This window comes from Varroa jacobsoni, unplaced genomic scaffold (genome assembly GCF_002532875.2).
Source record: "Varroa jacobsoni isolate VJ856 unplaced genomic scaffold, vjacob_1.0 scaffold_1156, whole genome shotgun sequence".
NCBI classification, from domain to species: domain Eukaryota; kingdom Metazoa; phylum Arthropoda; class Arachnida; order Mesostigmata; family Varroidae; genus Varroa; species Varroa jacobsoni.
Genome location: NW_019214058.1, coordinates 54,176 through 126,264, shown reverse-complemented (window position 1 = coordinate 126,264; position 72,089 = coordinate 54,176). Strand labels below are relative to the sequence as shown.

Genomic DNA, 72,089 nt, shown 5'->3' with positions numbered 1-72,089 from the left:
ATAACTCTCTTCAAGATTGTATAATAAATAACCATCAGCTGAACAGCTCTACAATGTAGTATTCAACTCGGTATGATTTAAAGCAAAGGGTTGAGGGGCTTTGCGGCATATCTGAAGTCCTATTTCTTACTATGTGTTATTACACCTTTAATATGATATAGCATTCGTATATGCTTGTACGACAAGCATACTAATGTTTGATAAGCAGCGCAGAGAGACTTGAGCTAGCTCGGAAGGGTTAGGTGACTTTAAAGTCGTGTCTCAGGTCACATTGGGATGCCATTTCAAACAAATCTGGCAGTAATAGATGGGTTAAGATTATTATTAAAATGCCTTTATTAAAGTTTGAATAGAGAAGTAAAAGCGAAAGTTAATAGAATTACTGTAAAAACTGAACAAGACCCGTGACACGATTTCAATAAGCCGTCAAAAAATATCGGCCACAACGATTAAATGGAAAAGATGTAGTCTGACATCGTAATCATGCCAGATCACATATATTTTAGATGCCCAGTAAAAAAAAATTGGGCGAAATTAGATGAGAAATATTGAACTACTCTGGAAATGCCGAACCTTGCACCATCAGACCATCATCTATTTGAGTCTTTGCAGAACTCCTGTAATGATGTTCGCCTAGTTTCAATAGCGCCCTTGATGTGAAGCTCCAGACAACTACATACAGAGAAGTAGACACATGCTTTTCCTTGCATGTAGTTGTACCATGCATAAAACACAAAATCTGAAATTAACACCTCGACTATGGATTATAGGCCTAGGAAATAGATCTTACACAAAACTGCGGTACCTCTCAATGAATAACATCTTTTTAATAAAGTGGCGTTGATTTGCCGATGAAGAGTTTAAAAAAAATGTCGATCGAGAATGTATTCATTATATTATTATTATTTACTGGACTAAGTGACTGTCGCTACTCGACCTGTGCAGATCTAAGGTCGAAAGTTTACTAGGTTACATTAAGGCTGTATGGATCTTTGTTATGTTAAATCTCCATTTTCTACAGACATGATGTTTTTATTATCATGGCGTCCGATTAAGCTAAGCTAACACTAAGATAAAACACGTAAAGTTAAGCTTAAGTTACACAAAATGGTTTGTTTATTTTAATATTTAGTTAAATAGCTGTGCCAACTGAAACCTATTTTTCGTTGATGGAATCATGTGCTGTATATATTAAAAGGACGCGTTTCCCTAAACTGGGCTTTTGCTACCTCAAGAAATGCATTGGATAAGCTCGGCAGGTCATATATTATAGGTAATTTGCAATAAAAATACCTGCATAAGACACATTCCAAAAAATCGATAGGCATAATTGTTTGCCATCGATGATCAAACTGAACAATCTATTGTAATATATTTGAAAGTATAATATTATATGGTTAGGCCTCCGGGGGTCTCAGCCATTGTCTTCGATATAAGGTTAGTTACTATCCACGTGTGCCACAACTCTGGATTTCAGACAAATCACTGTCGAATGAATTTTTAGCCAATTTATAATTGTCCTTAACCCAGAGTTCCAAAGGGGAAAGGTTTTACGCTCGAGTTCACTGGCACAATAGGCTCTTTTTCCACCGCTTGTGTGTCATGAACGGCCGAGAAGCGAAACAAATCTTAGTTGTAATGCGTAAGATACTGAGGCGTCGTCGAAGACCCCAGATGAATCGTAACGCCGTGTTATCTTGTGATACTTCAGGTCATCTTCGAAGTATTTCCGCAGTAGAACCCACATTCAACAACTGGCTAGAACGGAGCTTGATTCCAATTATGAAGATCTGGGTGATGTCATCGATTCTTATTTTGATTAAAATAATGTTCGCCGTCACTAGTCTTTTAGACACTGCCAGTTCGCACAGCAAACACCAGTAAACGGCTTTCTTCTAAATGGACGTACCGACCTAATGGGCAGGTCTTCAAAGCAAACGAGCTTGACCCCTTCCAGAAACAAATGCAATAGCCTCTGGAAAAACGTCACCACAGTTTTTTGATAATTAATCTCCAGTCAATTAGCCAACCCTGGCAAAAACCACATTCATTTAATGAAACTTATGAAAAAAAGACGAGGTCTCAATAGACGACGGTAACGCAGTCTTGTCGGCGGGCACTGCCTAAAGCAGCTGGCACTTACAGGGAATGCGAGCAAGCGAAACCCTTTTCTAAGACTCAGTTGTACAATGTGTGTGATAGGACACTATCATGGTTATATCACATGCTTTTCCAGATGTAGAAACACGAACGGAGATCCCGTTCCAAGCATTCCGAGGTAAGTTGCACACAACCTTCTGGCGCCTACTTAGAAACAATCTAATCTTAGAATTCGGCGGATGCAAACAGATATGCTGAGACGTAATACTTTAACACACGATTCAAAAAAAAAAAAAAAGGAGCAGGAAATTGGGTTCGAATTAGCAGGATTAAATGCTTTTTCAAAGCGGGAACGATGATCGTCTGATTCAGGCTTATTGGATACTCTGAATGAGATAATGAGGGAGAAGGTCGCTTATAGTTCAGCATGATAAAACTTACATCCACTAAGAAAGTATTTATAATTAAATACGGTATAATTTTTTGATAGTTACATAACCGAATAAAGTATGCATATAACATGCCCAAAAGTAAAGCATAAATACAATGTAGCGGAATTTTCTGTAAGCGAGCTTTCTAAAGTAAGTTAGCATTATAAAAATACGATTGTCACTTTAGTGTCACAATAGATAGTCACTTTCCGTGTTCTTTTTTATGTCACATAGTTACTTCTTCTATATTATCGAGCCCAGAATCGAACCTGATAGATAAGACGATTCCCTTTGAGAATTTACTGGCGTCTTTGTCGATGATTGATTAAAGGAAAGGATACACATGATGGGTCTGATGTGTTCCTGCAAAGGCAAACAAAGTTCAGTAACTAGAGATAAGTTTAACTCTTGTACAGCTTATTGCGTATAGGGTATGTTACGTCATAGACGAAACAGAATCGTGAGTAGGCTGTATCTAAATGAGGACATATATTTCTGAGTGAAACCGTTTTTACGTGCTGAATCTCTCATAGACGTGCGCATACGTTAACTTTTTTTAATTAGAATTGGTGTAATTTAAAGTAGTCATATAGGCGAATAAAGTATGCATATAACAAGCTACTTTGCTTAGAGGGTCTTCGACAAAAGGCGTTCGTTAGTCAAAATGCAATATCCATGATATCCCTTGAGGAAAATATTTAGTGAGTCGTGGCTTTTACGCCGCTCTAAAGATTCGTTTCCAAAGCTTCCTCAAAAGCGCTCCTGAATCACCTTCCATAAGTGCAAGATGGTGGAGCATTTCAATGACCGCACAGTCGTGACAAAAGCGCCAACTTCAAAAATATCGTTTGTTTTTAATTTTTTATAGATATGTTACTTCCTTGAACGGCGTCGCTAAAACTTCTACTGCAGCATACTGCTTAGGATGGGCTGTTAGCGTTGTATCCCAGATGAGACATTTAGTCAGCTTGAATGGTGAGCACTGGCTGGCAAGATCGCAGCTGAGTCTCAATTCTGATAGACTATTTTGCATGATATATGAAGTCGCTGAATACTATATATATATCTATATACATAGTATTCAGCGATATTCTCTACATATATATATATGTATATGAGGTTGCAAATAAGTCATGATTCTTAACAGATATCGGAAACACTAACAGATATCGCAACGCTTTTCCCCAGCACGTGTAAGCCGATGCAGGGTACGTTGTTATCTCCAACGGCAATGACAACAGGGTCTGCAGTTCTTTTGGACGTCCAAAGTGAAAATTTGATTACGGTAGGCGAATCACTGCTAAGTAGAGGCGTTCGTTCCAAAGAAGCGTCTTTTAGACATATCATTACGATCCCGTATCAGACTCGCTGACTCTAGGCCAGGCAGTAAACTTTTTCCTCGCTTCAATCAAACTTCTCCCACACCTTTCGCAGCTGCGTCTCCAACTTTTAGTTTATCTGAAAAACTGTTGCACCTTATGGTATTCACCCAATACAACTTGATAGGGCAAAGTCCGTGGTTGTTAGATCATTAAACTCTTCTGCCTTCGTGGAACCCATTAACTAGGTCTCTCCTTTTAAGCAAACGCCATTTTTGTTGATGCAAAATGACTGCTGAATAAAACGCTTGTTGTAGCGCTGTGCCGAGTGATACGCAGTATCTGTTTTAACCTTTGGGGCACTGCACCGCTGTATGAAGAGCAGCACTAGGCTGGTTTCTAGTAGCAGCAACTGCCAACAACATCAAAGACCTAGCATGTGTTTGTCCTCCGAAGTACATGTTACAGCTTTGAATGTTTGATTCATGCATGTAGGTACAACTATTTGGTGAGCTGTTGGGTACTTTGACAATGTTTTCAGTTGACTGGCTTGCAGAAGATGATCTCGGCTAGCACAACCAAAAGTGTACCAAAAATCGCTCTCCACAATTACTCTTGTCAGTAAGGTCTCCAATGAACCTTTTCGATATGAGCGCGAAAAAGCAAACAGTGAGGTTTTTGTCTCAGTTACTATTTTTGTATATTACCGTCGCTAGCGAACGCGCTGGCTTCTGATCATTATGAGGTTTGTGCAGTGTTATCCCTTGAGCTATAGCGCAACAGTAGTGCTATTCTGCGTGATCGAGTTTACCTTGCGTTTTCTTGTTTACTCAACGTCTAACACGTTGACTATGTTAAGGTGTTTGATATTGAGTTGCCTTCGTCGATCGCTGCCATTTTGAGAAAGCGGTCGTCTAAGAGAATCATTTTTCACTAGCGTGATGGGGGTCAACTGTTGAAAGGCCACTTGGACAAATGTGGAGATGGTTTCCGGTCTAAGGCGCACAGATGTCAACAAGTCCAATTACAAGGCTGTTCCGATGAAAACGAGTCAGCAGATCTCGAAGCTCTCTAACTTAGCACGTTTAGTCGGGATTTTACTGATTCATCGCTTTTTGGAAAGATTTTTACATGCTCGAGTTATCGCCAAGTACAAACGGGCACTGAAACCTGGAGCTAATCGGGTCGAACTTATGGTGCCCTCAGCGGTATTGGAAATTTGCCTAGATTGGTTTCTATACGTCTGCTCCCGGCGTGCCCTAGCTGTTCCATCCGGCTTAGTCGTACAGGACGTGAGGTCCAGATAGAAGACTGATGAGTTTCAGCTCATGCATTGCATGTCGTTTTTGCAGCTGCTAACGAGATGACCTTCTGCCTCAAACACCTCGCTTTCTGCGCACACGCTTGAAGTGGCCGCAGTTCAGTCTGACGTGGTCAAAACTGTAAGAACCGTAACACTGCAAAGGCTCCCTACAAATCGGAGAGGTATTCACGTTCAGGCTAAGTCTGGTTTCAGCCGATAGTGTTACTCTCCTCCAGAGGGTCAAAATGATCTGATCCATAGCCGGAATTATACTTGTCTCCGGAAACGTAGAAAGAAACTAAACACGATGCAAGGCTGCGCCCAGAAAAGCAAAATAGAAATTAGGGCGTCCACGATATCCGAACTAAACGCCTCCTCGTTCCAAGCGATCAGCAAGCAGTACCCTATAATAGGTGATTTACCTCTTTACCTAGATTAAACGGAACCTTTTAGAATAAGGTCAGTTTCCCTAAACTGGAGATAGGTAATTGATGATGACTGATGACCAATACGTTTTAACACGTTGTATCTAAGAAGCCAGCGTGTTCGTCGGGTTATTCGAGGAACGGGTTCGTCGGGAAACCTATATTTTTACCACACATGCGCCCAGTAATTGACAGTGTATCAAGACAGCACATAAAATCCACAGCACATAAAAAGCCGTATCGTTAAGTGAGTAACACGTTTCATAGGCATTTGGTACAGTGAAGCAAATATTGGTCAGAAGCATTCACAGCAAAGGAGGATGATTGGTCCTCGGCAGATATAGGCTCTTCCAAACTTGTTCACATTCTCCTGTTTAAGACTACGCACGCTGGCATAAGGTGTAGGACTACGCTTTCTCCCAAGGATATTTATCTCAATTGGGTAATAGTAATTCTATAATCCCAACATAATGTGTAATCCCAATAATTCCGCAACGTCCTACAGTGTTTGTATCGATTTGTATACTCCGAATTGCGTTTTTCAGCACGTCCTGTTTTAACAGCCGAAGACACAGCGTCCCTACTGCCCTTCTTTAAGGCGTGATATCAGTAGGGCCGTCTATCTGCAGAGCATGACAGCACGGCCGTGAAGAACACTAGATGATATCAAAGGCATATTGCCCTGAAAGCTAATGATAGACAACGAATTAGACAAAGCTGGAAGCATTATGAAAGACCATCTTTTGAAATGCCATATCTGACATAAGCACTGTATTCTAAACGTCCGAACTTCTTCAGCTTTATAAACCTATTAATCTTTCGGAATGCAATATCCGAAATTGAAAAATACGGTATGGAACAGGTTATTATTGTGCGTTATATGGGTCATTAAACGATACTGTGGTACAAACGTCTAGAAATACTTTTGTAGTATAGTCAAATTGCTTTCAATGGCAGCTCTGACGTCCCGAACGTCTTCGACGGACCTAGGAATCGTGACATCTAGGTCCAATGACTGCGAAGCTGGTGACCCACTCAAACGCCCAACAACACACTTGGCACAAAACTTTTCCATTTAAGAAGGGATCAGCTGACGCAGAAAGGACATCGATATTTGGTGGTTGTACGTACCTTATGAGATCTCCTTGATTTCATACGAAGTACGACAAGTCGTGGTCAGGGGACTGGGCACAGAACCTACGTACGGCCAGATATACGTGGAACACCTTCTTGTTAAGGTTGATACAGGTAAGGTCCTTTGTGGTACAGTATCTAGGCTACAATCGCCACCTCATCACACGAACGGTTTTTGTACCTTGCAACATGTGTAGCAGCTCTAACTATCGAAATTCTAGTTGGGCTGGCGGGGATGCTTTATCCCACGGACCGCGCTGGAGGTATGCCGTTCAGTTCAAATCTGCGACAATTTTAGCTAGGTTTCATACGCATCTTATGGTTGCATTCGACACCTTTCGGACCATACGAACATTTAAAATCAGTCGCTAGAACGTGTCGGTAGTATTTTCAGCGAACTCTTAACAAACAGATAAGCTCTGCATAGACTAACATTTGCTGATAGTTACTGTATCAAACATAACATTTAAAAGTGCTCTTCTATTATTTCTTCTTTTTCTTGTAAATATATACCGTTGTGAGCTTTATTTATTGTAACGTAAAATATACTATCTTCTGCAGTATTTTATTATTTATAGTGAAAGGACTCAGTTTCTAAGGCATACGAATGTTTGAAAGACTCCGAGACGTTTGCTGAAATGTCTTAGCTATCCGTACTTGTACGCTTGTATCCATAAGGTATACGGAACGACTAGAACGTGCATGTAGTTTTACCTCAAGCTGTTTAATAAGAAAAATCGAAATTTACTTAGATCGCTTCGATTGTCAATACTTGTTGGTTCAAAAGATAGCTGACACAACGCCCTTGCCAACACATTGTAGTTTTCATGATATGTTAAGCGATCCTTTTGACGTCCGATAGATTTGTTGTCGTTGTTCAAGCGATTAATCGAACAGACCCGTACGTCTCAGTGCTTATTAAAGATCCTTCAGACGAATTACACCGGTGTTTTCTAAGAGAAAAATATTTCTTCATTTGTTGCCATCTGTGGTATGCCACCTCCTGCCCTCTAATTACTCCAGCTACAATCGACATCGCACCGATATTTGTTGAATGCTTTCACTAACAGAAAATGTTGCGAATCTTTTCAAAGCTTTACGAAGCTCAAACTTAACAGTATCTTCTTATTAGCCAATTTGTCTAATGGCTAGAGTCAATCTCCAGAATTAATGACCTTTTTTTTTTATTAACGTAAAACCAGCTTTGATATCTATCCCTCTCACCATACGATCGTTTCTGAAAAATTAGCGTCAGTCAAGGAAATCAGACGACTCGGAGGGATGTTTCAATAATAATATTGCTATCCGTTTTCGCGTGCTCGCTTCAAAGGTGAATGATTAAACGTAAGCGAGGCCAAAAATACCCTTCATTCCTTCAGGAAAGGAACCCTTTATGCGAAGACAAAGCTCACGTGCGGTGATCACAAAGAAAAAAAGACATTTAATGAGTGCAAACGTTTGCCAACGTCGCAGAATTAAGGTCTGATTGTAACGCATCATCTACAATTTTAACTTAACAGTAGAAATATGACCACTTTACAAGAACTGTTTATGAGAATATACTAAGTTATATATCAGAACCTTGAAAATAATGCCACGTACACCTAGTGTGGCAATGATGAAGGGATTCCCTGGTTACCAGGGCGAACATCTGAATAAGGAACGGCAGGCCTGCTTGGCCTTCACTACCTTAACAGCTACGGAAGTGAAACAAATAAGGGAATAACAAAAAAAAAGTTTAATCAGGCAATAAAAATAGTAAATACAAAAATAAAAGGAAAATAGCAACAGAGATGGGGTGAATTCCATAACGATTAGTCCCAGCTAGCACAGCGTCGCTACATTGACCATCGCTGGGCTTTACTCAGTGGCCCGACCATATTTACCCATACGTCTGTGGATTCACTACAAAGTGCTTCCAATATACCAGTGAACACTTTGTCCGTTTTTCGACTGCGAATCCAGCGGTGCGCTTAGGGTAGCAAAAGACAACGCTCGTAATGCTAGAAATCTCAGAAATGAATACAGGGGATCCAGGCGACCGAGCGACCGATACAGGGGCCGATGGGCAAATGAGCGCGAACAGAGAAGAAACGGCCATAAAAGCGCATAAAGAATTTCTCACCCACGGTCTAGATACCTAACAGTTTCGACTACCCCTCTTTGCCGCTAATCTCCGACTGCTGCTGCTGGTCACCTTCGTCCGGACTACCCCACCTCCTATTCGCTTTTGCCTCTGCCCATTCTTCATGGGGCAAGTCTTATTTTATGTTGAAAGAAGTAAATCCGGAGTCCGAACCCCTCGCGTTAGCTGGCCGCCCCCGTTTACCGTGTCCGCTCCATGACGCTGTCCTTCTTCCGCCACTGTTCCTGTATCGGCTGAGCGAACAAGCGAAGCATTTTTCACCTTAGCCACGGGTGCCCGCGAGCGTCTTCGTCCCACTATAGCGCCGCCACGCTCCAGATGCCCCAGTTCCCACCAACAATGTGCTGGTGTTCATGGAGCGTTTCCTCGTGCAGTTGAACATGACAGTAGCATTTGTTGATGTGTGTGCACGTGTATGTGTCTACGTGTATATTCGTATGTGCGTGCGAAACAGTGAGCTCTGTCTCCGTCTCGAGGCTATACGCCATCCAGTTTCCTGCATAGCGTCTCCTTTTCCGTACCCTCGCTACGCCCCCGTCCCTGGGCACAACCTCCGCCCCGGTTTGTATGGGTCCTATCTTTCCTAGTCGGTAAAGACGGTAGTAGAAACAGCAATGAAGCCTTGCGCTAAAACTTTCTAGAGTGTGAATACGCAGCGCGAATGCCTGCTTACGGCGCAGGGTCGACGAAGAGGTTTCTTCTTTGCCATTCTTTTACCCTCTCGACCTTTTTCCCACTCGCTCGGCTTCCTTTCGCGCTCCTGTGCCCGTTACTGCACGTACCCCTGTACCATAGCCTCTCGTTGTTTCGACCGCTGCCGCCATCACCATCGTGGCCTTTGTAGTGGCCCCACAATCAACAAAAAGACGAGAGGAGCGTAATGGGGGTGAGAAATACCAGTTTTGGCTAGCGGCTGGTGGCCGGTGCAAACCGCTGTGTAGGGGATAGCGTATAGCAGACAGCGGATGCTGCTAGTGGATATTGCCATGCTGCTGACGGTAGTCGTTCGTTGCAAGGGTGTGGCGGCCTTATCAGCGGCTAACAACGTACGCATGAGAACGCATCACGACGATGAAGTAAAGGAAACTGAAGAGGCGTTCGAGGCCCGCTGCGAGTTCGAAGAGGATTACTGAAGAAAGTGCAAGAGGTCTCCTACTTGTACTGCTGCCATAACGTCAGCCGACTAGGGAGTTGAAGCAGAAAAGCAAAAGGGCCGACAATGAGGGACCCGCAAAGAGGGACTCAGCAATATAAACGCATACTTTATCACTTAGATTACTAGGGCGCTTACAGTACGACACGAAGCGCGAAACACTGTTTTATTTTCTTTCCTCTGCACGATACCTTCCTCACTATACAAGCCTCCCTTCCGCTCTCTATCTATCTCAAATTGCCCCTGCCCCTATTTTTCTGAAGGACTAGGAAAGAATTTTTTCTTTCGTTGTATTCCCCGTGATCTTCTGCGTCCTCACTTTTCTGTTTTCACCATCTATCTATATCTCCATTTGAGCGTGAGGATCGGAAGAGAAAAGGAACGAAGGCAAAAAAGAAAACGAAAAAGGTGAGAGCCGGACGCTACGTTGCCCACCGAAGCCAAAGGCGCCCTCTCAAGCATGGCGCATGGGTTGTTCCGTGACGATGGAAAAAACTTCATTTGGAACACATTAGTCTTTATTATGCTTGTCTTCAGCAATAACAAGTAAGTCACGTTGGGGTGCGAGTCACCTTTATGAAGAAGGATACAGAACCGCTGTCGGTTTCGTCAGCGTCGCATCGCCAACCACAGTCGCAGCTCGAACGACGCTCCACACTTAGCCTGGTCTACGTAGCAGGTACTGTAATACAACAGAGGGAATACCCGTATTATGGCAGCTCTTAGCCGGCAAGAAAGCTGTACTCATGAACTCGAAAGAGGGAACAGCGTGAGTAGATACTGCGCTCCAGCTGCTATTGCATAGCACTCTGCCAGTGTGCGGGTGAGCACCAGATTATGGAGCGAGCTTTCCAGGTACCTTGAGCAGCTAGAATTTGCTACACAGGAACTGCAGTAAAAGCAGTGAAAGGAATCACATGAGCGAAACGACATTGTGAGGGCACCGAAGGCAAAGAACAAATGACAAGCTACTGCTGCTGATAATGTTGGTACTTTGAGGATTAAAAGAAGCGACTCCTAAAAAGAGAAAAACGGGAAGCGAGGGCGTGAGTTTATGCGACAACATTCTCGTCCCACGGTGCATAACGTTGGCAGTGAGGGAGACGATTGCTTGTTCCTTGTGCATCCCCTATTCACCCACCATTTCCGGTATTGCCGTCACCGTATACGACCCATTTTCCCTCTAGGGGCGTCAGAATGATGCTACATTGTAATAGATAGTCAGTGAATGACGATTTAGAAGAATGGCCCATTGGTTTGAAGAATGGGATCAAAATAGTTGTGTTTCTCAATTCCCGATCACGCGAAGGTTAAAATTTTCATTTATGCAATTTTTAAGAGTAAAACGTCCTCAGCGACTGTTGAAATCGTATTCATCCCAGAAAAATAATGACGAAGTTCATTCCGTTTGGTTTACAACGGTGTCTAAATGTTACATATCTCCAAGCATCTGTGAAGTTTGAAAGCCTGAAGACTGAATCAACGATTGGCACCAATGGATACCTTCATAGTAGAATTATTTTCTAAGTCAACCATTAACATTGTATCATTACCAAATTCTATATTTTTTTTAATTTAATAGCATACAGAGTTATGGTGTTACCTAATGACTATATTCGAAATCGCCAAGCATTGCATTATTACTTACCAGTTACCTCTGCTCAAATTATTTAATCAAAATTTATTTTATGACTAAAATAACATGCCCCAAAGTAGTCACTGGAAGATGGTTATCACAGTAAATTTACTTCAAGAATATTTGTTATGAAGTGTTTTTAACACACGGTATTTTCACTATAGGGTGTACTGCAACAGCTTTCGGAAATAATTATTTTTATAAAAGTTTTTTTAATAATAGTCTGGGGAATCTTCCTATTGCTAGCGATAGTACGTTCCATACTCGTGGTATTTGAAAACCTTTTTTCGTGCTGAATCTTTTAGATTTGATTAATTAATGCCAAGGGGGACATATGTTATCAGCAAAAAATTCGCGGTGGACTTGTATTATCTTATTTGAAGGCCAACGGCATGGAAATGTGGAAATGGCGGCGGTAGTCGGAATATACTGAACATCCTTCCGTGACATTGTTTATTGTTTTTATAAGCTGTAATTTGCACTACGTCTGCTAAAATACATTTGAATCGTAAGGTAACAGATTCGGTGATGAAAAACATATGCGCATTGAGTTGATTTTTTTTCGTTTTATGTAGCTTTTATGACGAAGTTTTATGTAGCTGTGCAGATATGCAAGAGACTTTCCAAAATCTTAATGGGTTTTAAAACGCTTCGACAAGATTATATTTTAAATATTCTTATAATATTATATAAATAGGACTATAAGTGTCATATCTCTAAATAATATATTTGCATTCAGAAAAAAACGTAGTTACGGTTTTCATCGACTAACCAAGCGCCCCTGACTATCGTTACGGTAATTGAACCTGGCGTTAGCCATCGAATTGTTACGAATGATTTAAATTTGATCAAAAACTTGTATAGTAAGCCCTAGCAAAAACTTGCAAATTTTCCCACAAAAGCTGACCTTCAGGATGTCAGTCAGTCCAACTAAAAGAGTGCCCGTTAAAGCCCAGCTCAAGCTTCTCATACTTACAGGCATCAGAGAGCTAGAGTAGTAATCCATAACTCGATTCAGTGCCCCGCAATGTTCTCCGGCTCGCTTAGCTTTCCGCCCTCGTTTCCATCGCAGATTACCAGCCAGGTAGCCATATTGCTTTTTTTAGTAAACTGTCGACGGATGACGAATCAGTTGATGTATGTCATCTGTTTCCCCTAGTTGTCTGTCCTGATATCCGCATACTTATCCCCGCTCGGACTCGATTTCCTGTGCCTTCTTCCAGTATTTCCCGCTTTCCAAAATACCTTTGACGAAACTCACATGTGCTTTGAGGCGCCCACGTGAGATCTCTTGACTTTGCTGTTGCTGCTAGGTTAGTGTGTCTCATTATCGACAACGCGACTTCGAAGAAACGTTAATTTTGCTTAGAGAATTGGCTCAGACAAGATAGGCGTTCATCTCTCATTAGTTTCAATCAAACGTCGTTGGCTGTCGTCGGGTGGTTAGACAAACTGGCGAACGAAGCTGTCTTCCTGAAACATGCCGCTCCGTCTGCTGCTGTTTTTCCAGCTTCTTTCTTCTGTGAGTGGAACCACTTCTCTTTTTCTCGAATGTCTGTGTCTCTGTCAGTTCTATGGGCGCTCCAGCCGCCCCGTTGAGTCTGTCCGCAGTTGAAGCGACTCATTCTGCTGTGGATGCTGGCGCTAGGTAATTAAGACAGCAACACGACAAGCAAAAGCCGACTGACGCGAGTTTCAAATCTTGCAATGGTAAAATAGGTAGATACGAGGAGAAAATGCGCAGGAAAAGAGTGATGGAGTGTAGGGTAGCCAGCCATGAGGTGAACGCCGGCGGCAGAGTCTTGAGGAATCCCCCACAGTTTCTTCCTAAAAAAATCGACAAAGACGTCGACGACGAGGAGGATATCGGTGCTGAGGAGGTGAGGAGATGCTTGCCTTCATCGGTTTGCCTTCTGGCGTTCTCCCGACAGTCTAAAACAAGTCGAAGGAATTGCTGCTGCTGAATTTGCTAGTGAGCTGCCACTTAGGCTGCTCTTATTATCACACCTTCAGCTTTCCTATTTCTTATTATCATCGTCTATCATTTTTAATTGGCTGCTCCTCTCATTCTGTCCATAGCCGAAGAAAAGATACGGTTGAGTTAGGTGAGAGGGAGCGACTTGGCGAAGAGACGTGGAGGGATAAGGGCCTCTTCTGCCGCCGCCTATTTGAGCTCCACAGACTCGCCCTGGCTGTCATGAGAAGAGCTTCAAACAGAGAAAAGGTGCGGGACCATAAACCTCGCATGAAAGGCTTATTCAAGAAACCGTTTGTTCACCAGGACGAAGTGTATGGTTACGTACACATAGACAGACGTATGAATATACTTAGTCGTACACAAACGCACGGCAAAAGGGGCAGACGGGACAAGGCCCAGATGGACTATAGCGGGAAAACATGGCGTTGGAAAGAGGCGATTTAAAAGAAAAGCCCATAACTAAAATCTAAAAGGACAAAGCGCTTGCAGTGAATAATGTAAACCGAAGAAAGGATAACATAGACGAAGGTAAAGCCAAGCGGGGGAATATAGCGAGAGAAGAATGACGGCCCCCTTCGTTGAAATCGCTTGCGTAGCTGAAACAGAAATTGTTGTTAGCTAAATACTAGATAACGAACGCCCTCTTGCGGAAAGTACTGTGGAGAGAGTTGGCCGACTGATCTTCACGCGAAACACGTGGATAGAGGAACGGCGATGACTGTAAGCTCCCGCGGCGGGGGGGGGGGGGGGGGAATATGTATAGAAAAGTTGTTGAAAGTTAATGCTGCTCCACTAAACGTGAAAGAGTAGCAAAGAACAAAATATATAAATTGTTTGAAGTGATTTTTTACAGAACTTTTAGGAGAAACCACGACTACTGATAGACGTTGGACCTATCAGATCCCTACTGGTATTATTCCACAGGGTCTAGTTAGTCAAACTTTGTCACGAGCGAAAGAGGTATGTAAAACAGGGCGTCACGACCTAAAATAAGTATAGTATCATTTTCTCTTTAATTTGAGTCGAGACTTCCCCTACAAAAAGGCGACTCAATAAGATAACATTAATTTATATGACTGCATAAGTTCTGTCCTAAAAATCCGAGTTATAATCATGTACGTCCTTAGCATGAGGACTCATTCCTATAACAAAATACTTATGTACTGGATCGGCCTTCCAGATTTATTCCAGAGATATGCCTACATCTGTGATCTCAAAGAAAACACAAATGTTTACTGCATGGTTCGACGTACAAACTCGTGGAATCTGAGGTCATTTGAGCCAGCTCATGCCAGATACCTGGGGTGAGAATTTTATTCAGATCTAAGGCAAAGCCTCAAATAGTGTGAAGAAGACCTAAAGTTGCATTGTACAGGACGTAATATCTTAGATTTTTTTAGAAGAGAACCTAGAAGAACATCATTTAGTATTATTTCTATGAAGGTATCACATGTACGATTCATATTTCTCTTTATCTCATAGCAAAAAGAAGCTCGACGAACATGGGGTTCCGGCCCGCCCAAATAAAATCCACTCAATTATCGTCTTTACCACTCAGCGATTTCGTCATTTTTGGGGATCTGCCTTGTGCGACCTTCCTTGACTTCTGCAGTATCATCAAATGATATAGCGCGTGAAAATACAACTGCGAAGAATTACTATTGCTAGATGTGGATGGCTTAAAGACCACCTCATAGGTTTTAATGATTTATTATTTTTTTAATCGCTGGATTGCCAGGTAAGGTCGGGGTCACAGAACAGCACTAGGGTATCTCTCGATAATCAAAATTTTATTGCAAAAAATTACCGATGTAGATTTACCAAAGTAAGAAGTAACTGGTGTAAAGTTACTGCATTCTATTGCACCCAAAAAGCGTTCGCTTAAATCCCATACTATGGTGAAAAAAACATACAACATCACAACCCGATGTTTGTAAACAAGATTCGCGCGTTTACCTCTTAGTAAAGGTATCTTTATTTGTTCTTCGTAACGACGAAAAGCAGGTATTAAATGCAGGAATTCATGTTCTTTTTAAAACGGGCAGTCATATCGGTTTCTTTTGAATTCAAATCTCTCGATATGTAACCCAAATCAGTCGATTCTTAAATCCAAACGGAAAATTCAATTTGAAAAATGAAACCCATTTTGCCCAGTTGATCACGTACGCAAACGTCAAAGTCGTACGCACTTGGTCTAGCCTCGATTAAAATACCGAACAATGTTCCTTTACAAAAAATAGTTGACTGGAACACTTCGGCTTTGAAGAGATTCTCAGAGATACTTTCTACCAGCCTAAACGTCATTTCTGTTAAACTAAGCTACGCACGCTTGCTTCACTTGTCGCCAGAATATTCAAATCCTGGTTCAATTAGTTTATCTGCGGTGTTTTGACAATTAGGCCCCATTAATGCTGCAAAGGCCATCTCTTACTGCAGTTTTAGGTCGTCAATTGATTAGCCAACTTATCACGTCACCTTTTACTGTCCCTGGAATCTGCTGCTGCACAATACAGCTGTGCAGCTAAATAAAGAATGTATGTTGTAAAGTAAAACTTCACACACTTCCCTAGTTGGGAATTCGTTGTTCTCCTGTCTGCTGTGCTCTAGTTATCTAACAGATTGTCCTTTGTAGCGGAACTTCCGCTTAATAATTATTCGAATATTGGAAACCTTTGTTTATTTCAGTGGTGTTTCACCACTATTGGCTCTGCTGCACCGAGGCGCTAGTCCGAACGTATGGAAATTTTCCCACAGGTCATCAGACTTCTTGCTGAGGAACCCTTCCAATAGAATAACTCGTGGAGAACACACAAAGCACCAGCGCCAATTAAAGTAAGTAAGCTTTGTTCTTAAAGAATAATAAGAGCACCCTCAACCAATGATGCTAACAGGACAGGCTGAACAACGCCACACAATAGTTAAAACATTGTATTTATCATTATTGAAAGTGTACTTCAAAGTAAAACATGCGCCTGGAAAATGACTTTAACTACTCAGGGTTAGGAAGAGTTATATCTGTGAGTTTAATTATGGCCATGGCTCGTAGTTTCTGCAGGCTCTATCACTGACGAATTGTTATTGTGCAACAACAGAATTATCATATCACCAATAGCAGAATAAGGGTACAAGATATTGCAACACGAATCCCCTTATCGGCACACTTGATAATTACGTTACTGATTTTTTTCTTAATTTCGTAGATTTGTTGCCCCCTTCGTCTACGAGTAATAGCTTTCATTAGTTAGGAGGGCGAATTATTTGAAAAACAAAATGCAGTCTTTCTAGCGTAGCGCCTAAGACGAAACAATAATTACTCAATAAATTATGTCTTCGTACATATCTGATTATCTGAGCTCTCATGTTTCGTACAAATGACTCGTCTTAGGCTCGTAGTCGCTGATAGCTTCTCTCTTGCGTATTCACAAGGACCTAATCATATAGGAGATAACGGGCACAAATGCCCGCGAACTAAAGGCAAAGGTCGATGGTTATTAACCTTAAGTATTTCAACAGCCATCTTCTTGAATCAGGTGTACTTAGTCGGGGGTTTGCCCTATTTCAGCACAGGAAGAAATATAGATCAAATACTGGAAAAGTGTCAACTAAAATCGTAATGGTGCATTTAGGGTAGATAAATTAAGATTTAATTGATTTATTCATTCACATTAAATGGCATTTTCTTAACGTAGTGACGGCTAGATGTTGAATCATGTCCGTGGTCTTAGATTCCCTTGTGGATGATGCTCTCCTATTTAACATTGTAGCGTATCATTAGTTACTTACTAGAAAATTCCTCACTTTGGCCATGCTCTTAACCAGGACCTTTAATTTTTAAAATTCGTATTTACAAGACTCCATGCCACAACCTTAAAAGCACCCTAACAGCCCGCCCTATTTCTATCATACCAACACTAAAATTAGTTATTGATTAATCCCTTAGCTAAATCTTCCTTGCTGTGCATTTCTAACGATGACGCCGCTATGGCTTGGACAGGTATTCTCCTTGACACCAAGCAAACGCGGCTTGTACACCATGTACGTGACCTACGAAGTCGTATCACTGCTCGTAACGATACTTTCGCCAGCATATTTAGCTAACTTTCATAGTCTGCTGGTAGTGAGGGGCATTACACTGCTTTCTCCGTGTTTGGAAACAGTGTAACGGCCGGGTGAGTTGGCGCTTGAGGTGTTCCTATAGTTCCGCAGGGGTAAGGAGCACCGCGGGCAATGTTCTGCGGCTCGCGCCGCACGACTTTCTAGAGTAGGACGATAGCATGCCGAGGCAACGACATTGGGCTGGCTAGGACAGCTCGCACTAAAAGCCAACGGCGGTGAATTGTTGTCGTGCTTCAGCGGTTCGCTTGGTGCACTATCCCGTGAAGCAGAGGAGAGAGCGAGAACCGGCCGTTTTCTCTCCACGCACTCCCTTTTCGTTAAGTCGTCGCTTTGTGATGGTAGCACTCGCTCTATCAGGCGATGCTGTCAAAGACCTAAAGAGAACGAAAACAGAGGGGACAGGATTGCTGGTGCGCGAACAAAACATGGAGAGGATAAGAAAGGGCTGGTAGTGCTCTATGGCACAGTAGCTCAGCTAATTTATGAATACATCTTTTCCGCTATTACAGCTGCAGGAGAGTTCCGGGCCAGCCGTCTTCGCGCTCCGGCGGTGTCGAGGCTGTCTCAACTACTTGTACTATTTCTACTGCTGCTGGCACTCCAAAAAGCCTTAGTTAGTTGTCCCAACAGCTGACGCCAGCACTTGGCTCGACGTGTTGGGGATAGGGGGGGGGATCATACGACGGACTAAATGCTGTTGTCTTGGTGAAGCACGCGGTAGAAGTAGCGTATAAGTAGATAGTTGCTTTTTTCACTTGGTCCAGACAGGGTGTCTGGTAGTCTAGCTAATTCTGTCGCGCTAGGTATCTAGGCATACAGGGGACAGCTAGTTATACGCATGCATAGTACCCTACGTACAGTAATACTAAGGGGCACAGGCGTTAGTATCAGCTTTGTTATCGATAGCAAACGAAAGGAATGAAGCGCGACAGAAAACGAAGGGGTTACTGGGTAGAAGACGTAGAAGATGCAAGAGGAAAATTAGACGGTGTGGAGACCATGCCTACGCCACAGCATCCCTTAGCAACGACGGTCCCCAACGGCAACCGTCATCATGAACATAACCAGAGCATCCCGAAAGCAAGCAGCGCTTCCTCTGCGTTATGCGTTGAAGTTTTGAAATGTGGCTTCTGCCATCTGTAACGACTACAACTGAAGGAAGAAAGGCGTTGTAAACGTACAAGCAAAACTGGAACGATGGAGCCGTGATGCGAAGGGAACGAAGAGGGGCACGGGTAGGTTAAGTAGGAAAAGTAGCTAAAAAAATTTATTCAGCAACGTTGCGCAAAGGCGATCACGAAATAAAGGCCAAGGGGCAGGAGGACAGCCGGAAAAGGAATAATCGGGCGAACCAGCAAGGTCCGTATCATAGCATTCCGGCGCGCTGCTAACGGGCTTTTGTAGCTTTAGCTTGATAAGCAAAGTCTGATTTGAGGTAGGCAAGAGCGTTTGACACAGTCGCAGGCGAGCCAGCACTACTAACGCTAACGTGACGCAAAGGTCGTGACTAACTCGATTCTGTTAAATTTAATCGATTACGAAGAAATATAGCTTATCATTGACGACAAAAAATTGTCTATTCACGCATTCGCACATATTTATATGACTACCCTTCGTCGAAAAATGGCTAACTTCTTGAATTTATGCCAGGTACGAAAGTCGCTCGACAAAAAACCTTTACACAATTATAACTTTACAAGCTATTACTATATATAATATAATTAGTTTACGACCTAATTTGTCGCTTTAAATATATACTTTGTAGTCGTCTGGCAGATAATATAAATGACAGTACCATTTCTTATCCATTGATACCAAATTTTGTCCCCTACAGTTCGAATTAAACTTCTCTACATTTAGAAGAAAAAACAATTCTAAGCCGCACTTGAAGATACTAGATTGCGGAGAGGTTCCGTTGCGTACATTTCGGAAGATTTAGCCAAATACAGATTGACTTTATTAACAAGTATAACGTTAATAAAGGCATGCAAAAGTATACGCGTAGGCTTAATTGCTGTGCTTGAGTATTATTGCAAAGCTAGTTTTAACTAAATAAACCCACGTACGTCGTCCTGCGCCTGTCTTACGTTGATTTATTTAACGAAATCAAATTATTGGTGTTACGGCCAGTGTAACGTATATTTTAAGAACAAACCAGTTATTCCGTTCTTGTCCGCCTGATTTTTGTCCTTTGCCAATTGTTTCATCAGCCTGTTTTAACACGAACGGATCTGGTGTAGGCTACATTTGGCCTAATTTAGCAACTGACATTTATTAGTAATTCGCTCAAAGAGCCATTCCAAATCATTCTGGAACTCTTTTTTTTTATTAGTAGGTAAATCAAGACGAAATGTCCATTTTCGGCAATGGATAAATAGTCGAAAATGGACAGGAAATGATAGAACTTCTCTATGGTAATATACTATACTACAGTAAATAGGTATTTTGATTCTCTGTCGATCTCTCAACTATTAGTAAACATATATTCCTCCTATTTGAAACATCATCTCAAGTTTCCACATGTCTTCATATTCTCGACCCAAAAATCTTCGACGGTAAAAAAATTCATTTCGATGGGTGCCAAGAAGCACTCTCTCAATAAACGTCCATGTAAATCATTTTCATCCCAGTGTCACATAGGCGAAACGGTAACCCCACTTAGTTTTTGACCCTTTCCATACACAAGTACCCATTCTAGGTATAACAAGGTGCACTGCATTGTACTTAACTGGTCGAGATCCATCGATTGAAATCAGGAAATATCATCAAAAGAAATTGTACCTTGCATAAAAAATGTTTTCGACGTTCTGATGATTCTTCCAAAATTTGTCTTGACGAATATTTTGTAAAAAAAAATATGTTGCCAAAAATATCCGCCATATGAGCTGATAGATATGCACTAAAAATTCGTTCAAAAATAGTTCCGATTCCTCCTGAACAAATTTTCATTCCATTTTCACACAGTAAAAATAAATGTCATATTAGATTTTCCACGACTCGCACGCAGAACTATCAATTCTAGGTTTAAGGACACCCAAGGCATTGTTTTTAGCTTGTCAAAAATCTATCGATTAATCGCAAAAAAAACCTTTTCACCCACCCTGCTATTTAAAGAAACATCTTTGAGTTTTATCAAAATGTAGTTTACATAAGCTCCTATGGCTTTTCCATAAATATGTATAAGAGACTCCAAACAGAAGAACAAAAAAGGTGGACAGTCACAGCAACGAAAAAAAATTACGTTCTATTTACAAACTATTGTTAAATTAAAGATCTCTATCTTCACAGTTGCCCTGATGCAGTTTCTTTGAAATTTTACAGCCTCAATTCCGATTTATCATCTTGTAGCTATTTCGTCACAGCAACCATAATTTCCTAATTCAGTAAATTTATTAATGAAATTTATCCCGTTACAATTATCCTCCTGCTCGTATCTTGTTTTCCCATTCGAATATTATAGAAGTCCTTCTGCCACGCCGCACTTAGCTCATCAGTCTGTTCTGATATTGCACCGAACCCCCAATATAACATGCTGCTGGTTATGTAAGATCTTGATCTTTATTATATTGACAGACGTCCGACTGCAGTGGCCGGTTATATGGATTATGTTTTCTCGTCGCGCCCCTCCGGTTGCAGTAATTTTGGTTTTTTAATATAGTACATTTTTTATTTGGAAGCATTAGTTGCTATTTTACTAGAATGATTCCGCTTTCTTATTCGAAACCTTCAGTAACTTATTTATTTAACTGAAATTAACCTAACCGTACATTGTATCCTGCTGCTTGAAAAAATGACGCACCTCAATTTCGAAATTGCCGATACAAAACCACATTACTTTTATAAGTTAACCTTAAGACGCGCATGCGACGCCAGTGTGCAGCATGCAGACCTAACCTAGCTCTACGCTCTTTTACAGTTATTCCAGCTTCTTTACTGGCTCAGTGCTGTAACTTCAATGCCTTATTGCATTTATCTTGCTTTTCCATTTTGGAACAAAGTTTTCTGTCCAATCGAAAAATAAGAACCGTGTGATATTTCATCAAGTATTTTCGAAATTAACTAAATTGGCATCGCACCCCTTTGTAGGGAAAAGAAATTGCTTCCCTGAAAAATATCGTACACTTGAAAATAATGAGCTAATATAACAATTACGAACTACGTTGAAAATCACCATTTAACGATTTAATCGCAAGAAAAATCGAACACTTTTACTTTATTCAATATTGCGCCTAATTGTGTAACGGTTGAAAAAATAAAAAAAACTTGGCTAAGCTTTATCAAACAAGTCGCCGAGAATAGTCAATTTGATTTGAATTCACATCACGCTTTAAAGGAAAAAAGAAACTTTATGCTCTTGGAAAAAGTATTTGTACAATCTGCCGCATCTTACGCGCAGCTATACCGACCCGGAAAACAGCAGCCCAATCCTAAGAAGAATCAATTTGGGGCAGGCTTCGCTCTGTGCCTGTTTTATCGTTCATTAGGTATACCTAAACTGATTTATTCGTCTGAACTGACAAGGTCTACTCTGGATTGAGTACAGATTAACGGTCATCCCGTTGTAGTTACTCTGCTCCATTTAACCGGTTATCCTACTGTAGTTATTTTATCAGCTTGTTTTTTTTGACGTTTTTTACGAGATGCACGTGAATATCGTTGAACCTCTGAAGAAGCTGCGTGAATCTAGTAAATATTCACCGGACTTTTAGCTGTTGTGATTGATCTACTAATTCTATTCCCAGAACATCATCAGAGCTTTTACCATTTATCTTTATGATAAGTAATTATATGTTTTATTAAATGAGGATGTACTAAACATGACTGATAATCTTATATGTTTCGGTTATTGCGCTGATTTTGATCACGGGACGACATAAAGACCTAAAGATGTTTCTAAATTAATTTTTTTAATAAATAGTTAGATATTTACAGATAGAACAGAGTTTTAACAGTACAGTACTTCATGGTCGATATGTTGGCTTGCGTTACTGAAGCTTAAGTTTTTTATTTTTAAACATTTTTTTAACGTATTTTTTTAAATATTTTTGGCATTCTGGCATTTTTCGTTGAAAATAATTTAGATTTTTTTTTTCAAATCAACCTTATATTAGTCGCTTTAACTTATCAAGTGATATTTTTTTAAAAATTCGTTTAAAGCCTACTGAAAAGCAGCTCGAAATGAAAATTTTCACCCCGTTCGTATATAGGTTAACCAATGCGATCATATATTTTTTGCGACTTTCGCCCACATATACCCGTATAAGGTAAATGGAATATATATCGCATATTCAGTCAGTCGAGATACATTGATCTGAAAAACAGACGTTTGTAGGAATGAGTATATACTGCATTTCGATTCAGAATCGTACAAAAACGATCCCTCAGGTAAACTTCAAGTGAAAGATAATTGTTTTGGAAAAAAACGTTCGATCTTTGGCCTTATTCATATAGAGAGTATATAGAACCGTTTAAAACACTGCATCATGTGGCTTATGCGAGCCTGGTTGTACCCTGAAAGCTAAGTTAAGAAACTTTTCATATGTCGTACAGATGACATCAGCTGGCAATGGGAGGCGTAATATCTATCGGAATTTTTAGCGCATTTTCGGCATCTACACACATTGTCTGGTTCGTAGAAATCTGCACTATTATAAAGTCTATGGCAGACCCCCACACGTCTGGCTAGCCGATCGTCCTCCCTCCATTTGTTATTTCTCATCGCAACTGAAACAGATAATTTCTATCGATCTCTACGAACTTTCGCCTTCACTTCTTAAACTTGGTCTTCAAGGCTTCCGTTGCTAGTAACTCAGAGCGATTGCGTAGGAGAGCAGTGCCGAGTCGGTTAGGAGGTACGCGAGGTGATTTCGGCCCACTAAATGTAGTCCCAGTGTACATTTGAGTGAGGAAGCTTCGATGCAATTGAACTGTTCGAGGTTCTGCACTGTAAGATCTTTTTAAACCACGCCTATCTCGTACCTTACGACCGGAGGCATGTTGTGGTCCAGCCAAGTGAGATTGGTTGCGAAGGATAAGTGGTGAGACGACTTTATTGCTCATACGGCCACCATTTCCTCCCTCGATCTTTTTCTGACGTGCGCCGTGAAACTTCTGCCATTTTGGTACAAAAATGGGTTATATAGACAAGAAGCAGCCTGGCGAGGTACAAGGTGTATGTGGCCGCTGAACTACCTCTCCCTCTGAACTTGATTGCCGTCGCCTTGGTCAAGTTTACAAATCTGTGGTTACCACATGAAGCCGGGCTCCACTTAGGATTTATTCGGACTGTATACCACACTAAGTCTATATAAAGGGACCTGTGTTTGTTTTAGACTTGTGTTTGTTGGTGAGAAGTTTGATGGCTCTTCAGTAAGACACGTAGAAGAGAAGGTTACTTGCAAATCATGGCGGGATCACTTGTACTTAGCGATGACTATTACGACGACAGGTATCGTCGGTGTTTACTTCCCCCCTAGCTACCCTAAAGAGTTAAACACGTGGAAAACTTTCAAAACCGTCTACTAACAATAATGTAAACTTCAGCTGATATGCCGGTTTGCAAATAGCGAATACATCGCTGCGACAATGTACTCTTTATGAGATGGTAGCAAGCTTGTTTAGCAAAGATTCGCTTATTATTTAATTGAATAGCTCTTATATCACTTCTTAAGGATTTGTGATAAGACAATTTTCTTGGTCTCTAAAGAGCTTGCGATTACTGGTACAGGCGCAAACACTCCAGAACCTTGTAGTTTATAATATTTAGCTGGCACATTGTACGCAGACAAATCAAACTGTTATTATTATAACTCACAATGGTTGTACCGCGTGCATCAAAAATAAGCTCTGTAATTTTATTTGAAGTGTTATCTACACCGATGGAAGATGGGTGTCAAGATTTTGAATGGTTTTCGCAGTGAACGGCGTATAAGGCTGCTAGCGCGTACGGCAGCTCATAAAATACCATTTCCGACTATTGCTTAAGTGTAGTTGAGGAAGCGGCTTTTTTGTCAGCCAGCTATAGCCCTTTAGAGAGAAGTCATTGCAAGACTTTTCTATTTTTTAGTTTTCATTCTGTGCCGACGTTAATCATAACCACATATAAAACGAGGGTAATGACTTAATCAAGCCAGAGACGCTGTGATGGTTACCCCTACTACGGAACTTTTGGTATCTCCCCGCAAATCCCAGAGATAGTCAATTCTCAGTGCATTTACTTAAGTACGCCTATAAGACTGTGGGTTGTCTGGGCTTACCACAGACTGCAAACACTGTTAATCAAGACAGAATCGATCAAAAAGCTTGCATGCTTATCGGATGAGCTAGCATAACTGGCTTTTTGCCCGTAATGCATTTAAAATTTGCCCATTCTACTTCAGGCTAGGTGCTTTTATCTATTTCAGAAACATTGGTGTTGAACAGTGGAAAACAACTAGCTGGAATGGTCATATGGGCGCACTAAAAGCTCTCCAACACTTTGCTTAAATCAACAAAAGTAAACACGAGAAAATAACGGTACGAATCTCTAAATCTTAAGTGTATCGGGTTTTACGTCTGTTACTGGCATTAGACGTCGCTTTAGAGCACTGGCCCCCTAGAGCTAAACGTAGCAACCCCGAAGACATTTCTTCCGCTGTCATCGGTGACTGCGAGTTATACTGGCCGATAGCGTCTTCGTCGCAAATCACGCCTAATTCCAACATACATGGAATTATGTAGCTGTATTCTGATCAAAGGGAGTGCATAGCATACTGTTTCTTTGGTTCTGTATAAAAAGAGAGATGCAAGCCCACACAACTATGGGCATCGTCTTTGGGCAAAGAATATTTTTCTACAGTGGAGCTAAGTTGTCGAAAAGTAAAGAACTACGGGAATTAATTTTTAGATGCACACTTTTAGATAGGGCAGGAAGTGACGCGTGGCACTTTTACCCATCAGGGTCACAACATCAATATCGTGACATAATAGCCGGCAACGAGTCAACTACTCGTTGTGTTGCAAAATTTCCCTACACTTCTCTCAACAAGCTAATCTGCATTCGCTTCGAGCTGGCCGAAGGGCGCAGGTCTACTTCGTCGCGGGGTATTATACGCGAACAACAACGACAGCCAAGCCAACGATAACAGACAAAGTACCGCCAAGAAGTAAGTGTTCGACGGAAATGCGAAAGCCACTGTAATCTACATGCATAACCAGGCCAATAGCACAGCACGACGTTCCAATCTACGTGTATGTATGTGTGTGTACTATGCGTACCGGTGGCACGTAAAGGGAACGAAATCAACGCAAGCGACCCTACTTTCAATAAAGAGTTCCCTGGTGTTTAGTGAGAGGTAAGCTTTAGAAACGTCCATTTCAGCCGTTACTCTCTTATCTTGACAGAACTTTTATGTTACTGTTTTTAAGGCTCGACTTAGGAGCCTGTTCACGTAATTTCGAGCTCCATATGGAGCTACCTAATAGAAATACGAGGGCAATGATTTTCAACCTTTTCTAGGTAGATCCATAATTGGATGCTGTTGAAGAGCCACTTTGCAGCTGTAGCTGTAAATACTATTAAAAGAAATATACCTTTCTATAACTTGCGACAATATGTCTCATTATCATACCTGCTTGCCTTCTTTCTACTGCTCTGATAAGCTGGACTATCGTCTGACCTGATTAGCAGTTAACACGTTTGTATCGCACACCGTATGTTCATAGGTGATCACGAAATAATCTATGTCAGCATGGGTCACTTCATTCGAACTATATACAGCATATCCAAAAATATAGCTTTATAAAATAACATTAAATTCTATCTGTTTCATATAATCTATCTGTTAATAATATATTCAACGTGGTATACGGACCCCCGTCGCCATCGGTCTGAACAAATATAAGCAAAACGTTCTATAACAAAAAGATTTGTAGGGCGTTGAGATACTGTATTAAATAGCGGCAGATCTTTGTCCAGCTTACTACAGAACAATTCCAACGATCTCCATCAAAAACGCCATTTGTAAACCTCTAATCGAATATCGGCTACCTGAAATTCTATGCGAAAACGAATCTCCATATCTTTTTCGCAAAGAAAATGAAAAAAATGGAGGAATAATTCCGTGTCTGGGAAATGCAATTGTCAAAAGATCGCTTGATGTGTTTTTTTTTCCTTTGACTTACGGTGCCACAGGTATATAAATAACCACGTAAAAAGTGTAACGCTTTTACTCTTACTGAGTTGTGCCGAGCGGCATCTAACCACATGATAGTCACTTGGTTTGACAAAGTAAAAATTGAAATAATGCTAAGCTAGATCGTCTACTTTGTGCCGAGGATTGAAAACAAGTGGCTATACTATTGAGGCTGCTGAAGAACTCAACAGTACGATCGTATGGACGTTCCATGCACAAGAACTACAAAGCGACGCTCCGCTATTAAGACCTGGAACAAAATCTTTACTGCCAAACTACAAAATCCGATGGACTGGATTAAAATTGTCGAGGAAGCTGGAGCAAAGTGTGTCATATTCATCTAAAAATCGGAGCGGTTATAACCTGTCGTCTATAACTAAGACCCGGTAAATGCTGGGCCACAAAAAGACCTAATTGGTACTTAACCAATACGACTGTGACCGCCGGCCTCCGTTTTGACGTGTGTTACTCATTATCGAAATGATATCACCCGTTGTATGCAACAAAATAAAAAATACTACAGACATTTTGAACTCTAACAAAGTTGCTGACATGACTCTGTTATGAAAGTCCTGTCGCTAATGGCTTGGCCCTTTGGCCCTTGCTAATGACCTCTGAGGAGGCAATAAATCCAGTCGTTTTAGGGACGAAGATATATCCGTTAACAGGAATAACAATCGTCTGGTCACGCTTGTCTCCCACAAATAGAAAAGAAGTGTATTTTTGAACGCGCCTCGTATGAATGCCGTCGAGCAATGAAGATGCACCGTTTGGTCACTAGCGAATACGTGATCAGTACTAGTGCAGGTGGTTAGCTATAATGACAACTCGATCGTGCACTTTGGCCCAGGAAAGGACCGTACTGTGGGACGATTTAGATGCAATCAATAGCAAAAGCTAGTACATATCAAAAGGCGTAAACGCTCGTGACGTCCTCAAACGATCCATTGAAAGGACCCGAGTAACAACGCTGAACCCGATCAACATTGCATGAATATTCCAGAATAAACGTCCAAAAAGTCCGTTCGGGGTTCTTTCGAAGAGTTGATGTACAAAGAAGACCGAACTGCTAGAGTGATCACCATACTGGTTTTAACGTGCCTTGATAATCGTGTTGCAGCTGCTTCGAAGGTCACGGAAGTTAGCATACCCGACGGAAAAGGCAGACAATCTAACACACCTACCTCATACTAAGGCCACCCTTCTTAATAGTTCGCATCCTATGATTTTCCGTTCATGCTACGAACCAGCCTACTTTGATACTGTGAACTCATATTTAGCGAAAAATTAATTATCCATAGAAATGTTTCTTCAGGGATCACAATACACAAGCAGTCAAAAGTCAATTTAGAAACATCCGAAAGTAATTTGTATAAGTAAGTATTTCTATACGCTAATTTAATAAACTGTACACCGAGCTCTGGTGCGCGAAAAACGCAGTCACTTCAGCTACGTGCATAACGTTTTCTTAGCCATCTTAACACGTATGTAATGGTATCAAATGCTCGTCCAGTTGATAGTGCTGTTATTCTGTAAAGCATACGCACTATATAATAAATGTAAAACTCCAGGATTGCCGATGAAAAGTTGCCACTACTTCGTGCAATTTATTTTTTATGACCGTGATGGCGCCCTGAGTTGGGATTATTTTTACAGCAAATGTCGCTTGCTGTTTTTAAACTTTCACTACGCTTGTTGTGGTCTATAATTTACCTGTATTTTGCTAGTACGTCCTAATGGCCAATTTTTGAATTTATTTCAGTAATGAATCATAAGACGACCAATATGCCATACGAATCTGTCATCTGTACGGCAGTTCTTAATATAATAAACATAAGCTACGCAACAGAGTTCACGATAAATTTGGAATAGCTTCGTGTTTCGTCACCTTAAATATATTCTGCAATTATTAAAGAAATGAAGCGGGACTGACTGCATGATCTATATAATACTGAATTCGCAAGCTTAATAGGAGCATGAATAGTAAAACTAATAAATTCGCTGTTTATTAAATATGTGCTAGTTACGCAGTAACACTATCATAAATGGGGTCATTTGAGACCCCAAATAACCCTATCTTTATACATGAATTCAGGAGCGATTGGCTTGGTTCTTATTGCACGAATCTTCCGCTTGGCCAGCAACCATTTTCCTAATTTTGTGCCAAAATGCTCGCCTCTTAACGTCTAAAATCTTCTATATCCCACTGTGTGCAAGCTCTGCCATTATGACCTATGTTACCCTGTACATGTATAGGAATTATGTCAAAAGGAAAATAATATGAACTGTTATCAAACAGGTACAATAATTAAAGGGCTATATATGACTAAGCGGGAATATGTTTACATTTCTATATTAATCGTTACACGGCACGCTTGTTTTTAAGCACCGCAATATTTTTTGCCGTTAAAGGGTTTGGAACGAAATATCAAATACTTGGATAAAGCTCTGAAGATAGATAAATACATTTATGTTAAAAGAGACAAAATTTCAATGAATTAAAATGTATTAGTACCTAGAATAGATGAATAAAGCCATCATATAACGCAATAAATATGTAATAAAACGTTAGGCACCGTAAATAATTGAAAAAAAAAAAAAGCGAATATAGGTATTTCGTCAAAGGAACTAGTGGGCCAGAACTGCATAGTATTATATTTAAAAGGTTTTCATACGCTTTGCCAGGTCATCGACCTCAACAACATACTTGGCTTTAATAGCAGGATTGTTGAAATTCACACCGCAAAAAGCATGACCGTTCCGCTCTCGCGGTGGTGCGATGCTCTTAACTTGATAAGCCCAGTTCTTTCCTACTAAAGTATTACTTAAAGTCAACCATAATACCATCGAATATTAATGGTAGCCTGTCTAACCTACATACCTTTGCTACGCACTCTTCCTTTATTCTGTTAGAGTAGCCATTTTAAACAGTATCCATATGTGCAAATACTACAACGAGGACACTTCTCGATAGATTGAAGGTTGCGAAGGTTGATTAAGCTTACGCTGGGGGGTCGCTGAACGTTGATAACTGTGTGTTTTGTGGCCTTTAGTCAAACAACGACTGGTATTCAGATTTAAAGTAATGTAATGTATCCCTTATTGGTCCATTATCGCTTTCGTCTAGGCAGATGCCTGTCATTAAAATAATCAAACCTCGGGGTTCTCCTTCACTACTATCTTCTTACAAGAAAGGCCCGTATTAGTATCGAATTAAGAAACTCGGTTTCAACTTTTCGTCCTACATATTGACCTAAAATATATCGCAAGCAAAAATCAGTGACAAATCATTTTAGTGAAAACATTTACACAACTTTTTAAACGAAGACGTTCAGAGTAGTTAGTGCCGACCAACAATAGACGGAAGAACGTGTGATTTTAGTAGGTTCTACTGCAGTTAGCAAATGCTGACTTAAGTGTACACTATCTCAGCAAAAATCCAGATGTGAAGCCCGGTATTTTTCATAATCTTCTGAAAAAAAGAAGAGGATATTTAAAAAGAAAAAAAAAGCAAATACTTGTGTGACATGTATGTAGGTCCCTGCAAACTGTTTGATCATGCGCCTTACACTATTAAAAGTAAACATGCCTTCTTTAACCTCCATTTCTGCTGTGTACTAAAATAAGCAAGAAAATTAAGTAAGGTCCGACAAACGACCGGTGACGTTCTTACTAATGTTTGCTTGACATCTCTGAATAGGTTTCATGGGAAATAATGCCATTATATCATGTTAGGTAAATGTTGGATTTGGCGCTTAAACCGGTGCGCGAATATTTTTTAACGCAATTAACAATTAGTTGTAAAATTCGTCGTTTGTTTTGAATGAGCATTCTTTCTAACTCGTTGTTTTTTGATAATTTTCGACCGCAATCAATTCAGATTAATCGATGACCTTATGCCTTATTATTCAGGTGGATTTGTCTGACACAACGGGGTAGCCAGATAGCTTTCATGTCCTATACCATAATATCTCTAACAGTGACGCTTGTTATCCAGTCGATACGACTAATAACGTTTCACATTTCGTCAATTCGCACTACAGGACACTGCGAAAAATTTGAAGCATCGTGTTCACGAAAAAAAAAAGGGGTTATATTAAAAAAACGCAATATTATGTTATTATGATTAGATCACTCAGCGTCGCCATAGTAATGATTAAAGCAGACAGTAAAACTTCGAGCAACTCAAATGCTTCTGGCGTTTGCAAGAGGTCTATACCTAGTGTTACTGTTAGACATCCCATATAGTTAATAACTAATGTAACGGTAGGTCCAAGCAGATAAAATAGTGGACCTTCAAGAGCATGAAAATGACCATTGTGTCCTATAGGCCATACTATATGTGCACACAAATTTTCGTGACGGTGTTTTGTATTTTTAGGATCAAAATGAATATCATCAAACATGAATTTTTCGCTAAGCAAGGCTCATTTCTAAAATAACCCAAGTATATCTTTCCGTTTTTGAAACTTTTGTGTTTTATACATGTGTAAGTATATTCGTACTCCGAATTCAATGCATCTTCTAAAAAGGCAAGATATCACCTAAAAAAACGCCATTCTCCTTAATTGAATTTTTTTCCTGTATTATCTAAAACATATCTGCATCGTCGAGTATAGTAGCATAAGCAGCATGGTTGAAGCTACATATAAGCGGAACAACGACGAGAATACGCGCATTGTTTTACTTCTAAGCGCTATTAACAACTCCAGCTTTTTTACAAATTATATACATATATACATGAATACACAGAAAAAAATCGAATTGCGCGCCAACATTTAATTTCGAAAAATCGCGCCGTTTTTATAACCAAAACAAACCCGGCGACCATTTTTCCGTTTAGTGTTAGTCAATTGCATATGGCGGCGCGACTTGTGGTGACGCTGTGTGAATAAGTCGTCGTAGAGTGATTAGGATAACGCAGCTCCTTTTAAGCGTACGGGAGCGGTGTGGTGACTGGTGCCAGTGGTGCAAGACAAGCAGGACCCGGTATTAATAAGAAAAAAAATTACGTGAGATTTTTGTTTTATTACAACGTTAGAGATTCGCGTGCTCGCAACGCACCGCCTAAGCAGGGGAGACAAAAAAAAATCTGGGTGGCAGCAGTGATCTTCACGAGCGTTTGTCACCATGTTACTTACGGTTAGTCTCAAGTGCCTCACGAACGAACTGTTCACCGTCGAAATCGACGATGAGTGCACGGTGAGTAGTAATCTAATGCGCTGGCAGGATCGTGCTGTGCACACAACAGTAGGACATATGATTGGGGGGACTGTTCGAATCTGATCTGTGATGCGGAAATCCCCGGTCTTCTATTGTTACACCAGTGAAGTGACCAAGAAAAACCCAGAAGTGAACAGGAAACATTGTTATGGTGCATCAGTACTGTAACTATAAATTATTTTGATCTGAAATTGTGCGGGATTATTGCAATAGTCACTTGCTAGCATTGACTCCCATGGGACGGGCTGAATAGTTTTGGTTCTCCTTTATATGCCGTGTGTATTTGTCCGCCTATTATTACCGAGAGATATGAATTGCTAGTTTTTTCGTGGCGCAGCATTCCTCAAATGCCTGTTTTCTAGTATGATTGAATTTATCCCAGTAGTTATTTCTATGGCCATTAGTCGACTCGGGTTTAACCCGGCAACAGTCTTCAAATCGGCTCTGTCAAATGGCTGAGCCAAAGCTGCGAGGGTCTCGAGCCGCGTTGTTGATAGCTAGGGACATGTGAAAAGATAATGTCCAGCTTATTATGTCTGCTATTCAACGCCGCCTCTAATGGAAACTAATGACTGCTGTCAGGTCTATATAAATATAGATCTGCCCACCGGTGAAGAGTGGAGTGCCTATATTGCATCATTTGATTTGGATCATCCTCGTTTTTCACCTAGCATGCCCAATATAGCTAATGTTATACATTCGATTGCGTGGATGTTTGAAGAATGAAAGAAATGGTAAAATATTACTTAGCAGCTAGGCGGTTAACGTTGAGACAGCCTGCTATTGCGGCAGTAGACTTCGGAAATGTCGAGAAATGGCGCATTAACGACGAGGCTCGATCTGGTTAGGGGATATCTGCAATACAACTCTCTGTATTCGTTGGCACGAGAGAGAGAGTTAGACCGTTGGCAACTAGAAATGTTGGAGGTCAAAGTACTTAATGCATATGTCTGGTCTCGTTATTGTCCCTTTGCTTTGTAGAATTTGTTTTGCGTGTATTTCCGTATGTAACTGTTGTAGAGAGCAACAATTTACTGTTTTTTTTTTTTACTGTGACTGTTCGAAGGTCGTGTCTGCTAAACGTAAGACTACCAACCAATTCAAATGTAGTTCTCAGCAGCACCAGTTGTTTTTATTTGTATACAGGGAAACAGAGTGACTTCCTAACAGTGCTGGCAAATTTTAAACAAACTGATGAACTCTTTTCGTTTTTAGCATAAAACCGTCTGAGGAAAAAAGTTCGCCTCATCACGTTGGAAGAATACGAGATGACCAAAACTGTGCAGTTTTAGTAGCAGTAGCGTAGCCCTCGAAACTTTTCTCTGCCGCCTACACATGTTGCCTGATTTGTTGCTGAGTGAAAATGGCCAACCGTTCGAATGATGAGTCAAACTACAGGGAACGACAATAAACCTTACCGAAGCTCTGCTGTGTAATTTTGTTAATGGAGAAAAACAGGCATTAAGCAATCGCGGATATCAAATATTGTCTACATAAATCCGTACAAAGATTCTATGGAGACCTTACTATAGATAGCATGTGACGCATTTTTGTTAACCTTATAGGTGACACTCTTTACACCTTTACTTCCATTTAATGTAAATATTTGGTCAGCACGATAATGTTGCCTTGATCTATGGCAAGCCTAATTAATTCCTAATTATGGTTCAGTGTTATTCGAAAATGATCAGGGCACTGGCTTTTGACGCGTTGTGTGGGTTGGTGACCACTAGACACCTGGTACTTAAATAAGCGTGTATTATTCGTTGGTAAAGGACATTTCGCTATAATCACAGCAAGTCTTAAGACGATTCTGGTTCAATAGGAAATTGATACACATAGGATATGCGCGTCACATAACTATGTGTGATTGCCAAGTTTATTATTAAGGATGCCAATTAACAGGAATGCCTTATCATTAATGTATATTAAATTGTGATATCTGATTGTGGTCTTTTCATTTTATGTCATACCATCTGGCGAATGTGAGGAGATATATTTAAACAGACCTTAGATAATTGGTGTTGACCCAGATTTTGCATTCTCCAGACATTTTAGTTTCGCCACTAAGTTTTTAAGGCAAATTAATCATTTGCTGTACAAAATGCTATACATGTTAATTGAACTGAATCATAATGGCGAACCTTAATGAAAACTTTACAATTTTGAGGTGCTACACCTAAATTCTGATACATGTAACATTGGAATATTGTATACGTTTATGTCGTATTTTGCCAAATACGGTGGCACATGATACGGTGGGTAAATATAGATTACACCTTTTAGCTGTGTATCTTATATTTCTACGATAATTCCTGGTATAGGTATATTTAATTCGTCATACTTTATTATTTATGGGATCGGGTTATTTCGAGAGTAATGTATGTGGAATTTTTATGCTCCTACTGTGTTTTTATGACTGGGAATTTCATATACTTCAGAGAATTTTTTACGAGTATGATCCAATGGCATAAGGATGACATATAAAAAAACGAATACAAAAATTTACACATCAACGCTTCTTTGATCTTTTGTACTCGCATTTCAAATTACAGGTTAAAGAGATGAAAGAAAAGATTTTTGAACAGAAGGGCGAGGCGTTTCCGGCCGCTCACCAGAAGCTAATCGCGCAAGGCCGAATTATGGCGGATGATGATAAATTGAAGACATATGAATTGGATAAGGTTAAATTCGTCGTTATTATGGTATCAAAGCCTGCACCCGCACCTGTTGCACCTCCAGGCGGAGCCATGGCAGCACCAAAACCAGCTCCGCCCGACGCCCCAGAATCCCCATTAAATAGAGATGAACCATCTAGAGATAGTACGTGAATCCGTTCTCAAGAACTTCAACTTAAATGAATCAAATGTACTATATTCGGGTTACATCCCAGATGATTGCTTAGCTACTATTTGGAGAAGATTTGTAAATTATCAGTTTCTTGACGTTTAAACATTTAGTATATCAATAAAAATCTACCCCTTGAGGCGTAATCGATTATACTACCTAACGGTAGGTGCTAGGTATCTAATTGACGTCTAGCTTACAAGTTTGTTTGTTGTTTTGTAGCACCTACTCCCACGCGGCCGTCGAATCCAACCCCGAACGCGGCCACGGGTGAAAGTGGACTTGTTAGAAGTGATAATTATGACGGGACAGTTCGCAACATTATGGAGATGGGTTACCCACGTGATCAAGTCGAAAGAGCATTACGAGCATCGTATAACAACGCTGAACGGGCCGTCGAGTACCTTGTCACCGTAAGTACCGTTATACACTGTACGTGACCCCGTGACAGTGCAACGGAAAGGTATTTGCCTATTTAACTTAGAGGCCTCAATAAGATGGTCTAGGTTCGAAAGTGGGGGCAGACATATTTCGTTTCGAGCCAGCCGCCTAAGACGTACTTTCAAACAAGTAAGAGATTGTATGTGTAGATGTGTCGACTATCTTGGAAGTGGCTCCAACAATGCCTGTGATTATTTACGTATAGGTCTGGCTTGGTAGAAAAACCCCATATGGAAAGCGATGCCTTTGGGAAAAGCTCTTTTGTACTAAAATTACATAGGCATTTTCTGTATAGTCTCGAATGTAAACCGAGATAAAACGACTTTTTGCAATTTTCTTGATAATGAACAAAAAAAATTGAAATACACCTGAATTTCGAAATCACTTGAGTTTTCAAACTACATGAATTGTTGTTGTTGTTTTTTTTTATCTAATCGCACTTATAAAGTAGTATACGCTGTTGGAGGGGTTTGAACAAGCGATTCCTGACCTTTGTCAGCAGAGCTTTTGCCACCTAAGCACAAAATTGAATTTCAGTTTTTCTCATTTTCTGTCCAGAGCTCTTTTTACAATGTCTATTTGCATGGTTCCTAAACCGACTCAATGCCTATATGGAAGTACACGGACAACTAAGGTCAGGTTTATCTTGAAGTAGCAGAGTCTTCACGAGAAGTTATTAGGTCAATAGCATAATGACAACCTAACCTTACGGGGTACTTAACACAGGGCTATGGCAAATATACTACAGCCTCGTAGTGTGGCTAGGAATCAACAATAGAATATTAAAAGCAAAACAACTAAAGAATAAAAAAGGTATCGAAATCATTGCGGTAGTGTGATCGGACTGATCAAGTCGGGTTATGGAACGACACAACAAAGTAGTTGAGCGACATAGTGAGTTTGCTAATTTATGGTGTTGGGAGGACTGTAAGGAGACAAAAGTAGAATACTATGTTGCAATTGTACAACAAAAAACAGCTTTAAAGTTCTGCAGGCAATGCAACAAAATCATAGAACGGCTAAACAAATTCGGATTGATACTAATAGTTATATCAAACTAATAGCCGCATTTTGTTTATCCAAGTTTGGTGAAGGTAGATTATTAATTTGTGGCTCAGATTATGATATTAAGCTTAGTATGGAAGTGGCTTCTGCTTGCTGGTTAATGCAGTTGAACTGTCATTATGAAGATGTAAACATAATGAACTAATGTTTTACAGGGCATTCCTGTTGAGGAAGATGAGCCTGCAGTCGGTGTAAATGTCCCAGCAACCGGGGGCGTTCCTGGCACTGGTGGTGGTGTTATGGCTCCGGAGGGTACTCCTAGCCAGGGGGGCGAACCTCATTTGAACTTCCTTCGTAGTCAACCTCAATTTCAGCAAATGCGCAATGCCATCCGGGAGAACCCCACGCTGCTTGAATCTATTATCCAGCAGCTGGGCGCGAATAATCCGGACCTGTTACGGTTGATCACGGAAAACCAGGCAGAGTTTATGCGTCTGCTCAACGAAGAAGATGATGAGGTCGGCGAGGCTGAAGCATTAGCAGCCTTAGGCGTCGCTGGTGGTCCAGGAGAAATAGCTGGTGCCCCAATGGTCATGGAGGCTCATGTGACACCCGCCGATAAAGAGGCGATTGAACGGCTCAAACAGCTTGGTTTTCCGGAACACCTTGTCGTGCAAGCGTACTTCGCCTGTGAGAAAAACGAGAACCTTGCGGCCAATTTTCTTTTACAGGACGACTGATCCGAGACGAACTACCGACGTAGAATTGAAGCAACAAAAGCAGCCGCCATCATGGTAGCAGCAATAGTAACGATAATAACAGCAGCATCACCAACAACAAGATACAAAAACCTCGAAATATTTACGACATTGTGGTCGTTGCCTTTGAATTTCATTAACAAAAAATACGCGACTGCGATGACTCAACTAATAATAAAAAGAGCAACAACAAACAATAATAAAAAGAGCAAACTCAACGACGGCGCATCGCACCATGATGACGTTAACGATGACACTTTACTAACAACAACAATAATGGCGGGAATAGCCGCGACAGCAAACATAACCGCATCGCAAACAGCTGCAATCACAGATAAAAACACAATCCTGCTAACAGCGGCTATAGCTGTTACAACCCAAGCTAAAGGCACCAGTGCGGATTAAAAAAGTCGGAGAAAAATGAGACAGACTTCACATAGAGACGAAGAGAATTCTAAAAGCGTTCAACTATATAATGATATTAATAAAAGAGAACGAATGCCCCTGTGTTTATGCCTAGCTGTCATCGGCTAGAGACGAGTGGAATAATATGGTCCATTAATGTTTCGTGATCCACGAAAGGCTGTTTCGCGTGCGTGTGCGTTAGAGCTGTAACAATGTAATAATGATGATGGTGGCTAATAGACTAATAAGAATAATTAATAACTAAAGATAGTGATGGTGGTGCGATAGTAACAGTTTACAAACGCGCATACAGCTGCGACAGACTGCAAAAGGAGAATAGTGGTAATAATCGTTGACTGCTTGCCTGATTGACGAAATATGATAAAAAATATCGAAAAAGAGAAAGAAATACATAAATGGAGAGCTGGTAACATGGTGATTATTACTACTATTATTTTTTTAATACACTATATGAAGGGGAGAGTTGAAGGTATAGGCAGAGATCGCAGAAGTTACGGGTGGTCGAAAGCAACAAGTGAGTGGGGGGCGGTGATTGACGAATATATATATATATATATATATATATATATATATATATATATATATATATATATTCTGAAAGACTAATACTAATTATATATTTTAGCTCCTATAGCTGGAGTCGCCTACCAGTCGCTATGTGTTGTTTGAGCAGCTAGATACGAGGTAGCGGCGATTATTAGGACGGCGCGTCAACAAAATTGGCGGCAGTTATAGCCATCGTACAAGCAACTTCAGACATAAATCCCATACGTAAGAAAGAGAGATTTCAACATATGGTAACATAGCTGTATAAGGGAAGTGCTGCGTAAGAAGAGGATGTAATAACAAAAATTCGAAAAAATAAACGCACTCAATACAACAATAAGAACATTGTGCCGAGCGAATATTGCGATGGTTTAGTGTAGAGGCATAGTAGAGTACCAAGTGCATAATTGTTAGACGGATGATGAGGACGATGGGATTGTGGTAAACCGATGCCGTTGTAGGTTGAGGATGATCTAGATGGCGAGGGTGGTAACGCAACTGTGTATATTCCCAGGGGACGAATACGACGATTTAAGGAGGTGTCATGTAGATGCATGAGGACTCTGGAAGACGTAAGACAATGTTAAGGGGATGGTGATTAGCAAAAGCGAAGTCTATAGATATATATATATATATATATATATATATATATATATATATAGACAAGAATGTAGCCGCGGACTAACATAAGCCCGCGAGCACTAGACAGATAAAGAAAATGAAGAACAAAATCGGAAAAAGCATGATTAGGAGTAATGATGATGAGTATGTTATGAGAGCGAAGATGATGTGGTGATCTCGATGATGTGGTTTCGAGATCGATGATTTAGAATAAAACAGTAAAACCCACTGATTTGGTGTGTTTTCAGGTCGTTGAATGGGATAGTGATTAGCGAAAAAAAGCAGCACTATTATAGATAATGCGGTGCATAATCTAGGTCGTTTATTATTGTGGGATACGGCGCGAGTTCCAACTAACAAATATGAATAACCGGGTCAGGTCGTGCTTGAACTCTTTTTTTGGCTTTTTGTGTCCTTTTTCATTGGATGGACGCATGTACAAGTGTCATGCCGTACTACACTTCTGGAGTAATTTCGTTATCAAGAAGGAAATTCGATCAGGGTCCTATTTAAAGAAATACCCATTAAGCTAGAAAATTGTTTACGCATAATTTTGTGTGCATGTTATGTAGAGCCTGAAAAAAGGATTGTGGCTTGGCGTGGGCTGTAGTAAGCGACATATAGCATAGAAAACAGGTAAACATCTGAAATAATTTTGAGGATTATAGTTCGATATGTTTTAATAACAAAATTATGCCGGACAAATCTAACTACACCCCTGTATTTGAGACTGTGGAAGCCCAAAATAATGCGTAAGATACTAGGCCTAGCAACACAGAAAATAGCAGGATCTCTATGCCAAAGTTGCAAGACTTTCTTTTTTCAAAATTGTGATATTTTTGATTGCAAGAATATTTCTTTTCACCCTACTACTTGCTCAAAGAATTCTAAAAAAAAGTCAATTTTTGCTGTGGTGTTGGTGTTGCATTAAGCCTTTGAAAAGTAAAATGGTCAACGAGAAAACGATACAAAAATGGAGTGACGAAATAAACCGCCTTAATAGAATCTTGAAACAGGACACTGTTGATAAGAAAAATACTTAGGTAATAAATGGAGATACTGATTAAATAGCGCGTGACACAAAACTTCAGATACATTCGCCTTTCCTGTGGCAATCGTTACAGGGTTCGGTTATATATATATACATTCTTCTGCCTATAAATCTTGGCCACCTGCTTCCTAAAAGACAAGAATTCTGTGTTTTATGTACGGCGATTCCTTCATTGACACCGATGAAGCAAGTTATGCGATAAACTTTTCGGCATGCTGCTCTGTTGAGCTACTATGTGGAAATGTATGTATTATTGTTCTAATTTTCTTACGATTATATTGTGATGTTAATTGTTTAGAAATATTTACTTAACAAGCACTATTTGTGCGTAAACAGATGTATAAACAAAAAAAGCACGAGAGTAGGTGTTTCTTACTGTAAGCTCTGAAGTTAGAAATGTGTCCTAAAAGACAAAAATAAGTAAGACTAATAATGACACTTGACTTACACCTAACTTGGCTCTGACTATGATTTCTATAGCTCCACAAGCCATCAGTGTTGTCCTATATCCTTTTGTTTTAATCGTCATACCATTTCACGGCCAGCGCGGGGCTACAAGAGCCCGCGAAATAAAGACCTCCACGTGCCGTTCGAATACTTAACCTAGTCAGCGCAGCTCCTAGCAGATAGCAACCAAGTCGCTCCTTCCAATAGTAGTCGCATAACTGCTTGTCGACTGCTTAACGTTCGATTTGGAAGCCACTAAGTATTATGCACTCCGATGTTTTGGGTGCGCTGATGATGTAGAGTTAAGGCGACGCATTATTGGTGCCAGCGGCACCAGGTGTTCCATGTGCGCCCATGAAATAGGCGCTGTAGAGTGTTGCACTGTTATTTGTCATCTATCAGGTGGCAATTGTTTATTGCTACTGCTCCTTGCGCGTTTGCCTTGTTGCACAGACGACCTGCATTTTAACTCGGCTGAAGCAAACATAAGTGACAACATGAAGTCAAGGTTTACTTCTGCAGACATCGTCGCAGCTGTTAACGAATTACAGAACCTAGTTGGTATGCGAGTTGTGCAGGTGTACGATGTCGATTCGAAGACCTATCTCTTTAAACTCAACAGACAGGAGGTGCGCTAACGATTGCTATGAAGTGTTCGTATTGAATATTTCGTGGAAATATCTCTGTTATATTGTTAATATAAATAAAACAATGCACAAAACTTTTAGTGATAAAAGGTTTTTTGAACAGTTTCAAGAGCAAACCAATCTGATTTCCACTTATTGATACTCTGATACGAGAGTACAAGAAACATGTCAATTTGTCTGCAAATGTTATAAAATCTTTAGTATCTAAAATCTGTGCCTATTACAGTTATCAATATGACAGTGGATTTTTTATTGCCCTCTGAAGTAGCGTATATAAAGCTAATCTAAAGCAAATTAAAGCCCTTTTGCGTTGTTTACTATATTTGTTTACTTTAAGTTGCGGTGGGGGTCAATTTGACTTCTTTTCTGGGTTACAACAACGTCTTTATTTCGTTAGAACTGTAAAACTGCCTCGTAAATAGCTAAAGGAGTACGATAGTGAACTTACAGCTGTGAAGTATTACGTTTGATCCTTAACTAAGAGGCAGCAATTTTTTAAATGATCTGCGTTCGCAATTCAGCTCACCGTGCTGTTACGCACGTGATTATCAGCGTGGTCATGATTACGCTCCCTATTCGAAACTAATGCGTACTGATTGCCTATTGTAGCAGAAGGGGGTATCAGTACTGGCACTGTTGGTTTTACTCAAAAAAAAGAAATAGTTCTCGGATAGAAATTATATTTCTATAGCGGAGAAATTGAAACATTTCTTTTTTTCTAAGCACATCTATCTGTTCAATGAGGTCATTTCATTATTCTTTATAGACCGAGCAGACATTTGGTGCGATGTCAACGAAGAGACTGCAATTCCTTTCTGATGCAATATTTTAGGTTTCTTAAACTCATTCAGCTAATATACACAAGTTATGGTAATAATGGTGTTATCGTCCAACGAGAATGGGGATCCTTAGCTCTATCGAACGCACTTGGTGCAGCAAACATTTAAGACAATAATGGTGCCTGTTGAATGCGTGCCTCAGGAGAAAACTGTCCTTCTATTTGAGTCCGGTATCCGAATACATACTACGGAGTACGAATGGCCAAAAGGAAGTGCTCCCTCAACCTTCTCAATGAAATTGCGGAAACACCTAAGCAACAAACGAATTGAGCATATTCGTCAACTTGGTGTGGACCGAATCGTCAATATTCAGTTTGGTAAATTTGTTCTCTCACGTCTTATCTATAATTAGCAAATGCATCAACCGGCATTCACGTAGATATTTTTCAAAAGGCTGTAATAAGTAATTACGATATTTAGGTAGGTCTAGGATTCAGTGAATTCAAGGCTGGGTAGTCGAGCCAATCGCTTTAGGAATGCTGCATAGAATATTTTGCCTATCAAATGTTCAATATATTGTACCACCTCGTGTTAGCTATAGTTAATTCGCTTTTATCAAACATGCTCTTTTATTTTAGGTATTAACGAAGCTACGTACCACGTTATTATTGAGATGTACGATAGAGGGAACGTTGTGCTGACGGATGGCAATTACGTAATCTTAAACATCTTGAGACCACGACAGGCAGGTGCTGAAGATGTTCGTTTAGCCGTGCGGGAAAAGTATCCTGTGTTCGCACTAACGCAAGCCATCCCTATTCTGGAGTTGAGTGATGTCCGCGGGTGGTTGGAAAACGCTCAGGAGGGCAATAGTTTAAAAAAGGTAGAGGCGATACAGTTTTTCGCTATTTTTTATTCCCGTCATTTATCTGAATTTGTCCAGAACTATAGAGTTTGTTGATGGATAGATCTAATCGAAGGAAGAAAATTAGTTTTTATGACGGTTTTTTTTTCATTTATGCAGATAACTCAATATTGTGTTATGATCTCACTGTTATGTTGTAAACGCTCGATGATTTTTAAAAGTGAGATGCGTTCTGGTTCCCGTAGGTGATACTTCCCAAAGTGTTTTGTGGACCTGCTATCCTTGATCACTGCTTGCAAAGCCGTGATATAACAGTGAACACGAAAATCAAAAAGGGGTTCATTACCGATGACCTGGTAAAACGTATCCACGAGGCCATTCTTGAAGGACACGAAATGCTCGAGAATTTTAAACGACCTGGCACAACTTCTGGGTCAGTTCTGATTGAGTTGATTTTGTTTATTCAAGAATATACAGCTCAAATAATGTATAACTTTCTTCATTGATACAGGTTGTATAGTACGTGTCGTGAATAAAGGTAACAGCGGCAAGTATAAGCAATGCGGATTAAAAGAAATTATATATTTTTTCTTTATAAAGCGTGACACGTTACATTCGTAGTATAGGCAACTCAAGTCGCGAAGTGTTCAGTGATGGCTGTGTATTCGATTACTATCAACAAAATTCATATTTTCAGTTTATTAGTGCTGATCGATTATAATTTCACGCCTTAAATTGAACCTTCAAATAAATTTCAGAATCATCACGCTTAAAGTTGAAAAACGATTTCAACCTACTGAAGATGGAAGCACGGAAATTATCTCGTATAACGAATTCCACCCTTTTCCCTTCAAAAGCCTTGTGAACCAGCGGACAGAAAATTTTAAATCTTTTCTGCAGGCCGTTGACACATTTTTTTCTCGACAAGAGCAGCAAAAGATCTCGTTGAAAGCCCACAACCTTGAAAAGGAAGCGGTGAAGAAGCTAGAAAATATTAAAATCGATCATGAAAAACGAGTTAGCGCGCTCGAAACGGCCCAGAAGATGGACGTAGAAAAAGCTAAACTCATACAAAACAATCTTGAACTTGTTGAAAAAGCCTTATTTGCTGTGCGGTCGGCAATCGCATCGCAAAGGAGCTGGGATGATATTGGTGATATGATCAAAGAGGCCCAGCTCCAAGGCGACCCTGTAGCCGAATCTATAAAAGAGCTACACCTTGATCGAAATCACTTTTTGATGTACCTTTCTGATCCGTTTAACGAGGATGAAGCTGCTGCCGTGGTCGACATAGATATCGATCTTAGTGCATATGCCAACGCGACAAAGTATTTCGAAAAAAAGAAGCAAGCAGCCAAAAAGCAGGAGAAGACTTTGCAGAGTTCAGCAAAAGCATTGAAGTCAGCTCAGAAAAAAACGACAGAAATGCTGAAGCAGGTTGAATTAACGACGAATATTGCGCGCGCGAGGAAGACGTACTGGTTCGAAAAATTCTACTGGTTCATTTCGTCTGAAAACTACCTCGTTATCGGGGGACGCGACGCACTCCAGAACGAGGTAATCGTCAAGAAGTACCTAAACAAAGGCGACGTTTATGTGCACGCTGATCTTCATGGAGCGTCAAGCATTGTAATCAAAAATCCATCGGGTATGTTTGCTTTATTGCGTTGATATTCTGTAGTTGGAAGCTTAAAAATGAAATGCGTTTGATTATTACCGCCTCATGATAAGACGCCCCCGTCGTGTACTTTAGCGGTATCACTAAACGATAGATGTGCGCCTCTAAACTGTTAGTTAAACCAACTATAACGCGTTCGTTTTCAGGTGAACCAATCCCACCGAAAACGTTAAATGAAGCAGGGACTATGGCTATTTGTTACAGTGCAGCGTGGGAAGCGAAGGTGGTCACGACGGCGTGGTGGGTATACCAGGATCAGGTTAGCAAAAGAGCGCCAACCGGTGAATACCTTTCGCAAGGTTCGTTTATGGTTCGTGGTAAAAAGAACTTTCTTCCTCCGCTGTACCTAATCATGGGATTCGGATTCATGTTCCGCCTGGATGAGGAAAGTATTCCACGCCATGCTGAGGATCGTAAGGTGAGACCAAGCACTTGGGTTTAAGGTGCAGCTACAATGTGAAGTTTTTATACGTTTTGTATCCAGTATGTTTTAATAAAGTTTCTTAATTTTTTTTTTATTTGAACTTACAAATGAATCACACCCGTATTAATTCTGTCCAAGATTCCTATCGCACAAGTTTTTAGCTCTAAATAGTTAATTTATGTGATATATTTTAATTTACAAACGTTTGTTCTAAAAAGAAGGTGATATATACTATGCTCTCAAGGAAACCTATTGTTTTATTTTGTAGGCGCGTTTAGCTGACGACAATTTACCAGTGATGGATGATGTATCAGTAACGGATGATATTGAAAGCCATGACCAAAACGAGATCGCAGTAAGCTCGTCGGAAGATGAAGATGAGGGCTCGGCTTTTCCTGACACGCAGGTTCAGGTGCTCCAGCCAGTTGCCCCGGGGAAACTGCTGCAAAGCACTCAAAAGCCCGAGAATGAGGAAGTCGTTGTATATTCACAGCCAGTTAAGAAAAAAACGATAGTGAAAGCAGCCAATAAGAAGAAAGACAAAGGGTGTGTTACTTGAATGTTTCAGTGTTGTTTTTAAGTAACTTTTTCCATCAAATGAATTTATGTACACGATTTTCATGTTATCTTACGAGGAGTCAATCGCTGAAATCGCAGTAATTTTGCAATAGCACTGTGCCAGTTTTTATTAGGAGAAATAGTATAGAATAGTTTGATTCTTTGTTCTTACAGCCAGCAGAAAAAACCACCACAGCAACAGACAGCAGATGGCCAACAGGCAGTGAGCCAAAAGAAAAAAATGTCCAAAGCGAAACAGCGTAAAATTAAACAGCGTTACGGAGATCAGGACGAAGAAGAACGTCAGCTGAAAATGAAGCTTCTGGCGTCTGCGGGAAAACACAACGAAACTAGCGCGGTAACTAAAAATACGACGACAGATGAAAAAAGTTTTAAAAATATGCCGAGCGCTGAAGAATTTTTAGGTGGCGACGAGACCGATGGCACTAGGGTTAACGCCCGAGAATGGGACCCACAACGTCACAAAGGCGAAATCAAGGCGACCGAAGAAGCCAACAAAGAAAGCGAAAAAGATAATGACGCCGATGATGAGGGTGCGACTGACGATACAGACGATGACGCGTCCCCCACCGATGATTTCACCGCGATACTCAATTCGCTTACTGGGGTGCCGGTCGAGGATGACGTTCTTCTATATGCCGTACCAATTTGTGCCCCATATTCCACGATAATAAATTACAAGTATAAGGTAATAGACCTAAGTAATCTAATACTCTAGTGTAACGGATATATTGTGTAAAAATTGTAAAAATAAGTCAATTTTTTATCGTAAATATTGGACATTTATTAGGTTATTTTTAGATATATCTATAAAGCGATACTGAGTCCGCGTTTTGCTTGCCCAGCCCAGATACAGATAAATTTGTTTCATCATTTTTAATGAAAAGTATGATATATATTAGTATCAGAAATTTATTATAATTGTTCCTTGCGCCTAGTTGGTTTTTGTGTGAATATCTAATTTTGATCGTTCTTGTTTCCTTTTTTGTACAGGTCAAATTGACTCCTGGAATAAATAAGCGCGGCAAGGCAGCTAAAATTGCTCTAAATATGTTCCAGCATGATAAATCATCAACGCAAAGAGAGAAAGACCTTTTGAGGGCAGCGAAAGACCAGGATGTGGCTCGCAATATGCCGGGCCGGGTCAAAATGTCCGCAGCCAATTTGCAAAAATATAAAAAGTAAAATAAAGATAATACTTTGTGAAATTCTCATATTCACCGAGAGACACTCACACATACCTTTGTGTGAGTGTGTACTGGTGTAAACATAGACTGAAGAATGAAAAAAAAAAGTATATTTATTTGCTTTTTCACCTTTTACCTGCTGGTATTATATAAATCATGAATAATAATATAAAAATATTAATAATAATTGGATACATATATGTGGGCTCTACACTGAATCGGATTATCAATTTGATATTATAATGGTATGTTTACTTAAATATCAACGAGATGTCTATCGCAGCAGAATTCAATAGATCTTTGTTACCTAAAGCATATGTAGAGCATTTAATAATTGACAAAAGTAAAGAAAACCTTTTCTTTAATAATTCGTTAGATTGATAATTTTATTAGAACGATGTGTCGGGCCAAAATATCTAAAATGCTTGCCAGTACATAGCATAATCTTAGTCTTTATCTGAATACGTGCCAGGCAACTAATGTTGAGGGCAAACCAAAAAAAAGTATACTGAAATTTACAAAAGTTACAGAGCTATATAGAGAGAACGTTCACACATAGAAGATTATTGATGTCGGTCCCGCAGTCATTACAGACGAATGAATAGAATTAATTTTTTTGTGAGGCCTAAAACCGCCTAGTACAAATATCTTCAACGGAACCGCATAGCATGCGGCATGATGGGAAGTGTTTAGAGTATATTAGATCGGAATTATTAGCTCGCTGGTATCGATACTAACTGAATGTGAGAAAACGGTTCACCGAAAAGGTCGGACAACGCCAGCAAATCAAATTTGGCGCCTCATGCTTCAATTCGGCGCTCTTTTATTTCCACGTTGGTTTATCGTAGTCGGCTAGGTTTTTTGATGTAAAGATTTATCTTCTAATTCGCGTGCTTAATTCTGTTCCCCAAGAATATGTACTAACTAATTTTGTTTTTCTAAGGAAGCTTACAGCCAGATTGAGTACGAACTAATTTAGTAAAAGATGTTCAATTCCTAAGCAAAAGTGTCACTACCTCTATAGAACCGTTTAAATTGTTGTAGACTAAGTAAAAAACTTAATGTTTTTTGTCAATCTACTTATCAATTTTACCTCAACAACTCTTCTCGATCTTATCCTATTGAAAAGCTATGCTTTAGCTCATAATTCTACACTATTCTTGATCCTTAGAGAAGATTTGAAATATAGTAGTCTGTAGTCTAAGTTAGTTGTTAAATATAAATGTAATCGTCTATATATAACAAAACCTTTTCCTAGGAAACAACGTCAGCTTACATTGGCACACTTATTAGAACTAATTTATGGCGTAGTAACTTTTTTTAGTCATTAAAGCTAGCTTGTAGAAAAGCTAGTTTAGGACATAATCTTTCCCTTCATGTGGACCAGAGTGGGACTATCGAGTGTCAATACAGACAGCAATTTTTCTACATCCACGAAATTTACCTGCGAACCGTAACAGTTGTATAAGAAAGAAGTGAGATATGAAATGCTGTCGAAACCATAAAATATGATGAACTTAATTACACTTACAGCACTTTTAGTAATTGTACGCTATACTGTCGTCGCTGTATTTGTGCGAATGTACATAATGTACATGTGTTTTCTATCATCGGGCCTTCTGTAGGAAGAACAATTTAAATGCGGATCCGTTACCTGCTTGTTTTTCAGTTTTGAAGGACTTTCTGACATGTATGGCTGTTTTTATGAGCCGAATACTTAAACGTTCCGCGAGTCTTCTGCATAAGGCTGTTGATTAATTAGGGAATAAATGGCTATACTGATGGGTCTCCAATAAGTTTCTTAAGAACAACTTTTCTTACGTAGGTTACGGTTGTTCTAAACATGGATTCCTAAATATATTTATTAACAAAACTAGTCAATGATGCACCAATGATAATGAGTGCAAGCCTGATATGTGTTCGAAGGCTTTGGTTACAACGGTTGTCATGCAAGAAAATCTGCTGTGACCGGCCTTTTTTAATCTCTCTCCATGTTCCTTCTGCTTTTTTTATATAATATTTTTCTCCTTCTTCGCCTTTTATTTTCTCCATTAGCGTAGTGCTTATTATGTTAAATTTGTATATCATTTTTACCTTATTATGTAATATAAAAAATATCTTTATTATTGCTCAGCAGTTTTTACATTATTACATTAAGTTTTAATTACATTATTTATCGTTTTATTTGTTTTTATCAGAACTCCCATTCTTAGTATAGTCAGAAAGAATTAATAAAAACTAATTCAATATATACTTGCAAATTAAAAAAGTTAATTTTTTATTTTATAACATAATGTATTAAGTTTGCATAAAAGTCCGTACAAAGTAAGGAGCTGGAAAATAAACTCGTAAATACAAAGTATAGAAGAGCTTAGAATTCTCTCCGGGTTAATATTCTAGCTTCATTGTTGTCATTGCAATGTTATAATGTTTTGCGTCCGGTAATTAAGTCGTCAAGGTTATTTCACAAAGCTAGCTTTCAGCAGGAAATAAAGTGTTTACGTCCGGAATCGAACCCAGATCAACACGCGAACACGTTATTCGCTGGTCTATTACGGAACATCGCAGTTACATCTCACCGCAACACAAGCATCATATCATTGTTATGTTTACTTGGTAAAAAAACAACAACACTGAAGTTAGAACGTTACATAAATTATATAAACGAAAAAAGAAAACTTACAATGGGATTTCTCATATTTTTTTTTAAAAGATATTCTTACAAAGAAAATTTCATTTGTTCAACTTTGGTCGTAGTAATCAAGCATCTCATATACGCACGTTAACAAATCAGAGCGAATATGATACCATTAAAAATTCAAGTCTCCATTCCATCCATGAAATTCGTGTATTTGATCTTTTAAAGTTCACCTTATGTTGTTATTATACCGTCTTACTACAATCTACCACCAGGGATACTGCTTAAGATCGGTACCATTTATTCGGAGAATGAAAATATTCTACCATTGTGCGATAATCTGGATAGAACGTATTCTAAGGTTCTTTATTAATGTTGCTATATACGAATGTGTAGATCGAAAACAGTACAATGTAGATATTTTTTTGGGCACTTTGTGGATAAAAAAAAGTGCTAACCAAGTAAACACATACGAGTTCTAAAATTTTGGTTGCCACTGTTGATTCAACAGATTCAATGAAGCTTATTCAATTTTTAATGATGACGATGAAATAAAGCTTGATATTTCTCCAGATTTGAGCAGCACTGGACGCTTGCATTTTTCTAGAGTGTTTTTAATTAAAGGTATGAGGCATTGTGTATATTATACGAGCAAATAAGTGCAGTGACATTTATCGTTGGCTTGTAAAAAGATACCTGGTCGGACCTAATTTAATGAAGTTAGCTGGTGATAGCAACAGAAGTGCTTAAACGTACCACTTGATTGAAACAGCTTCCTCGCACAAAACGAAAACCTTAAAACGGAGCTTTGTTAGCTACCTAATTGACGGGAAACCTCTTGCAAATTCGGAATTTTCGAAACATTTCCGGGCAAGTTGAATACTATGAACCTCAAAGACAAAACCCAGACCGCGAATCGACTCAATTCCGATAAGTTTACTGCGAATCAAACTTTGTGTCTGTTAGAGAGAGTAAGACGAGTAGAAATCTACTTGACGGTGCCTGTCCCCGAGTGGCTTTTCTGAACTGCGCCCGCCGAGCCGAATAGTGGACGGTAGTCTGTTGCTCCAACATTAGCGTATTTAGATGACGGCTGGGTTCCAGATGTGTCGAGAAGACGTGGAACTTTTCTTGGCGCGCTCGATGACAGCCATTGGGAGAGAACCTTCTTTCGAGTACGTAGAGAAAATGCATACATAGAGGTTGGGTCGTTGTTGGGCAAAAGCGAACATAGAGCCGAAGGAAGAACTAGGAGAAGCGGTTAAACACGAAGAAAGAGAAGTAAACGGACTCGTCAGGAAGAACTTTTTTTTGCCGGGTGCCCGCACGGTCTAGTTACTGATTTAGATGTAGGAGATGGCTGTACATTTCGTTGGTATCCATCGACTGCAGCAGCAATAACAGCGTAACCAAACTAATGCAGATGATATGTCGAGTTCGTGAGGGGGATTGTCACCGATGGGGGAATCCAGGGAAACTTCGCATACAGATGCATTTAGAAGACCCCAGGTCCAAGCGATGATCAGACATCTGTAGAATCGTGTCGCCGTTGTAACACGAGGCGCCACAAAGTGTTGCTTTAGGAAGGTGAGCGGCAGGCTCATGTGGGAAGCCAAACGACCCTAATAATAACAATTATTATTATTCTAAGTGAATTTATTCATAATAATTTTATCGCTATCAGTTTTAGCGGGATACGTCAGTTGGACGTGTACGTGAGGCCAGAGGTTGTTACCGAGAATTTCGTTATTTTAAAAAGTTGAATTGATACATTTATTACATAAGCATTACGAACACTGATGCTCTTTTCCCTTCACAGGTTACTGCATATTTTTTAATTAGAGCCTATCCGCCAGTGGGTTAGAACTGCAAGAAAATCAAACTCAGAGGCAACGGTGAGATAAATATATAGCATAAGAATGCAAGAATGGAAACATTATGCAAGAAAATCAAACATGAAGCTTGAAGCGCCAATGCTTAACGTTTTTGCCTTTTTTTTTCATCAAAAGCCTGACAATTCTTTTATATTACAAACCCACATGAGTTTCAGTCACTTTTCTTTCAAAACTTTGCTGCGAAGATTGGCTACGTGCTTCACCAATGTTCGCCATAGAAACGATCTAGAGTTATATAAAAATAGAACAGATTGTAAGTGACATAAATGCTAGATTAAACAGATCATTTCAAGTTGTGTCAAGCAATTGAAGTCTAGGGCGTTTTTTGGCATCGAAAACAGGCTTGCATGCTCCTTTATCAGCTCTTAATGTTTGCATGTACAATCGAAGCCGAAACGACACGAGTGTATCCATTATGTATTGTCCAAATAATGGTTACGTTACAAGCTGCCGATTTAACCAACTACAGCATTCTGACAAACACAGTGACAGAATAACCAACTACTAGAATGAAACTGGCCATTATGCTGAACTGGATCAATAAAAGATACCGGCTTTGCTAGGTAGCAGGACTACATCGGTTTTCTTCTTGGCGGCCTTATGGCCTTTATGACAAAGATCTTACAATCACACTGGAGGAAAATCTGTTGCCTCCCGTCACAATTCCGTTACGACGTTAGGTTCGTCATTATTTTGCTTCAAATATGTCAACCGACAGTTTGCCACTAGGAAGCTCGCTCAGACAACTCCGAATAAGGCGATTACTGCTCACAGAACAATGAAAAGGTATAGTTGTTCCTTTTGGGCATGCGTCAGAGTACCCGCCATACCATCGAGAGTCGGCCGCTCGGAAGCTCCTTTTTTTCGGAAAAGTGAGAGGTGACAGGCAACATGCACTGTGACGCATAGATAATTGCAGACACAGTCCAAATGATTGACTAATTTTGCGTGTTTATATGACGCACTTTTTTTAAGAGAAAGAAAAAGCAGGTATCTCTGGCCTTCATGTTGGTTTGTAGCCATTCAAAATACAACTGAACGAAACGTTGCGTATTACTACTCTTTCTATCAGTGCCATTTGTAGCTGCGCCTGGTACACATCATTTGTAGTCCTCCATCTGTGAGTAGCAATTAGTTAGCTCACTAATTTAGTAACATATAGAACCTCATTGAAAATAAACAATACTTTGTTAGGGTTACTAGAGCTTATTAGCCTACCGACATTGAAACACGCAGAATTGAAATCACGAGGGTTGATATGAATGAAGGTAAAATTAATGCATCTTAGGCATAGTAGAATAGACTTTTGCGACTGTTGTTGCTTCAGACTACCTTTTGTGTTCGTTATTGCTAGTACTTTTTACCCACATGTATTTTCTGATAACAACTTTATCAGTACACTCTTAAATGCAAAGAAAGAGCTTTGATTTCTTTAAAAAAGACGGTATATCTATCTCTTTAGTTTTTGATACAGGGACAACTAAATAAAGGTCAGTTAAATAGTAATTGAAGTTAGTCATGGCGCTGGATTTTCTATACTACACAACTAAATAGGAATCGACATACTGGCGTAAAACCACAGAACAAAACAAAATCATGAGCATTTTAAATTCGACTGATCCTCAAAAGGACTAATTTACAATTAGACATTCGCAGATTTTAGACTTTCGCAGATGACCAATGCCTGTTTCGGAATTAATAGAATTTCTCCGGCAGGAAACTGATTTAAGACTCACAGGTATTTAAAAGACTTCGAACATATTCTTAATATAAACCCGGATATATTTCTCAACCTAAACTGTATTGACTTGATTAGACTTTTTTTTTGCAGCAAGGCTGTTAGCTGCATGTGTAGTTTCTGGAAGTTTGTGGACGGTAAGTGAGACCAATATCTATTCTAATACTGACTAATAAAATCGAACACTTAGTATCGAGATAAGCACGAAAGTCGGTGTATTCGTGCTCTGCGAATATGTGTATATTGCAGGGTGTGTAGATTACTGCATTGTGGTAACGTCCGAAATGTTTTTTGCGTAAAACTGTTTGCATATTAACTTGTAAATTTCAGTTGCTTTTAAATATTTAGGGCCCTTTAATAATTCTTTATAAGAAATGAAGATTGGTGTTGCGACGCTGACTACTGATCGGCAGAATAACACCGGCTCAACGTTTCATCGTTAGAAGCTCTTATAATTTTGTACAAGTAAAGTCCTACTGTCGTCTACTATCCAGTAATATTTGTCGTCCAAAGATAGACCTTTCCAGAAATGTCCGTCTTTGAAATGTTTAGTATGGTTGCATAACTAAGAAAAAAACCCTCAAATGGAATTTTTACCAATACATTTTCACAGTGACAAATTTGCCGCATTTGATGGAGTAGTCATTCAAATGAACGACCAAATTTTTGTTAGAGCTTTTTCGACGTCGCATGTTCGGTCTCTAGGACCTTGGCAATGTTGCCTGCCACGTATTTAATCCTAAGTTTCGCTACGTCATATACCTACCTCATGAACGGACAACATGTGTGTAAGTTCCATTGTATTCATTGCCGCGTCAAGCACATCCTACCTTATATATGGTCATTATAAGATATAATCGTGAACCGTTTTCCCCATCCTCGTCTTAAGAGCTTTGGAAGAGGCTCCCAATAGGACTTCCCAGTCATGCATGCCCTCTGCGGAGTTATTTCGGGACCCGCTAAAATCACGTCGATCTGTGGTTGTCCGACACCGAATCGGAAACCCTCTCAAATATAGCTAACAGGAAATATTCTTCTCTAAAGGCTACTCGCCACCAGCGAATTAGTAACTAAAGCATCTTTGTCGGCTTGCCGGTGGTACGCTGTCGGTAGCATTCTTACGGCCTAACGCGAAAGGAAGGCTCAGCTGAAAGCCCTGACCAGGGCTCTTCTTGTTCTTCTCCTCGCTGGGTTAGAGCCCTCGCTGGCGGTAACCTAGAACAGTTTAAAAGCTGCTCTCGAAGACGGTCCTGGAGGCGATCGCCCCTCCTCGCGGCCCCTTCCAAAAAGGGAAATGTGGCCGCACTCGCTAGTGATTCGGCGTCTCATTGGCCGCGCACTCTCCATCGACGCCGTCTTCTTTCTCGAACCAATCCCAGCCCGTTTCTATTGGAACACATGTAGGTCTCCGGTCTCTGGAATGTCTATTCTTAACTACGGGCCAAGTTCTCCAGCGAAACGTTTGGATAGTCTCCGTCAACTGCGGTCGGATCTGGAACTCCGTTCGGATATCGTTCCGTTCCGTCTGCCTGATATCTTGTCCTGTCTTATCAGTCGCTCGGTCTGTGCCCTGCCCTACCGCACTTACTTCTCCACTTGCAGACATCTGGTCTTCAGTATTGCAAGCATCGTCAAGGTTAGTGCTTTCTGGACGAGGCCTACGCCCACTGCGAGTATCTCGTCTGCTGGCTCTTTTCGGGCCACTGCGTCCTCACGACCTCTGCAACGTGAGACCTTCATTGACGCTAAGTGTAGTGCATACTATGCTCTGCATATGAACCATACATCGTACTAATGAGAAATTTCTCGTCGTTTGCAGCGTATATTTGTTAGGTCCAATCGAAATTGCTTAAAGTTGAGCTTCGAGCCAAAAACTGTAATCATTTGATAGAATTCGAATCGTCCATCAGCAACTATCGTCAACATTATGAGGTTCTTTTGCACGCTGTGAAGCTGATTATGCATGTTCGTCGAGCTTGTGCAGTAACTGTAATGGCATTTGGTGGCATGATATTCACTGGTCCCGGTAGAGCCGAGTCCAAATCGTCAGCTAAATCATTCTTCGTATCGGTACCTAGCGAAGTGCTTGCAATATAAATTATCTCCAAAGCAGACTTGTGCGGTGTGGTTGATGCTTTGTAGTAGATGGAATTTTCTCTACAGCAGGTTTCGTATCAACACGTGCTCTTTTCTGCACGATCTAAGGTTGACTATCAGTAATCTTTTCTTTATCTCTCTCATTAGATGCTCAATTAGAGACTTACTAGTTGCCCGCGTCACTAATGTTCCGTTGCCATTTTCTAATGCTGTTGGCAGAAACAAAAAACCGATCATTTTTGAATGGGTAACGGGCGGTTTGTTGCTCTTTAAGCTCGTTCGTAAGCTTGTCTCTAAGCTGCTGGGTTTTGTTGCAGCACTGAACAGCCTAATGAATTGTTCGGACCATGCACACATGGGCACCAGATGATTGCGTTAACCCACGGGTACAACGGTGACTCAACGGCCGTGGCATGTTCATTCTTTCCAGAATGCCGAGCGCGAAGCTATAAAAAGGCAGCGATGCACGATTTAAAGGCCAATGACCAGTGGCCGTTCAGAACGATCAGGATCTTGGTGCTGCACACGTCGAAACTGCAGAACGCCTACGACTGGCGTTAACTTCGTTTATTTGTGATATGCTATCAGTCCCGTGTGCCTATGCAAGCCTCGTTCAGTCCAATCACCGATAGCTACATATTAAATCAGCTAGTCTTCTTTTGTGGATTTGGTTTAGTGAACTAAAAAAAAACTGGGAACTGAAGAAATCTTCGACCCGGTTCCATCTATGTCATCCGTGAACGTGTGGACGCGCTCAACGTATTATCTGCAAAGTCCTGCGATGGCGTTTGCAATACTTCTTTGCCATCCCATATTATATTCGACTATGGAATGTAAAGAAGTATGGAGGACCCACGCTCAAAACAGCATGCTACGAATACTACGGATGATCAGATCGCGCCATTTCGCTCATTCAAGTAAGCTGTATGTTCTTTTCACATCAGGCGCAAGTGCTAATGTTTCACTCGAAAATATTTGCACTGCCCATTTGAATGTGTGCTAAGCATTTGTCCCCATTCTGTCTGGACCTCTTGCGAGCCTATGAAGCTTGTGGAACTGCGCGAAGTTCGATTGAGGTCTAAAGTTCATTGTTGCTGTTTCTCCGACCTCCTAACCGATTCCCCAAACTAAGTCAGAACGCTTCCCTTTATTTAGTCAATGACATGAACGAATTACATTGCACGTACATGCCCGGCACATGATTACAGTATCGCTCGCATGCAGAATTATGGAAAACTATTTTCCTATTACAATTCGCATAACCTTATCTATAGCACAATACAATTATATGTGTACGTAACTTCAGTGCTGAACCTCCTTTTCGGAAAGAAATGTACGTAAAATTGTAAGGTATAGGTATTTTACATACGGATGAAGGCGTTGCATGCTCTGCTTTCGGGCCTTTTTCGTTAAACTCATGTCGTAAGGCTACACGCATGTTCTAATTTAGCTGCTTCGCATAATTGCTGCTTTTATACATGTTGTCCTTTCGCTACGTGTTCGCTTTGCTTATCGATTCCGTTTTGTCAAGTAAAAACATGCTATCTCTGCCCTATCACAACTTCCGAATATGTTGGCCTGCACCGCTTCTCGTTGTCGGCGTCGAACCAAATCAATCGACGATCAACAGCGGGCCACCTGCAACGGCCATTACATCCTTACCGCATGCTGCCCTGTCGGCTGTCGTCGAGCCCCAGTAGACTTCGATGAAAGAACGGAGGGTGGCTGAGTGCAAGCAAGTGGTCAGCGCCTGCTAGCGTGATGTGTTGTCGACGTAGCGGGAGGCGACAGTCAGCTACGAGTGGATAAGCAACGACATCTGGTGGTTGTGTCGCTTATGCGTCGTTTCGTTTCGGTAGACGATTCGCTGGTTGCTTGGCTGGCTGACTCGCTCCTTGTCATCATTGCTGCCTGCTTCCTGCCGCCTTCACTGTCGATCATGTCAGCTTTCTTCCGTTAGCAATGGAAATGTGGCATAGTGACGACCACGTCGCCGGTCACTCTTGCGGATTAGGTCACTGCAGCAGGCCATCAGCAGGCGAGGCGAAGCCGAACACTCTAGAGATACTTTCGGCAGACGCTACCTTTGTCGTCGGGCGGTACTGACGCGGTCCCATCACGCACCCCGTCATCGATCTGGGTTTTCTTTTTACGAAACAATAGTGATTCGCTAGTAACCAGCCACGGCGTTATTGACGCTAGTTTGGCTGCGGCCGATGATGGACGTTTTACCCTTTACTTTGCAGCCATGATGATCGAGATTGGTTCTACCATTAGCAACGCCAGCACCGCTAGTAGCGTCAACATACCGTTAGTGTTCGGTCAAAAAGGCGATGGGTTAGCCCCTGCTAGCAGTACGTCCTGCCAACTCAACGCTACTCGGTATCCTGCTTGGTATATCTCTGTTAACTAAGATCTAGTAGACGATGCGAAAGAGAAACGCGATTACAGCAACGGCGGCAACATGGGCCACGACGTGGAGAAGGCATTTGATCGCACAGCAGTACGCGGTGTCAGCTAAAAGTTTCTTATCTTCCACTAAACGCACTGTTTTTCATTGCTGGCCGGTTTCTTTGCTGCTTTCTTGTGCGTATTATGGCGTTTGTGGGCGAAATTCCTCCATCGAGAATGCGGTAGAACCGCCGAGTAACCGGGCAACGGTCTGCCTCTCTAGTTAGGTTAGTAAATGCGTCGACTACGTGAAAAAAAATGAATGGGATCTGTAATAGCCTATATGCAAACGGAAGAAAAAACATGTTGGACTTGTTTGTTACCGTTACTGCCTGCTGATCGAGCCAAATTTCGGGTAGTGGCAGACTGCGGGCTGATTAAATATGTGGCAGACGATGTAGGTATTAGGTAAATCGGGTGAAACGTATCTATGAATGTAACTGGCCATGGGGGCTTTCAGCATTTATAGATACTGTCGCCACCTGTGAAGTTCAGGGATTTACTTTTGTGCGTAGATAATATGCGTAATAAATGTATTGATAATGTACTTTTGCATAGTTAAGGTATTATTTGCTTTTTGGCGATTCTAATTTACTCCATCGTCGAGATTTATAAAATATTCATATGCATTTTTAGCAAAAAAAAAGAAAAAACATAATGCATAAAGTACTATAAAAGGGCTAAAACGTTAAGGATTTAGGCCCCCGCTATAGACCGTTCGGTTGAAAGTCGTTTAGTAGCTAATAATGCAATGCGACTCGCAGTTACTCTGGAAATCTAATTTGATTTTTTTTATCTCCGCTTATTGATAGTGAACTTCAGCGGGTCCTCATACTTAATTTTAGATGGATGTTTGGCTATTATTATCGCTCTTGTGTACAAAGATAATTCCTACCACTGCTTTTTAGCAACAGCAACTATGTTACTATATACATACAAAAACTTCTATTACGAGATATCGATTAAAAACTGCATTCAGGAATACCATGCTAAGTTAGCATGTGTCCGGGTTCTGGTAAGTCTTATATATTCGCCATGGTACCTAAAAACGAAAACAACAGAGTGTACGCTTTTTTCAGTATAATTAAAGCCGGCTTTATTCAGTGGTACCTTGATGTGTGAGCGATATTAATAATCTACATTTACATTCAGATAGTCAATATGACTATTCCTGCACGTACTGTTGTAGCTCCATTGTTAAGGGCTTCCGAACTAGTAAATTGGCGTTGCCAATTGTCAATAACAATATCGCCAAGCTTGCCATAGATTAAACCTAATACTTTATTTACAAGCAACGCTAGTTTCTTTTGTTACACCTATGCTCGCTCATAAAGAGCTCGTGTGGCAATGACAGCTATAATTGGGTAAGTGCTGTATATATATATATATATATATATATATGCGCTAGGCTGTTGGTGTTCGCAGTTACGTCTGTGCTATTTTTTGCAGATCTGTTCGTTCGAAGCTGTACCTTGTGGTCGAGTCCATACTTTACATCGCGCTTAGCTGTTAGTTTTTTAAGGATCTAATAAATGCATGCTATTTTCGATCGCTGTATGTCTGACGTATCAATAATTTTCAATCATACTTTCAACCCCCCTGCGGCAAGTGACTCGAATGCATCTTTTCAACGGAAACAACATAATTTTAGACGCATCGTTCGTAGACGCTCTTCGGCGTTTTGTGTACCCCTACACATTTTCAGGGCAAGATTAAGCTGTGAGCTAAACAGACTCGAAAGGCTACTGACTAGCGGGGGGGGTCTCCCGTTGCTGAGCGAAATGGTAAAGTCTGTTGTTATGATCATCAGCAACATCCATGCTCACGCCATCAACTTGGTGCTTCCAACGGGCGTGGAATCTTCGCAGCAATAACAATAGCACGAAGCCTGTCGATAACGTACAGAGACTGACTAACACAGTCACTGTCCCCGGAAAGAACAGCACAAAAAATTTAGAGTCAGTTTTGGCATGGTTCCTGATGGCAACAGCCCTGGTGAAAGCATAGGGCCAGTAGAGAAAACAACGTGTAACAACTAAATGAATCGAATTTCATTAGAGGATGAATGAGGTCTCAGTCTGGGTGTTCAGACTCCGGGACATAGCACCGGCAATAAGCACCACAAGTATTTCTTCTAGGAAAAAGAGCAAAAGCAAAATTCAACAAACGTTCTATTCGAGAAGCAAACTTTTATTCCGCCAGCAGCCCACCCTTTGCTTACTTCGGCTCTGCTAGATCCTATGCTATGAAGACCTTGAAGCTAGTCAAAAATCGCCAACGAATAAATTCATATTGATTAATTTCAGGGAGATTTCTGATAGGCGGGCAGAGAACATCGGCGGAGCACAGTTCGAGAACGTTGACCCGATGCATGGTTTTATTTTGAAAAGGGCCGTTGCGATAGTTTAGAAGGCAACACCGTATGTCGGAAGGAACATACGGTCGTGCTGCTATTGAATCTTAAGTGGTTCGATCTTTTATAGGCGATCGCATATTTCTTAACGTTCATAGGTATGGCATGGGGGCCTTGCCATTAAGCAGTGTTATTTTAGTGAAGAAAAATATTCCTAATGTCGCAGAACCAATATGAAGTGAAGATCATTTCACACAAGCTCATAGCTTGCTTGATTTTTTTAGTGATAGTTATATGAAACTAAAAAATAGAAGCTTACAATAGGCTTGTGAAGTCATCCAATTTAACAGAGTAACCCAGGGCATGTTGTTAGTCTCTGAAAAAGCTTTGGTCGTCACGTGGAAAAGCTGCCCTCCTGCGTTAAGAACGTGCAGAGTGCCAGGTCGAAGTGAAGTGACTGTAACGCGTCGCTCACGGACGGTCATTGCGAAAACCCGGCGGCCTGAAACGTTTCAAGCTTCATATGCTAGCCTCGTATAATACGTTTGGTTATTAAGATGTTCATTATATTAATAAGACAACCATTTCTCTTATTTCCTTAGATTGCCACGTGGGGGCCATGTCTGATGTGCCCGTTTTCTCATGCCGGCTCCAAAAGGGAAGTTTCTTGACGTCTACGCTATTTGGGTGAAACAGTTCGTCGAGCAGAGCCAATAGATTTTGATTTCTTGTAACCTTGTGCAGGATATAAGTTAATGTTTGCAACAGCAAGCAGATGGGTTGGCCCTATATTTTCCCGAGAATTAGAGCTATTGTTATTAATGTTGTTGTACTCATCGTCGTGGTGTGCAGTCGTAGTTTGAATAATGGCTACTCACCAGAATAGACTTCCTTGGCCGTAACGAGTCCCACCTCCTCGTTGCACTCGACCGCGACAGCCCGTTCCGTGGGGTCGGTGACCCGACAATGCTTGTTGGGTATCTCTGCTGGGGACGAGCCATCCGTTGCCGCTTCTCGACCCATAGTCCGTGAATCCACGCGAAAACAATATTTGTTTATTATAACAAGTCATCTCCCATTGTTTTCCTTATGCAAACTAGTAACTCAGCGTTCGTATTGTCCACAACATAGCTAATCAAACAAAGCAGGGAAAACTGAATAGGTGTATAGAAATCAACGAGAATTACTGATTAGTAAGTAATCACTAGGCAGTGAACTTCTATTACAGGCCATTATGTCAGTCGTGCACCGATTTCTAATCGGCCCAACCCCATTCATGCTGCCTATGCATGTTACAGCCATAGCCCGTTGTTTGCTTCATGCAAACTAGTGAAAATTAGATAGGCCAGGTTCCCCTTCAGGTTCAGCTTAACGACGCTCGTCGTAACATATAACCGCAAGACGAGACGTTGTCACAACTGGCTGTGTTCGAAAACGGTCCCTCTACCTGCCTCGCTTGTTAGTGAAGCCTATGCAAAGATGAGAAACAACAGAGATTTTGTTTGAGAGCGTGTAATGGTCAGCCGACCTCTTAAATTACCCCAACGTTATCCCAAGCAATTCGATACGCCTACCACCGAAATCTTAATGCATAGAATAACCTCAAGATTTCCATTATACAGATATCCATATGCAATTATATTGGGCATATGACACATGCAGGGCCCATCAAATCAAACCAAGGTAAAAAACGGATCACTACAAAAACATATCATATGTTATGCATATCACAATTTATATATAACGACAGGTATAAGTATCTTACGTAACACATATACGGCCAGAGCATTCCTAAAGGGTCAGTCGATCCGGCCGAGTCAGCGCCTTACGTTTCGGTAGTAGGTGAAAGACGCATGGATAAGGTTGCATTCCGACCCAGTTGTAGGCCCAGCAGTGAATGCTGTGATGAAGCAGATGACGAGCGTCGGCGATATGCAGACTAGGACTACGTTCACAAAATTCCCGTGATCCAATGCGCCAACGGAATCGATCTGGGAGCTCGTATCTAAAGCCTGAACCGAACCGGTTAATGTCCGTAGCGGATTCACAACGTAGCGATACAGCTGGTGAAAGGACGTCTACCCAGATAGTTTGTACCGACCGCCATCGACAGCGAGGCGGATCTGCAACGCAGTTAAGCAGAAGAGGGTTCAAAAGCTAAAAATTTTGCTTGTCTAAGGAGTCAACTGGAATGGCCCGATAGCGCAGCAGAAAGATTCTAAATATACGAAGAATTAACTTATTAATTTACGGATTACGCACTGCGCAGGCTCTTGTGCAAACTCTTACGGGTTTAGTCCTATCGAAATGATATAACTGAATTTATGCTACACTTAGATTATTGGCTACACGAAGTATATACATGTTAGCCATTAAAGTCAACCGCCAAATGCAAAGCGTTGATATATAACTGGTTGCTTTAAATCATTTTTCAAATTTTCACACAGGAAATTATTTAAGCGTAAGACATATAGCATTGGTTGAAGAACGCGAGAGTCACTAGTCCAGCCCTAGCCAATGACAGATACTGCACAGTGAGTGTGATTGTATATGAAACATATGTAGCATTGATAAATGAAACGCACGGAGTACTAAGCGATTAAGATTCTAACGACTGCGTGTTAAACCAGACCGCCAATATTACGGTTTATCATGCCAATGTATGGGTATTCATTGATGAAACCGATGTGTCTCCACATGTCATCTTGTTACACCTCATCATACCACATAAAATGTGCCGTTGCTTAGGAAAGTCCCGTAACAATAACCGTGTCACGAAATGATGTTTCGATGAAGTCCTATCAGCAAGTAATAAAGCACCTATTTCGATATTGATGGGCATAATTATAATACAAGCAAAGACACGATGACAAAGGCGTACACAAAACTAGCGACTTCAGTGTTTTACTTGTTATTATGCTTTAGCTTATAGTTTATTAGGTTGTTTGCAAACGCCTTAAACCTTGACTATCGATTAATGATCGACAAACACTTAAAAACTCCACTCATACGAAATAAGGTAAGTGAACGTTTTTTCTGTCACTGATTTTATAAGACAGCAACGAATTTGAGCATATAATGACGATCTATTATTTCATTTTTAGTTTTTCGTTGTTGTGAAAAATGTGTTTGTCTCAACGAAGCTTCTCTATCGACCTCCACAGCGTACGGATGGCGCTTTCTCTCGAAGCTCGTCCATCTCGAACGAACGAACAAAGGATGGGTATTGTTTCTTGAAAAACACCGCTCGCTTTATCTTAGACAAGCCGACATGTGTATGTCATATGCTGTTGGACGCGTCATCAAAGCAGATTATGGGAGACTGGCAAATTTACAAGAAGAGATAAGGAATGAAGAAACTCATTTTCGACTAAGACCACTGCTATTTCGAGCTCAAATGTTCCCTCTATTCCACCCTGAAATCCCGCTGCTTTACTCAGGTCAGTTTAGTAAATAAACCAACCACACGAAGCGATATCTGTTGTTAACGATTATAAGTTCTCTGCAAGTTATCCTCTGGCTAACCTTACTGAAACAGTATAGTAACTGTGGAAATGAGGTCGATCAAGTGAGAAAAAAAAAGGGATTCTTGGACAATGCCACGCATATGATTTTACTTTGCTCATTTATGCACAACACAGCAAAAGGATCCAAATAAATATCCGTCGACCTATACAACATATGGTTAGCTGCCTAACACATGTTATCTCAAGACTTCCGTAAGTAATACGGGAAGATGGGGGATACAGTTTGAAAAAGCAAAAAGTAGTCAGACGATCCCGCAATTACTTAACTACCTAGTTGTCTTTTGCCGTGCATTGTTTATTTTCGTAGTTTGATTTCTGTTTGTCACGGATGCTCACACTGTATCCGTATGTGAATTCGATTACTAGTACTAATAAAAGTTCGCTTATGTAGTCGACTTCCGACGCGGCAACTGTAATTTCCTTCGTCACGACCAGTCACGTTTCGAAGCACAAGGTAGCCTCCACCTGTTGTGTCTGCATGACCATTATATATTTCGCCTGTTCCCCGAAGGAGTCCTTGCGGATTGAGAGCGATCCCGTCTTTCAGCCACGAGACGTCGTGATCACGTTTACTAGAACGATTGAGAATGGCAATTCCGTACAGGTAACGTAAGCCAAAGCGTTTAAGGCGCACATAAATAGCCTAGTAAAACCTAAGTTACCATAATATTGTAATAGCTTTCTTTCTCTATACGCCAGCGAAAAATATGCAATAGAACATTTTATGCAATCCGATCAAGATGACTTGACATCCTCAACTAGTTGAGCTGCAAGGATTTGAGTAACGTTTCAGCATGGACGGTACGGCCTGAGGCAAGGCAACAATCACCATGGTATCATGCGCGCTCACATTAATGACAACGATCACCCACTACAACTTGTCGGTACACTCATAAATACCCATCGAATACAAATAACTGCAAGTTACAAGAACCACTAATGTATACCCTTAGAGAAAGGCGTGTACATATTTTTGAGCTCAAATAGCCTTTCTAGCAGGGAACATCTTTACCTCTATTTTGTTGCTAACTGCTACTAGGTAATGGCTGTTTGGACGGTGCGTGAGTATAGGCCATTGACGGATATGATAAATGTTCGTTCAACTGTAGTTATTTTCACGTCACTCGCTCTGACAAAAGGGTGCTTTACACCCACTAGTCAGGGATCGGATATTACCTAGAGATCAGTCCACCTTTCATGACATTTAATGAGACGAACACGTGCTAAATAATAAATAAATAAAGAATAAATCACGTACAGTATCCAATCTGGCAGTGCCGTATCGATCACGCATTCAAAAAATACGTCGGAGCCACGTTTAATGCGTGAGGCGTTGAGACCTCGGCCGAGCCAGAGGCGCACTTCAGGACCCTCTGAAAGAAACGGATAGATGCATTTCAGGAAATTTCTCTAGCAGAAATCGCGAGTTCCGAACCGGTTATTACAATCTTGCTAGAGCTGAGAGCAATTTTTTACATCTGATTTGCGATTGGATAAACGGCGAGGTTACCGTAATGCGTCTACTGATAGCAACGTTGCCTATGGTGGCTGTGCATGTTCTTCTGTCTCTTCAACTGTTCTATCGATAGGGGTAAAAGCATCTTTCCTATTTTTGTTTTTGTGGTGAGGTCGGATTATTGATCACTTAGTTATTCGTGTAGATAGCAAGTAGACTAAATGAGAAGAATAAACGTGGATAGCTGCAGTGAATAGAAGCAGATACAACAGAGTTTCAAAAAAAGTTTAACCGACCCATTGTGTAGGTGTCTGTGATCAGTTCACAATTCATATAAGACTGGGTATGATATCAATCAAGTTCCTTTATATTATACTATATTAGGCTTATGAAATTACTCGCAAAACATCAGGATTGGCGAAGTCTATTAATAGGCAAAGCGGACAGCTATAAAAAGGCAACGGGGTAGGTTGAACAGACTCATAATAATAAAGTTACTCAGACTCAGAATGAAGTTAGTTGCTCGCGTGTACTTGAGTTACGATTAAGGTCAGGTTAAGTGTGAAATTTACGGATAGGATTTATGAAATTAGTCGGTGGAAAAACAGCGGCCAGAATTATAGCCATAGCATTAAAGGCAACTTGATTTAGCTTTTCGTATAGGACAGAAAAGATAATTAAATTGCTTATCTTGACGTTATACGTCGGGACTTAGATAGACCTATACGCGTTTCATATTAGCCTAGATGACTAACCCTGTTACTATAACACGGTTCCGCACTATATAAATAGCCACCTGAATGTTCTTCATATTTATCTTTTTTAACTGCAGCTGCTGGAACCTCGCTATACGATTAGAGCTCTCATGTTATAGACGAGCTTTCGATACACATATAACGCAATCGGTACCATCTTACGGGTTCAGTAACATTGACGACTCGGCACAACGTTAACCCAGGCTCACTCAAACCTACTCGACCCGATCGCGTCCATATGTACTCCCGTATCGAGGCTTAGGCAGGCAGCGGTCAACTCGAGACAATGTGCCCTATCTGTGGCCGGTATGAGCAGCCGTACATCGTTGCGGGTTGCTTCCGAGTCGAGCTCAGTTCTTCTTCGTCCGTCCAGCCAGCCAGCCAACCAGCAGCGATCAGCCTGACCGCGCGGTTCAAACGAAGGGCGTCATCACCAACATCATCGTCAGCATCAGAGGTAGTTGTATGGCCAGCAGACGGTATAAAACCAGCACAGCAAACGGCAAACCAGCTCTTTCTTCCTGTCTATCTAACAGCAGCAGCAGCATAAACATTTCGTCCCGAAATAACAACCAGCACGAACGCAACGGGTCGCGCTAACGCATAACAGATCACGGTTGTTGCCATTACCGCTGCAGCAACAGACATAGAAAGTCACCAGCGGAACACCAGTTAGCATCTACTCGGTGGCCTGAGCTTAGGTACACCGCAAAACTGCCGTTGACAATAGGCAGGCAGGCAGACAGACAGGCCAGCAGCGATTGCTTCAGCAAGCGCTGCTGGCCTGTCTGTCTGCGTGGCCGACACAGGAGGCTCACCGAGTCGAGCCGTTCATCCAGGATTCCGCTGATTCGTTCTCGGTCCTTGGCAGTGCCGCCTGGTGGCCTGGTGGTCTCGGACCACAGTCGACAGCGGCGGCGGTGGCGACGCGTAGCGAGCGCCGAAAAGAATGAGAAAGCATAGGAGACAGAAACAATAAGATAGAAGGCTTCAAACACGAAAGATTATTTTGAGAGCAACAGCGCGGCGGGTCCTCGGCCAGCGACAGGGAAAACGAAGAGGCCGCCGCAGATATCTGACGATGATGTCGACTAAGAAGGGACGGCTGTTTTTTTTCCTCCACTATCTTGCCATCTTTCTTTTTTTGAAAGCATGCATCTTACTTTTTGACTTCGATTCTCTCGCATAAGCCCTAACACGATCCGCGCTTTCTTAAATTTCGGGCTTTTCTGTTTCGGACGTGTTAAGCCAGCAGTGCGCCTAGTTGTTTTTAGGTCTGGCTAACAGCGGTCATCAGCCAGCTGTTGACGCTTCGGAGCGATACCGGTGACTTCTTGTATTTGGGCTTACAGTACTCGATAGCTTCACGAGACGTGTATAGCGAGATGAATAGGTGCGGCCATAGACTAAGCAGAACGTAAGTTTCCGTGTCGAATTTCGACGTCGCGCGGAAAAGCAGCGAGCGGCAAGACCGCCAGTATCTAAGATAAATCTGTAGTGTTTGAATCGTGAATCTCTACGTTATCCATCGATAGAGGGGAGCTACGTTCATTAGTATAAAGCGTTGATTATTTGCATTTGAAGGCTGAGCGGCGAATCAAAAAACAGTAACTAGAAATGGTTAGGTCCATGGCTAACCAGCTAAGGTTCGGTTAATGGTCCGTCGGGGCGATGCACCCTTTTTTCCCGAGACGAAAACCTGTGCAGGACCTATGTCGACGCAAGATACTCGAAATTTCATTTGCTTATGTAGTTCGATGGAAACTAAACATAGCAAATGGTGAATACGGGCCTTCCGAGTAGACGTACTGAGTGAGTTGGGCTTTCACCATGGACGAATCTGTGTAAAGAACGATAATTTAGATGACTGAACGACAGATAGACATGCATGATAATAGTGATCACAAAAGACAAAAATTTCTGTCTAGAACCATCGTTTCTGTTGGACCAGAAGCCACGGGTAAGGGTTATGTAGAGATCCATATATTTACCATCAGCGATAGTTACCATGGGCAAACACTGAATACGTGGCACTCGAAAGCTACTTGAAATTAGGTTATGGTTTGATACATAAGCGAATTTTATCACAGCAATAAATTTCTACCTCGGCTATACGGTGCCGATAGACAGAGATACCCTAGTACTGCGACAACTGCGTGAAGCTTCTATGACGAAGACTACGGCACGAAAATTTATGCTTTCGAAGTCGAAAGGACACAAACGGACTTTGTGTTTGAAATGCTAGAGAAATCGATTGGAAAACCATCAAAGCAGCCTACAACTATTCTCCAGAGCCTATGTTTGTTAGGGAAAAATTCACTGTTCGCTTTGCGTTTCGTTTCGTTTCCCCTAGTAAACCTTTTCAGAAGATCACTGCACAAATACAAGTACTCTTTTAACAATATAATGTTAATACGATATAATAGAAACAATAACGTGGAGCTAAACAAATATTATCCGGCTATACGACGATGCTCAGACAACAATTACAAACAAGTTTCATAATTCCATATTGTTATTAAACAGTGTGACATTAGATGATGTTATATACCGAATTGATGAGTCAGTATATTGAAATCTACATGTTATTTACAAATGTCGAATTTTTCTAAGCAAAGCAAGGTCTTAATTTGAAAAATAGCGCCAGTGCATCGTAGTTCACTAATGAAGAGAACACACGAGTGAGATTAGTACTTAAGCACGATGAAGACTAGACTGGAATGCTTTGTGCATACTTTTTTCACCATCATTACACATGCTGTGTCATACAAGCTGTACCAAATGAAAACTGTTCAATTTCTTATTATGATTACTCGAGTCGAATCATGATTAATACTCTCACGTACTTGTAATTCTAAGGATTTCTTCGGCGGCAGTCTGTTTGCGTGGAATTAACGGGTTCGCGGCTCGACATTCAATGCTGAGACCGGTATGCCTGGGTTCGGGTGTGAAAACGAGGACACTTAAAGCAGACTGTTCGGACCCGTCTCCAGGACGAAACAGCGATTCCGCAAGGGGTTGATGTTCGAGTGTCCACCAAACGACTGGCGGAGGTCGAGATCCCGATATAACGCAATGCACTTCGCACGGAATGCCCTCTAATAATGGTGTCGGTAATACAATGCGCGCAGACTGGGGAGGGGCTGGAAAGTATCAACTGCAACGACTTAGTGTTACATTGACGTTCGCTAAAGGTCCACACGAAGAGAGTATTAATACTATCTTGCTTGAGGCCTCTGGGTAGCAACCTTGACAGTAGTCGGTAGAACCTTTTTATTTGCATTTTTATTCATACGTATTATTAGGTTTAATTATTGACGTATGTTCGTATATGTCCTGCTCAGGAAATAACAGATTTGAAAAAGAAATTACTGATTATCTCTAGGATGGCACAGTCGTTGGCAACGTTAAAGAGTCCGTTCCAAACGGCGATGCAGCAGAGTCGCTGAAGATGGTGACTTCGTTTTGGTAGGAGACTCAGCGAGGAAAGTATCTTTCTACGAGACACGACCTGCTGTGAATTGAGTTCGACTGAAGATAATGTCCACGTAGCTGATATCTCATCTACAGATATGTTTGCTGTGGAATGAAGCGTAGTAAGACAGAGTCCACTAAAGGGAAATAAAACAATCGGCCAATTGATTTATGCTTACTTAAAGTAATCAATCATTATTTAATTACTGCTTATAGTTTCGTTGTCGAAAAATGACAAAACGCGCCTACATTTTACGACGCATGCTATATTTTTTCGTTCATCAAGGAAGAGGGGTCCGATTATGGCTTCTTCCTTATTGACCAATTGCACCTGGAGACTTGAAGTCACATTTGCCACTGAAAACAAAAAGCATTATTAGATTTTATTAGCTTCAATAAGCAGGCGTGGGCAGCTTGTTTCTGAACACGTCCCCAGATATATGGGGACAACGACTTTGTGATCTACATACCCTGGTGCCTTTATATGCTTTGCGTAGAGGCTACGTCCTCGAACGTAGTATTTCTTGCGAATAATTCATTGGTAAAAAAAAAAACCGGTGAACGGTAGCTAGTCACTGCCTGAGAAACACTTGCTTAGTCCAACCTGTATCGTGACACAATACTCTATATAGAAAAGAAACATTTAATCCAAGGCTTATTCGCGATCCAGGGTTATTTCGCTTGTACGGTTCCAGGCTGCTCCTGATTTTCAAGGTCTAAATGTTAACCGCTGTTCTATGTAGATACTGTATCCGAATTTAAACAGGGGCGACTTTCAGCGTGCTTTGGGGACTGCTATCGACGAAATTACTGGAAACACACGAGTAAGGAGGCGGTACGTTCGTTGATCAAGTGCTCAGCCCCCAGCTTCAAAGATGGACGACTCTGTAATACGACTAAGTATGAAATATATAATGGTGGCAAGGTAATGCAAATAAAATTAAATAGATGAAGTCTATGATTTCGAAAGCATTTATTATATATGTTAATTCTAAAGTTGATTTTTATTTTTATTTAATCAACTGCCATATCACAACTGTATTGATTCTCAGAATGCTAAAATAATTATTTATTTCAGTATAATAAAAGCATCAGCTGTTATAAATATTGATATCCCTGAAAGAACACGGTAATTTTCAGATATAACATGCTTTGAAAAAGTTGTTTACAACTGTTAAAGTGGAAATATTACAAAATGTACAAGATTTCAAGTTACTTCTAGTGGTACCAATAGCATGCGATAAACTGCTTTATATGCGATAAACTGAGGAAGTGGCCAGCTAGATAAATAGAACACGTTATTTATTTTTGTTCTCTCCGACCATTTAAAAACAAGTTTCTAAAATGAATAGGGAACGCAATCGCGACAAAACAACGCGTTCCACTAGTTAAAAACTGCATCTGTTACTAAAATCTTAAGTGGCCTGCTGGTTACCGTATGACTTGACCTTAGCTCCAAATCCAGATGTTAATCAATAGAATCCGTAAATGTTTTGCCATGAATAAACTAAATAGAACACTTAGAGTTGCTTAGTAAAATGTCGTCAGTGTTGCATGAGGCCTGCATCAAGGCTTGCCTACAGAACAAGACAAAGACGTGAAAAAGTTTAAGAAAGTTCTTGTAAAAATTTTGATGGCGTCCCATATCCCTTAGATACTTATGCTATCTACGTGCCCCGTAATGGCTCACACCTAAAGAACTAGTGCCAAGTCCCAGCTAATTGCAACAAGCCAGCCCTACTCAAACAAGTGCTCGAGTTGAGCTTTCAGGGTAGATGATTCATCCTTTGCATAGCCAGTCTTTTACTCACCTTCCAAGTCAACCCAGAATGTTTGGACCTGAATCGTCGGTATCTTAGATGTTAGGAGGCTAAGCGTAATTAAGATATGGTTCATGTTGTCCTGCTAAACTCCTATGGCGCATATATATGATTGGTAATCTGACTTCGGCAAACGTTTCGAGTATTACTCATAATCACCGCCATAACGAGTGATGCAATACTTCGTCGCTCTGGAGATTGCAAACTTTTCTTTACGCAAGTCTCGTTTCCGCCGCTTCTTGTCCATAGTAATTACACTGTGCTTATTTGATTAACCACACAAAACAGGATACTCTAAGAAATCCCTGTGAATCTATACGTTTCTCAACGTATATTGCAATTGATCGTGGTTAGACACACACATATCTGAGCAGCTATTCTAGGTGAACTCTTTTCTCTGCAGAGGTTTTATCTAGCAGAGCAGCTAAACAGACTAGACTAGACTAAAATACACGTCCGTGAATGAACGCGAAACGTTCTGTACGAATCTTTGATACGACAAGTGCAACGCGAAGGTTACCTACCTCTGTTCTCCTGACACAAGATATTAACTAGGGCGTGTAAAGGAGAGCATTATGGCCAGTAAAGCAAAAAGAGAAAAATCAAGACGAAATTCTATGGGCAGAGAGGGTGGGGGCAAGCCCTCGGTCATGGATGTCGACGGCTAACAGTGCCGGGCTTTCCTGTAAGCTTTCGTGTGTGGGGATCGGTATGGGGGACAGGCCGTTGCGAAAAGGCGTCCGCCCAACGCTGGTGGCCGATATTCTACGTGTCGCCAATGATGTTCGTGTGCCGGCAGAGATGTCTGTCAAAGTTCACTTGTCGTTCCTTGTTCGTATACGGCTCTGTCAGCTATGCCGTAACAGTGGGCCAGGGCGCGTACGGGACGATGTATGGAGACGTATGATAGCGTGACCCGTGAAGGGACATGGAGACTAAATGAGTTCCGCTTATAGGTGGGCTATGGAAAGGTGAGAAGATATTGCAGAATAAGAGATATTGTCCATGAAGGTCTAGGCGACCATTATTACTGTTATTATTATTATTATTATTATTACAAGCACAGCCGGTTCGACCTTTTGAAAAGGAGCAGGCAACAGCATAAGAAACAGAGACAAAGACAAGATACGGCGCGAGCGCTAGTCAATATTGTGAGCTAATCAGACTTTTGCTAATAATTGTGAGCTATGGGAGACGACAATATCGGTCTCTCACACATTACATTTTTCTATGCTATTTTTATGTATTTCTATGTTAGGTATGAGCGAACTGAGGAAACATACATTATTAAATTTGAACTGATTAAGAGTTCATGTGATGCAATTAGCAGTGAAAAAATGACAGGAGTGATGTATGAATATTGTACCGTATACCTCGTCTGGTATGTCTAGAGGAGCTCCGAAAATTTCTCGAGACTCTTATATTTTCTTGAACTTATGGCCTTAGT

General features: G+C 40.8%; 3 protein-coding genes across 3 annotated transcripts; 2 read left to right on the top strand and 1 right to left on the bottom strand.

The window, feature by feature from the left end:
- Positions 1-31,761: 31,761 nt before the first annotated feature.
- Positions 31,762-39,013, top strand: Rad23 (UV excision repair protein Rad23). Its single transcript, XM_022845287.2, has 4 exons — positions 31,762-32,116; positions 34,693-34,960; positions 35,207-35,397; positions 36,646-39,013. Exons 1-4 carry the CDS (start codon positions 32,045-32,047, stop codon positions 37,168-37,170), a joined length of 1,056 nt encoding a protein of 351 aa, XP_022701022.1. The 5' UTR covers positions 31,762-32,044; the 3' UTR covers positions 37,171-39,013.
- Positions 39,014-40,492: 1,479 nt separating this feature from the next.
- Positions 40,493-49,658, top strand: Clbn (Nuclear export mediator factor NEMF homolog Clbn). The gene is made up of 9 exons (XM_022845286.2): positions 40,493-40,908; positions 41,908-42,082; positions 42,344-42,588; positions 42,816-43,003; positions 43,329-44,218; positions 44,395-44,666; positions 44,941-45,218; positions 45,405-45,939; positions 46,245-49,658. The coding sequence occupies exons 1-9, from the start codon at positions 40,624-40,626 to the stop codon at positions 46,434-46,436; spliced, it is 3,060 nt and encodes a 1,019-aa protein (XP_022701021.1). The 5' UTR covers positions 40,493-40,623; the 3' UTR covers positions 46,437-49,658.
- An 8,673-nt stretch (positions 49,659-58,331) lies between these two features.
- On the bottom strand, positions 58,332-71,071 carry LOC111267198 (uncharacterized). The gene is made up of 10 exons (XM_022845284.2): positions 70,634-71,071; positions 69,072-69,179; positions 68,721-68,927; positions 68,195-68,491; positions 64,396-64,510; positions 63,474-63,709; positions 61,440-61,733; positions 60,489-60,620; positions 59,930-60,112; positions 58,332-59,181 (listed from the first exon to the last, which is right to left on the bottom strand). The coding sequence occupies exons 1-10, from the start codon at positions 70,716-70,718 to the stop codon at positions 59,000-59,002; spliced, it is 1,839 nt and encodes a 612-aa protein (XP_022701019.1). The 5' UTR covers positions 70,719-71,071; the 3' UTR covers positions 58,332-58,999.
- Between the last annotated feature and the right edge of the window lie 1,018 nt (positions 71,072-72,089).

Bases quoted from the DNA above. Each gene is read 5' to 3' on its own strand.
- Clbn (XM_022845286.2), top strand. From the start codon at position 40,624: ATGTGCGCCCATGAAATAGGCGCTGTAGAGTGTTGCACTGTTATTTGT. The intron at 42,083-42,343 runs GTAAATTTGTTC...CTTTTATTTTAG, and splicing joins AATCGTCAATATTCAGTTTG to GTATTAACGAAGCTACGTAC. The intron at 45,219-45,404 runs GTGTGTTACTTG...TTGTTCTTACAG, and splicing joins AATAAGAAGAAAGACAAAGG to CCAGCAGAAAAAACCACCAC.
- LOC111267198 (XM_022845284.2), bottom strand. From the start codon at position 70,718: ATGAACCATATCTTAATTACGCTTAGCCTCCTAACATCTAAGATACCG. The intron at 68,492-68,720 runs GTAATTTCTTTT...GATACTTTCCAG, and splicing joins TGCCATCCTAGAGATAATCA to CCCCTCCCCAGTCTGCGCGC. The intron at 64,511-68,194 runs GTACGTGAGAGT...CGTTTCTTTCAG, and splicing joins AGAAATCCTTAGAATTACAA to AGGGTCCTGAAGTGCGCCTC.
- Rad23 (XM_022845287.2), top strand. From the start codon at position 32,045: ATGTTACTTACGGTTAGTCTCAAGTGCCTCACGAACGAACTGTTCACC. The intron at 32,117-34,692 runs GTGAGTAGTAAT...TTCAAATTACAG, and splicing joins AAATCGACGATGAGTGCACG to GTTAAAGAGATGAAAGAAAA. The intron at 34,961-35,206 runs GTACGTGAATCC...GTTGTTTTGTAG, and splicing joins AGATGAACCATCTAGAGATA to CACCTACTCCCACGCGGCCG.